Below are 72,089 nucleotides of genomic sequence, written 5' to 3' on the forward strand. Positions count from 1 at the left end.
GATACAGGGCAAAACCTGGGTACCAGTTAACACTCCTGATAACCTTGGGCAATTGATAGGTCTCTGACATTCAGTTTTCTCTTCTGTAAAAATGAGAACAGTCCATGCCTTGCCAAGCGTTGTCGTGAGGATAACATAGATTCATTGATTGGTTTAAGTGATAGTCTTTGTAAACTGTAGAGCAAGATACAAAAACAAACAAACAAACAAAAAAACAAAACCCTTTATTATGATGGCCATTTTGTCACTGGTTTTCAAGCAGGCCATCATTGTTGAGGATACAAAATGTATTGGGACTTTTAAAACATGCTTTAGTTTGAGAGCTTCAGTAGTACCCACAATAGACAGTAAACACCCAAAAAATTGTTCCTAAGAAGTCCAACATTTTTGCTAGTCTTTACTCATTAAGAATAGCTCTCTATATTGGGAGGAAAGCATTTTTTCCCCAACTCTACTCATTTATAGCTGCTATTGGATTGTCTGAAGGGACCCCTCTCTGACTTTGTGGAATGCTTCTTAATTTCAACAGTTGAATTAAAGTCCTATGATTTTTAGTTTTGATATCTCAAGCTACTTTGCTTTTGGGACTGGAATACTTCAGTAAGTTATTTTGTATGGATTGTGCCCCTCTACTCAAGGTGGCCTCCTAACTGTAAATTGGATTAACTACCCCAAGATATTCTACATTACAGTTCTAAACTTGAGCAAATTTGTGAGATATTTACCTCAGTTTGCTGAACTTCTCTTTGGTCCATGGGCAGATTTTCTGCCAAACTCTTCCCCACATCAGGCCCTTTGTTCATGCTGATCCCTCTGCCTGTAAAGCTCTCCCCTGATTCTTTGCAAAGCTGACTACTTATCCTTCAGCTTGAATGCTACCTTCTAAGAAAAGTCTTCTCTGTACACTTGTTTCAAGTCATTTCCCCAATCTATTTCCTTATTTCCTTCATAGCACTGATGACAATCTACAGTTTCCATGTTTACTTCTTTGTCTGTATCCCTCATTATAATATCAGCTCCTTGGGGGCTGGGATGTTGCCTATGGATGTTGTTAACTACCCCCAGCATCCAGCACAGTGCCTAGCACACAATAACCAGCTGTTGAACAGATGAACATGTCTGACAAGATTCACACTGATGTCATGGGGCTGAGGCCATTCTGTAGTTCTCTGGAGGCAAGAACCTACCCTAAAGATAATTCAGGGATTGACCTGTATGCTCATGGTGGCCCAAGTTTCTCTCAAGGCCCAGGAGGAGCCACAGTGGCAGCAGGAGACTGCTGGCTTCTGTCTTCTCCCCCCAATGGGGCTGCCTCAGTGATGTCACAAGGACAAGATTCTCTAGTCCTTTTCATTCCGGGATGGTCCTTTAAACAGCTGTTTTTCACAACCTGATATGGTGGGGGGGGGATGGAGGAAGGAGGGCCACGTGGGGGTACACTCCCCACAACACAATTAGTGTAGGGGCACTATCAGCTCATATGTATTGCTTTAGGAGAAAGTGGGTAGAAGAAGCTGAAATTTGGACTACACTAAGGAAAAGGGAGAAGAGAAAAATGGGGAAAAGACGGGAAAAGGAGATAAAAACAGGACATAAGAAAGGGAGAAGAATAATAAGAAGGAGAAAAGAGAGAAGAGGAAGACAAAAGAAGAGGATATTTGCAAGAAAAAAACATAAAGCAGGTAGTGAAGGAGGAGGAGGAAGAGTTGAATGTGTGATCTGCTTGGCTTTGTGGTTCTTGGTAGTGACTGACTTGGGTGTGGTATGTGGATGGATGACTCAGTTGAGGGGGTTCTCAGGTACTCCCCTGTGGGTCACTTAAATCACTGAGTTCAGGGAGTTCCCGTCATGGCACAGCAGAAATGAATCCAACTAGGAACCATGAGGTTGTGGGTTCGATCCCTGGCCTTGCTCAGTGGGTTAAGGATCCGGATTGCCATGAGCTGTGGTATAGGTCGAAGACGTGGCTCAGATCTGGTGTTACTGTGGCTCTGGCGTAGGCCAGCGGCTACAGCTCTGATTAGACCCCTGGCCTGGGAACCTCCATATGCAGTGGGTGCGGCCCTAAAAAGACAAAAGACCAAAAAAAAAAAAAAACTACAGTAATTTTTGAGAGGCCCAAGTAAGGCTGTCTCAAGTGTGACTCTCCTGGACAGATTCACAATGGTAATTTGGTTTCACAAAAAAATGTAAATGTTAAAAAAAAAATTATGATTGTGGAGGAAAAGAGGAGAGAGTACTACTTATTGGACTAAGCTTCAGACTCCTCACCATCTGTCCTCATCCCAGGTCTTCCCATTACTAGGCTAATGGCAAACAGTTATATTTAGGACTTGAAAGCCAATCTTTCAGAAACTCTTCTTCCTATTTTGTAACTGAAATAATAAACAGATTTCCAAAGCAGAGTAAAAGAGTTCTATAATAGGGAGTTCCCGTTATGGCTCAATGGAAACAAACCAGACTAGTATCCATGAGGACATGGGTTCAGGTTCGATCCCTGGGCCTGATCAGTGGGTTAAGGATCCAGTGTTGCCATGACCTGTGGTGTAGGTTGCAGACATGGCTCAGATCTGGCATTGCTATACCTGTGGTGTAGGCTGGCAGCTGCAGCTCCAGTTAGATCCCTGGCATGGGAACTTCCATGTGCTGTGGGTGCAGTCCTAAAAAGAAAAAAAAAAAAAGTTTTATAATATACCTATAAAATTATTTAAGTACAATTACGGCAATATAGTCTCTGTGATGTTTCGCAAAAACTCACTATGAACTTACCAAATATGTGTAGGAGGCCCAAACAAAGCCTTGTAGGTTCAAAAGAAAAGAAAACTTTTAACCCTTTTTTCAGTGTCATGTCTCTCTCACTCTCTCTTTTTTGGCATTATATAAGTTCCCAGGCTAGGGGTCGAGTCAGAGCCACATCTTAACCCACTGAGCAAGGCCAGGGATTAAACCCGAATCCTCATGGACACTATATTGGATTCTTAATCCACTGAACCACAACAGGGAACTCCTATATCTCTCTTCTAAATAATTAAGTATTTTTCCCTTAACATAATATTTGGGGAATAGTTAGCATAATATTTAGAGAATATAATATGCAGTATAATAATAAGGAAGGGCATATTATATCAAGCATTTTTACTTGGACAATATTAAGAATCTTGGTTCCAAATTTTAAAATGTTAATCTTATCCCCATGAATTTCTTAGTTCATACCAAAATGTCCCTGTAACTTGTGTTCAAAAATAAGAAATAGCAGAAAGGCATAACTTAATCAGCAGTCTATGGTACACTGTGCAGACTCCTTAAAAATCTCTTTATACTATAGTTCCTATTTTTCTACCTTTTCTTCTATAATTGACCCAGATTCTCCTGCAAGTGTAAAGCAGAGAGCAGAAAGATATGGAAACCTAAAAGAAGGAAGCAGTTAAGACAGGCAAGACCTTTAAGCTCACTATGGTCCTATAGTGCCACTGGCGACTCAGGTTCTGCCTTATGAATAAGAAAATTTGTTTTCTAAGGGCATTTCAAATTGGGGTTTTCACATGGGTTTTTCTATTTCAGAATGGTAATGAGTCCACTAGCATGCTAATCATGCTGCTACTTGTCCAAAGTATTAAGAATTCCAATAAGGCAGAGTTTCAAAGATCTTTGATCTAATTTCATTTCTTTTTCTTCTTCGTCTTTTTTTTTTTTTTTGGCAAGCATGGGGAGAATTAGGAAATATGTCATCAGATGATACTGAGACCAAATGCATAAGTGAACTTTATTTTTACTTTATATACCTGGAAATGATCCGTCTTCATCTTACTCTAAGAAATTCTAACCTCCAAGATATTGGGTGATTTGGGGGTTCCTTGAAGAAGCAGCCTGCCAGTGATCTTTTGGTGATATTGTTTGATCCTGTTGTTAGATCCCATGTCTAAAAGTGAAAGGAACAGAACCTTCACAAAAAAGTCATGTTGGAAAAATGAGATAGCATTTACAGTTTTAAAAGCAGTTAAAGGCTTGCTGAATGACAGAGACAGAATAAATAGGTTGCTTTAGATCTAAGGGTTGGAGCAACAAAGTGGTTTTAGGAGATACAAAGTAGCAGGGTACAAGCTCTTAGGATAAAATGGAGAGGTCTTATCACAAATTTACTTTTTTATCAGCTGGAACACATTATGACTAACATCTTCAGGTGTTCTTTTTTCTTTTTTGGCTGCTCTGCAGCATATGGAGTTCCCTGGAAAGGGAATCAGATCCCAGCGGCAGTTGTGACCTACACGGCATCTGTGGCAACACCTGATCCCTAACCCACTAGGCCTGGCCAGGGATGGAACCTGCATCCCAGCACTCCAGAGATGCCCCAGTCTCATTGTGCCACAGTGGGAACTCCTGGTTGTTCTTTTTAAAGTACCTGCCTCCTATAATGAAGTATTTTGTTTTTCTTTATGTATATGTAGCACAGCATCTTTCTTCTTCTTCTTCTTCTTCTTTTTTTTTTTTTGGCAGTGCCCACAGGCATGTAGGAGTTCCTGGGCCAAGGATTAAAACCATGCCACAGCAGTGACAACACCCGATCCTTAACCCCTAGGCCACCAGGGAACTCCCAAGAGCATCTTTTTTAAACACGGATTTTTCTTTTAAAGTTCTGTGCCTGGAAATGTGGTATAAGTCAAGTCCCTGAGCAGGTTAAACCTCTGACAAGAGAGGGAAAGCATCCCAGCCAATGGGAAACCCTGCTGGTGATGTACTGCTCTCCAGTTCTGATTCATTGGCCGCCTAGGGTTTGTCATTGTATCCCTGGCGTCTGCAAACGGCGTGGGTCGGGTTGTCTGCAGTCTAGCTAGCTAAACTGGATTCTGGCCACCTGCACGTGCAACTGGGTTTAACAGATCTCTAAATTTTCATAGCAGCAGCTGCCACATTTTTGATAATCCTCCAGATTTTGAAAAATCCTTCGTTCCTTTAACCTCACTGGAGGTGGTTGGATGTCCCCTGTGACAGAATCACGTGACTGTCTAATAAGTGCAAATAAATACAATGTGGAACCCCACGAGCTACAGACGAAAAACCGCCAGAAACTCAGAGCATGTGCCTTGTGCGTGTATCAGGGGCACTCGCGTGTGGGTGGGTGGTAGTAGGGTGAGAGTGTTGCTGCCCTTTGGGACCCGAGATGTGTGGCTAGAGCACCTGCGTAGGTCTCCCGAGGTCACTGGGGCAAGGATGGCTCCGGAAGTGTGGAGGCTTGAGGGAGAGGGATCTGGCGGCGGCCTGACAACAAGCATGCCTTACAGCCGCAGCAGCCAGGCCGCGATCAGGCCGCAACTGTACGGGAGAGAAGTCGACAGCACAAGGTCGGTCCTCGGCCTCTGTGGACTGCGTCTTCCCCGGGAGTGGGGTATATATCTGCAGACAGGCGGTAGCCCAGCGAAAGGAGGCGCGGACGCCCTAGGGGGGATGCCGAGTCCGGGCTCGGAGAGTATCCCCATTCCTGAGGCTCATAACAGTCACACCTCTGTCCAGTCCCCAGGGCCAGGGCAGGAAGCCCCATGTCCCGGTTCCGTTCCGGGATTCGGACGCAAGTTTGTGGCTCTGCCTAGGGGCCGGGCGGCGAGGCCACTGCTACGAGAGAAACTGGGTAGGGCAGTGACATCACCTGCACCCCTCCCCCGTTCGCCAGCGCGCACTGCAGTTCCTGCCCAACGACATCCGGGTCTCTCCAGCTGCTCCGCCGCGCCGCAGCTGTAGGGGCCTCTGAGCCCACGGGGCGGAGCATGGCAGGCGGAGGCGTGGGGGAGGGGTAGTACGGCGCCGTCGTGAGCGCGCCTGCGCGGGGACGCGCTGGAGGCGGCGGCGGCGGCGGCGCTAGGGGCGGGAGCGCGCGCGGGAGCGAGGGAGCTGTGGTCTCCGCACTGGCCCGGCCCTTAGCTTCGGGTGCTCCGGCAGCGGCAGCTCGGCAGCCGGTGGTTGGGGAGGGGGGGGTGGGGGGGCGCTAAGGCAGGTGGGGCGCGTAAGCGATGAATTTTCGGCTCTTCCTCCTCCTCCTCCGGGACCCGCTCTCCGCCTCCCGCTCCAACGCCCGGATGATCTGAGCCGCGAGGGCGCCGAGAGCCGGGGGCCCGGACGCAGCCCGGCTCCTCCCCTCCTCCGCCCCCTCCCCGGCCTGACCTGGCCGGCCGCCGCCGCGGTGACCCCCTTCCCGCCCCCTCCCCGGCCGCCGCAGCCTCGGCCGACCAGGGACCTGCCTGCCCGCGGCTGCTCCGGGTAAGCGCGACGCTGGGGCCGAGGGCGGGCGGGCGGCGCGGGCCTGCGCGGCAGCGGCCAGGCCTAAAGCCTGGGGCCTGTAAACAAGCCGGGCGTCTGCCCGGGCGCTCCCGGGAGGAGACGCGACAACTCCACCCCCTGGCCCGGCCTCCTCCCCCGAGCCGGGCGGCGGACTACGAGGGGTTAATGTTCCGCGAGGGCGGTGGCGGGCCGGCGGGGGCGGGGTGTATGTGGCGGCTGCGCGGGGAGGGGGCGCGACCCTCCGGGCGCCGATGCCGGGCGGGGTGTTTGCGGCCGCTCGGCCGGGTAGGGCCGCCGGCGGGCCAGGCCTGCCCCAACCGGAGATGAACCGGCGGAACTTTCCCTGAGCGGGGAGGGGGCGTACGGCGCCCCCAACCGCCCGGCCACCCTGGGCTCCAGCCCCTGGAGGGAGGCCGCGAGAAAGAAGAGGAGAAGCTTCCTTTGGACCGGACTTGGCCTCGAAACACCAAATTCTGGAGAGTTTGCTTCAGGTTTTATAGAGGGTAGAGCTTAGAGTGAGGCTTTTTTAGAACTCAAGTCAGTGATACCTCCAGTTCATTCATTCCTAAAGCATTGAACAAATCCATTGAAGTAAATGGTACTGATTTCTTTTCGTCTTTTAAACCGTGTTAATTGTGTGAATAAAAGTTCTTGATGCTAGAGTTTGGTCGAGGTATGATACTTTTCTGCTTGTAGATTTTTAATATTTTCTTGAAAGACTGCTGGCTCTGGAGGGCCTCTACCAACAGCGGTTTTAGATATGTTTTGAAAATTTCATCGCTTGAGGTATTTCTTTTTTTTCCTCAAGCACCGCATGGTACTTAAAAATTTACAAAGGTCGTACTTAAGTTGTCCAAGCCAAGAAAGCTATTCGCCGTGTCCACCCCCAACCCTAAATTTCCTGCTGATTGGTATAATGAGCCGAATGCATTTTAAGTGAAGTAATTGGAAGAGTATGGGCAATGTAAAAAATCTATGTTGTTATTTTCTCAAAGTAAATGATTTTGACATTATTGAAGAAAATTAGAAATTTAAAAATATTTTGAGGGAAAAGGCTTAATCATTTCAAACTTGCACGTTGTGATTTTAAACACAACTGCTTTTTAGGTGCAAAGAGCTCTGAAGAGTCAGAGGGTTGATTTAACAGTGCTCTGCTGAACCTTTAGGGGTCCCAGAGCTCTCCGGAATCCAGCAGGACTTGCTCTCCAACTGCTCTTTAACTCGAACAACTTCACTTTTATATATTTATCTTTTTACATATTGGGCCTTTTCCAAAGTGTAGTTCTGTAACTCTTTACAGTTTAGGAAACTGACAAGAGCCATAGTGACCCACCCCATTGACTGTTTTATAAGCATAGATGTTACTTCATTGATTTAATGTTTCTTTTGCCAATAATTTGAAGCACAAAGTAACAGTCCTTGTTTAATGTTTTAGTTCTGTTCTAATGTGTAACTCACATGTATCTGTTTAATCATTTAATGATATAGGGACAACTACTTTTAACCTGCAAGTTACAGCAATACCACATTATGGAAATTATAATGAACTGCACATGGGAGTTGCTTAAGACTTTTTTTTTTCTTTTTAATGCCTCACCTGCAGCATATGGAAGTTCCCAGGTTGGGGTTGAAGAGGAGCTGCAGATGCCAGACACAACCAAGGTAACACCATATCAGAGCCCCATCTGTGACCTACACTGCAGCTTGCAGCAACACCCAATCCTTAACCCACTGAGGGCAGGGACTGAACCCACATCCTCACCGATCCTAGTCAGGTTCTTAATCCACTGAGCCACAACGGGAACTCTATCTTAAGACTTTTTGATTAGATATCATTAAACATTTTTCATATTGGTGAAGTAGTTATATCATGGGAGAGGTATATTAAAACTGGTAAAGTTCGGCTAGCTACCTCAGATATATTTGAGAAAAAAATGGTTGAATGCTGGTATCATCAGGATTTTTTTTTCATGGGACGTGTGTGTGTTAACATGTAATATAAAAGTGGTTTATATTTTAGTTTGAAGAGCTAAAACGATGTCCATAATTACAGTATAAGCTGTTGGAGGGAATAGTGCACTAGGGGATAAGAATTATTTAGTCATGGCTATGCTCCAAAATATCAGCAAAGCCAAAGGGGTAGATTATATTGTCAAATGTACTATATACAGTTGTTACATTTTTTTATGCTCTTAACATTATTTAATATGCTTTGACTAAATGCCTGTTACGTGCCAGGCACTTAGGTCTTTCAGCATTCTGAAGCTGATTTTCTTCCTGGATTGTATCTTACTTAAAAGAAATTTTAAGTTGGTCAGTTTTGTTTAGAAAAGGTATTTCTGTAGGTAGCCTTTATTGATTTTTTTTTTCTGTTGGGAGTGGGAAGTCTAGAAAAACTCTTGGGAGGAAGGCAGATAGAGATTCCACAAGAGACAAAGGGTGGTTGAGACTACAGGTTTGAACAAGCACAGACCCTTGGTAGTTTGACGTGAAGGGCATTTTAAGATCACATTGTGAAGGTTTTTGTGTCAGTTCAAGCTGGGTCTTGCTTATCTTGACTTGTTAATAAACCTTCACTTGAAAATTTGTTCTCTGACACAGGGTTGTTCCCCCCCCCCCCAAAGAAATTTGTAGTAACATCATATTGTCACAAGATAAATATTGTCAAGCAGTAACTGAAAACCTACAGTCTTTAAATTTGTTGAGATAACACATAGACTGTTATGTGTTTTTATTATAGTGGCTAACAGCATGTGTAGCTAATTCTGGTTCAACTATGAGTGCTTATTTATTTAATAATTTAAAACTAAAGACTGGCATGTGTCCATAGAGAGCTTGTTATCCCTGAAATGCTCATGCATGAGAGCTGGATTAATTTCTTATGATGTGAATTTGTGATCATGTAGAAATAATTATAAGGTGATATTTGATCCCTTGAATGGCTGACTTTTGCCTGGGCACCTGACTCTGGGTGATACTCTTGACTACTCTCCATCCTTAGTCAAATCAGAGGAAAGAAGTAGCTTTGTAAGAAAATTGGCTCAAGTAGAGTCCTAGAGTTAAAAGATGATATAACAGGGTGTGGCCCAGAGAAGTATGTGGACCTTGGGGGAAGGGAAAGGTGTTATGAGGCAACTGGGTAAAAGTTTGCGCCTTCCTTTACCTAAGGTAGTAACTTTATGCCAGAATGTGTTCTGTCTTCCATCTCATATGTGTTGGTGATGAAATTTTAAAAATTGAGTTACTTTATTTTTTCACTATTAGCCTGAAAGTTTTATGAATTTGTACCAGAGATTATTAACCACTCTTACATGAAAGTAGCTTGGGTTAAATTACATCAGAATCAAAAGGTTGATTGCCTATATTCTTTGTTCTTTTGTTCTTTCCAATGTCTGATGTGCCCCATGGATGTTTTTATTTTATGAGTCTCCAGAATATATTCCTTGATGATTTTAACCTTTGTATGTCCTAGCTGTCTAGGTAATAAATAGATTTTTATGATTATTTAGGTAATAAATAGAGTTTTATAGTTCTTAATGTGGTTATTTGGACTCCATTGATTTTGTTTATGTAGCATTCATATTTAGGATTTGGATTGAAAGTCATTGGATTTTTCTGGCCAATATCATTTGAATTAAGATCTTAAGATACCAAACTACTTCTAAATATGGAAGAAATTGAATAATAAAAGCTGTAATTTATTGACCATTTGCTTGCGGCAGGCTTTAATTTTCACCACAATGTTCTAAAGCATATGATGTTATCTCTTTGTTACAGATGTAGAGATGTAGGCTAAGCAACATGCCAGAATCAGATCTGTAGATTAAAAATTATTTCCAAGATATTCCTAGAGTAGACTTTTCACAATTAGATTAGCCTTGTTCCTAGGAAGCAAAATATGAAAAGCTGAATGTTAACACTTCTGATTTAGATTCCTAGAATTACAAAGGACTTTACAAATTTATATAGTTAATGTCTTCCAATGCAAGAATCCCTTCTAAAACATTCATTAAAATTTGAGAGGTTAAGATCTTTTTCTCATTCCTGAAGTTTCAGAAGTCAACAGAAATAAACAATTTTATGTCTTTAGTTATCATTGTTCAGACTGAGAACCATTTAATTCTCAAATGGTTTTTGTCTGTATTGGACGACTCAGAACTTTTTCTGAGTAAACACAGTCAATGGAGCCACATTGAAGGCTCCAGACAATGTGGTAAAACTTCACAGTGGGGTGATCTTGAGCAAGCTACTTGATTTTTCTAAGCCTTAGATTTCTTTATCTGACAGATGGAAAAGCCTTTCTTGTTAAGTAGTCTTGAAGATTAAATGAGATAATCACATAAGGCACTTGACATATTTTCTACTGTCAAGAAATAACAAATGGTTGCTGAGTATATCAGATCTTGAGACACACTGAATAGAAACTAGTGAGTATGAAAGGGTTGTCTTTCAGTATAGTTTTAGCAGTGAGCCTTGAAGACAAACTCTTAAGAGTTTGAGTATGTTGGAAGAGGTACAGGTTGTGGGTATATAGAATTTGTATGTAAGTAGACTGAAAGTTTAGAGGTAATGGGAAGAGAGTTGAGTATGAGTAGATTTATTTGACTAAGCAACTGGAGAGGTCATTAGGTTAATGTGAGAGTTGATGGTTAAGTAAAGGATGAAGAGTACGTAATAAAACAAAGGTGAATGAATGTTCAGACTAGAATGATAAATGAGGAAGAACATGGGTTGGTGTTTTGAAGAGGAGTTACAGTTCATTATTGGAAATGGACAAGAAGATACTACTACAGAAAAAATGCAAAATAAATTATTTTAATTAACTCAGTTTTTGTAAAACAAAAAATAGGGAGTCTTCATAAAAAGTGTTAAGGCTTTGTATGTGGGTCCTGGGTTATTTAAGGTTGAAAACTTGTATTGGGATAGTTCAGGTCTCATTACCTCACACCCAAACCATGTTTTAACACTCCAACTGATCTTCCCTACTAGCATCTTGTGCTGCATCTCCCTCCTCCATTCTATAAATCATCACAAAATTCTTCCTAAAATACTATTTTCATCATTACTTCTCTGCTTGGTATACATAGTGACTCCCTTTTACCTATAGAATAAATTTTTTAATTCTTGGTTTGGCTCTGCCACTTTCCATGATTAGACTCAGGACTGATGTTTCAACCAAACTAGTACACTTGCCATCTTAAAGCACACTCTGTACTTTTCTCTCAGTGGATCTTTGCTCGTGCTAGTTGATAGCTCAGAATTATGTCTTTCCTTCTCCACCTTTTTTCTTCTTCTTTATCAAAGCTCATTTCTATTGTTTTCTCCTCTGCAAAACTTTTCCTGACCACCAGTGTTTCATTTCTCCTCTCTCTGTGCTTCTACAATAGTTATCTATTATTTGTATAGCTTTGATCATATACTTTACTCCTAAGTATCTGTGTTTTAATTATAATTATGTTGTCAATTTTATTCTAAAATTTGGAAGGGGAAAATGTCGTAACCTTTTTATTATGCCCAAACCCTAGCGGAGTGCCTATGGAGAGTGGCCATTCAGATACTTTGTAAGTATTAGGCAAAATCTACCTGAGAAGGGGAGTGATTGATGTAGCAGGTGGTGGAAGAAGTTAATAGCTTTCTGGTGGCAGATATGTCTGATATACTTCTGATTCTCTTTTTATGTGTTATTTTGGCTGAACATGGATTTTAAAGGTGAAGATGATACAAATCTGAAAGGTGGCAGAGTTGTTATATTGGTATAGAAAATTATGTTGACTGATTCTTGACCTAAGGATTGTAACTTACTGTGTTTGGCTTTGAGGGTTAACAGGACATTCATAACCATCAAGAAAATATTATTTGAAAATATTATTGTGAACTAGGCATCCTTTTAAACAGGAATTGTGGAATCACAGTAACTTGACAGTGTATTAGTTTAAAAAGGGAGGTAACTATCAACTTTTGAGTCAAACAGATGTCTAATATATGAATAGTCTGTTCATATAAATCTCTGAGCTAAACTTTAAATCTTATCAAATTGTTAAACCATTTCCAGTATCTAGAAAATGCATAGTGAAAATCTCCTTTATTGAATTTTTTAAATAGATGATTTTATTTAGACAGTCTGTGGCTGCTTAGGTCCATTTGTTGGCATATCATAGTAATGAGAGCAGAATCATGAATTTGATTCCATGTATGCCTCTTAAGTTTTTTTAGCCTTGACATTAGCAAGTAACAGTGATAGCTACCATTACTGACCACTTACATTATCATAGAAATTTTCAGGGAGTTCCTGTCGTGGCTCAGTGGTCAATGAATCCAACTAAGAACCATGAGGTTGTGAGAGTTTGATCCCTGGCCTTGCTCAGTGGGTTAAGGATCCTGCGTTGCCGTGAGCTGTGGTATAGGTTGCAGATGCAGCTCGGATCCCGAGTTGCTGTGGCTCTGGCGTAGGCCGGCGGCTACAGCTTCGATTAGACCCCTAGCCTGGGAATCTCCATATGCCACAGGTGTGGCCCTAGAAATGGCAAAAAGACAAAAAAAAAAAAAAAGGGGGGGAAAAAGAAATTTTCAAGTGCTATCTCATTAAATCTTTCTATCTATATGAGATAGATACTATTATTGCCTGTATCTTAACAGATGAGGAAATTAAGACAGAGGTTAAGTTTCACATCTAGTAACAGAAGCAAACATTTGTCCTTGGACTTTTCAAAGTAATTATATATGTAGGTCACAGCAATTTCATTGCTCCTGCTGAAAGTAAATCTGTTAGCGATTGAGATACGTTAGAAAAATCTTTGTATGTGAAGGGTATGACTATAGTTCCATTGTACTCAGAGAGTGAATCTTGTGATTGAGTTGGGATCTGAGGTGGAAGTGTAACACTAAACTTTGAAAAGTACAGTACACATGTCCTATCAGCTCCCTTTGGAACTTTTCACCAAGAACTATTAAAATTTTTAATATAAAAAGCATATAAGTTACAGCCATAAGGCAACTAGTACTACAAGCCATACACAGCTTTGTCTTAACTACACTTATTTGATTCATGTTCACTTCTTTTCCTCCCACGAACATAAGTGATTTCATCAGTCTTTTCAAATGAAATTCTTGATGAGGTTAAGAAGATAGTCTTAAATACAAGCTAATGAGGCTTACAATAGAGATTATACTATAAATGGAACATATCAATGTTAAGATTTATTAAATTCCTTGAAAGCAAGGACCAGTTTTCATTCATTTTAAATTGGTGTTTAGTATATGATTGTGTAATCTTTGTAGTCTCCTTGATCATTTTCTGATGAACACATGGCAAAGAATTGAATGTGAGCCAGAAATATAGCAGACTATGAAAGAGCATAGGTCACAGATAATCCAGTTTAAATTTAGGCCGGTGCTTTGTATTCTTCTGTGATATGATTGTCTCAGGCAGGGATATAGATAAAAATGTTTTTTATTTGTTTTGTTTTGAGTCATGCTTTGTGTGGCTTAATTATTTTATTTAAAAATATGTTATTCAAGACATGTTGTACTGCTTTAAAGAATAAGAATGTAATTCATTACCAACTCTGAATGTCTTGGCTTCTTAGCACTGCTCCTTTTCTTTAGTATGAGTGGTAGAAAATTGTGACATATTTGATATTCTGTCTATAGGAGATTCAGCTTGGCTACTTTGTTACTCACATTTAGAAATGAAAGTATTAACAATAAGGATAAGCAAGGACTGATTGTGTATTGATATTTGGGTTTTGTTTTACAAACAGAATTGCAAAACTTATCAGACTTTAAAAAAATATTTTTGTAGTATTCCACTATGCTTCAGAATATAAATAGGTAGTAAACAAAATTTGTACTTTTTATAAAGCAGTAGAACATCATCCTTGCCAAGGGTCTTTTAGGCTGTTTTGGACATCAAGGGACTGATCTTAGAAATGGCAGCTTTTGTTTTATGATCAACCCACAGTTTAACCCTGTATTATTCCATATCTCTTATCTTCATTGTCTCTGTATAAATGCTCTCTGATACTATAAGCAAGTACTTTAACAACTAGTCACCCATCTAGAGTGATCTTGTATTGGTTTGCTACAGTTAGTAGAATTAAGGAGCTCCTTTAAGTGCAAGTGGGATTGTTCATTTTATGCAATAAAACTCCCAGACTAAATTCAAGATATTTTTTGTCTAAAATACATTGAAAGTGGATTTCCTAGCTCCCAGAAATTATTCTTTTGGATCTAAATTACCTTAAACTTTGCTTTTCACATAGAAAAGACTGAAAAAATTACCCATTCAGAATGTTGAATAAATGAGAAGATAAGTAAATAGCCCAGAGAAGGAGAATGCAGAGGCTCTAACCTCTAGTCAAAACTACATCTTTTCTTTTTTTGTCCCCTTCAGCATATCTCACGTGTCATTTTCCAGTAATGAGTTTCTCATTAAGAGAAACTTATAAAAGTTGAGAAACCTTTAGAAGGCATTAATAAACAATGTTCTGGTACACTATTTTGGCTGCTGAACTGCATTTTTGCAGGGTCCAGTATTTATTTCTGTAGAAATTTTTAAAAATTAGAACTATGTATTCTTTAGAATAACGGAATGGAAATGGTAGGATACCAGTTTGTTTGCAGGTCAGCTTTTTTCCTGGGTAGAGAACAATTTCAAACTGTTGACAGAGAAGTCATGATGATGTTCTATATACTAATCAAGTGTCACTAGGTACTAAGTACTTATGAACAAAAGAGGCATGATTACCTTCCTCATGAATCTTAAAATCTAAAATGAGAGACAATTCACAGGGGTTTATGTGCTATGATAAGGAAAACACAGGATTCTTTGAGCTCATGACTAACAGTAGATCTATTTCCTGAAACAGGGAACTGAGTAGGAGGAGTGGTAGGAGAAACACAATTTGAGCCATATTATTTGAGATGTGCCTAATAGAGTATAGAGGTTTTATATACATATACATATAGATGTATATATAGAGAGTTTTCACCTTTGAAAAAAAACCTTTTTTTTACTTTTCCATACACATAAAACATCTCACATCACAATTTATGGACTCAGTGAATGATTCTGTTTTAAAAAATGTTAGAGGCTTTTTGGTCCTTTTTTCCAGCATATTTAATGTTTTATTTTTCCCTTCTTTCAACTTTAATATATAGGGTTATTCGCAAACACTTACAAATGAGGGGTTTTGTTTGTTTTAAGCAAAAGAGAAATGATGGATTGGCTGAGGAAGTTGGTTAATTGTTTTCTGGGTCAGAGTGAATCCTCAAATATGCAAGGATTAAAAAACAAAACTTGGAATTGAATCTACGTCTCAATATGTAGACAGTTATCCAAAACTGAGAATTTAAAATAGTTTATAGATGATGCAAATTGAGATTGTGAATACCAGAACATTTTTAGAAAACTTTAAAAATAAAATAGCTTTATGTCATCTAAATCTTTTAATGTTTTTCAAATACTGTAACTTTTAGTACAGGTAAGTAGGTCAGTATGTAATTTTTAGAGTCACTAGAACTCACCAACTACATTAAGCTTAGCTATTTTTCAGGCAACTGTGTACTTATAAAGTTTATTCTTAAAAATTTTGCAGAACATACCTTTATAGAAATTTAAGACAACTACCTTATGGAGTATGTGATTGAGATCACAGCACATGTCTAGAAGATGGCGATACATTTAAAAATGATGGAACATGATGGAAACATCAAAAGGGGCAAGCTCGGTCTCACACACACTTAGTGAAATTGAAACTGCTGCTGCTATATGTATAAACTGACTGTGGTTTGGGTTCTGATAAATTTTTACCTAATTCATCAGACTAAATATTTTTGGATAATTTTTGGTAGAAAAAAATGACTTGTGTCATGGAGTTTATGGAAATACTAGTTAGCCTAAAAGAACTTTATCTGACATTTTCATTAGTTTGGTTGATTTTGGTTTATTTTTTGAAATTTCATTTTTAAGGTTTTTATTTAGGGCATTTAAATTAGGGTATTTAACTCAATAGCAGTCTTGCATTAGAATTTATTTGGATGAAATTTGGTTTGTTGAAGGAGGTTAAGTAAATATTTAATTGGATAGGTGAAGTAAATATTTAGTTAAAGCTGAAAGATGAAGAAATATTGGGCAGCTGATAAATTTTAAGGTAACATTTTTAATCTTTGAAACAAATTTAATATATAGTATTTTCCATGTTACTACAAATAATGTACAGTCATCTTTTTAAACCTTTTTTTTAATGCAGAATCATATAGCTATGGAAAGTCATATAAAATTTTTAAAAGTTTTATTAAGGTGTAACATAGCATAAAACTCACCCATATGAAGTTCACCACTCAGTAGTTTTCACTGTATTAACAGGATTGTGCAGTCATTTTAATTTTAGAACATTTTCATCACACCCAGAAACAACCTCGTTCTCATTAGTGATCACTCCCCATTCTCTTCCACTCCAGCTCTTGTTAATCACTCATCTCTTCTGTCTCTAGATTTGCCTTTTGGCTATTTCATATAAATAGGTTCTAGATAACTTTTTGTTCAGTGATTTCTATCTAGCCTTTATAAACATCTTGTATATCTCATGAGATAGCCAGCAATGAATAATTCCACCTTTTTTTTTTTTTTTTTTTTTTTACATAGCTTAAGTAATAGCTATTTCCTTCTTCTGTGACTGGAAAAATTTATTCAGTAATTAGAAACACTACCCAAATTTAAACCAAAATCAGGCTCTTTACTAGTGTTATCACCTCAAAGGAATATGTACCATTAGTCTTTACCACCAGTGGTGCTTTTCACTATGGAGTGCTCAGTAGCCCCTCAGCTTCCCTAATATATTGCTCTAGTAGTCATTTCTCTCTACCTCTCAAACTCAGATTTGCATGAATTCACTGTAATATTTTCCTCTGTAACGGCTTGCCTGAACTCTTCCTTCTTACTCCCCTAAACCTAAGAATTAGGAAGAAATAAAGGCAAGAGACGGAAAACAGAGGAGATTGTTCAGGCTTGGGAAGGACAAGGTGGTAAAGAGCCAGAATAGAAATGGTATAAAATTTTAAAGATTTGGTTTTGTGGGCAGAAGTATAAGACTTGGAGGCTGCTTAGAAAGAGTAAGTCCTGGGAGTTCCCATTATGGCTCAGAGGTAGTGAACCTGAGGATGCGAGTTCAATCCCTAGCCTTACTCAGTGGGTTAAAAGTCCATCATTGCCGGGAGCTGTGGTGTAGGTCAAAACGAGGCTCGGATCCTGAGTTGCTATGGCTGGGGTGTAGGCTGGCAGCTGCAGCTCTGATTCCACCCCTAGCCTTGGGAACTTACATATGCCATGGGTATGGTCCTAAAAACAAACAAAAACCAAAAACAAACAAACAAACAAACAAACAAAAAACAAACCCATAAGTCCTAGAGGGAACAAACAAAAGGCAAAAATGTACAATGTATTATAACAAATTTTACAAATTTCCAGTTCTTAATTTTGAATTTTAGTCATATGTCTATGAAGCACAAATGATGATTCCATTTTCTGATGAGGTTTAATGCTCTTCTTTTCTTTGCACAACTTTGTAGGAATTTTGAAGCTGAACCATAGTCTTATATTGCTTTTAGTTTTTGCAAAGATCCTCAGGCTTGAACCAGTGTAGAGTGGGAAACTCCTTTCACCTTGGGCTTATTCTTTGGAGGAATCCCATAGGGACTAAAAATGTCACTGTGCCCCTGGGGTTTCCTAATTGGAGAGGCAGAATCCTATTCTGGGTGCTGCATACTGGGCTGCTTCAGAGTTCTGGAATTAGCCAGAGAAATTGCTGCTGCCAAAGAAAATCTTAACTGGTTTGATAGATCAGGCACTTCTGATTGGATTAGAATTGTTAGTGAGATTTTAGAGATACTCAGTAAAAAGTGCCCCCAGAGAGCTACAATCCCACATACAGCTTTAAAGTCAGTAAAGTCCTGTAATAAGCAAACTGGAAATTTGGGAGGAAGGGAATGCAAACCAATGGGAACCACTTTAATGATATGTTTAAAATCCTATATTCAGCTCCTTACCAGAAATGTGCCTACAATATTTTATATATAAATATTTTAAGGAACAGCTGAAGATAGGTGATATTTTCTTGAGAACAATTGAGATTCATTATTTAACAGATACAATATGCTGTCTGATTTAAATGGGTGTTTTTAGTATTAGAAACCAAGTTTACAAAACATCTGTGTATAATTTGCTTTAATAACAAGCATTTTTAAATTTAACTCCTCTATATAAATCTCTATTTTATAGGTTATTTTATTGTAGAACTGAAACTTGAGTATTTGTTGATTTAACTGACTAGTCTATATGATTCAGCTTTTATTAAAAGAATATTTAACATGAGAAACTTGTGAAAATATTTTCAGTACTAAAGAAGATTGGAGGAATGTTGTAGAGTACTTGACCCTGTGAACTGCAAACTAACGGACCCTATAAGAAACTTCTTCCTGTAACTAATGTAAGGTGTGAAAATTTAAAGAGTTCTATGATTTATGTATATTTAGAAGATATGAGATGCCAGAGGAACATTTGTTAAATGAGATTAAACTCTACTGCATGGAGGAGTTCCCGTCATGGCTCAGCAAGTTAAGGAGCCCGACTACCATCCATGAGGATGTGGATTCCACCTCTGCACTTGATCAGTGGTTTAAGGATAAGGTGTTGCTATGAGCTGTGGTGTAGGTTGCAGACTCGGCTTGGATCCCATGTTGCTGTGGCTCAGGTGTAGGCCGAGGCTACAGTTCCAGTTGGACCCTAGTCTGGGAACTCCATATGCTGCAGGTGTGGCCCTAAAAAGACCAAAAAAAAAAAAAAAAAGAAGAAGAAGAAGAAAGAAAGAAAGAAAAAAAGAAAAAACTCTGCTATATAGAGGAAGTTCCCATTATTTTGCAAGTGTCTTCTGATTCTCTTGGTGGAATAAATGTTAATAATAGAGTCTAGAGAACTCTATGACTCCTGTGTTCCAGGGAGTTAACGTGAACAGAAAAATCATTAGTTAATAGTTTTGGGCCTCCAGAAGCACTGCTATGTCCAGGTTTTTAAATTTCTTAGAGCCTACATCTATGCACTGTTTTTATGCTATTTACTATTTTTGGAGAATTTAGTTTTTTCACCTTTCTCTTTCATCCTTTGCTTGTAGGTTTTTTGAAGTCAACTTTTATTTCTTTAACTCAATGAGCTAATTACTACATTTATTTCCAATCTTTTGACTCATCCATCGAGTGTTTAATATCAACAATTATTTTCTAATTTCCAAAAGTGACATTTAATTCTTTACCATTTGCTTAGTAATTTAAAAATAATTTATTTCTCATTTTTTGTGTATTTTTTGAAAAATCTTGTTTAAACATTTCATACATAGTTATGTTATATCTTATATTTATTGATTTCCATATCTGAAGTCTTAAGGGAGTTATATTTGTTATATGTTGACTCCTATTCATGGCAACTTGTTTCCTTGTATATTTGGTGATTTTTTTTTTTTTTTGAGCTTATAATTGATTAAACACCAAACATTCCTCCATCATGTATAATTGCCCACAATTTTATTTCCTCTTTTTGTAGCATAAAAATTTTCATTTCTTATAATTAATACCTAATTAAATCAGCCAGTATATTTTACCATTTTCTGTGCTTGTTCCATGTATCTCACTCCTGGGTTTACCTTTCGTCTTGCTAAAGTATATTCTTTAGTAATTTTTATCTTTTCTTTGGTCTTTTTAGGGCTGCACCCGAGGCACATGGAAGTTCCCAGGCTAGGAGGCTAATAGAGCTGTAGCTGCTGGCCAACGCCAGAGCCATAGAAACACCAGATCTGAGCCAAGTCTGTGACCTACACCACAGCTCACCGCAATGCCGGATCCTTAACCTACTGAGCGAGGCCAGGGATCAAACCTGCAACCTGATGGTTCCTAGTCAGATTCCCTAACCACTGAGCACGCCGACAGGAACTCTGTATTCTTTAGTAATTTTTTTTTAGCAACAGACTAGCTTATAATAAGTGTCCTTAGTTTTCGTCTGAAAGTATATTTTACAATTTTTTTTTGGCAAATAAAAAATTCTTGAGTCATAGTTTTTCCCCCTTCCTATCAGTGCCCTCAAGATATTTCATTGAAATAGGAAACTTGGCAAACTTTGGAACTCTGAGAAGTATGGTCTCTACCTAAGTATTATGCTTTTTTATGTATTTTTTTCTTCTTGTAGTTTTTAAAAAGATCCTTTTTTTGAATCCTCTCACCACTATATACTGTGACAGTTCTCAATGAGAGGTAATAAAATAGTATTTGTACCATAGGGGTTGTAGTGGTGATAACATTAGTATACATAAAGCATTTAGAGCCCTGCATATTTCAAGTGTGGTATAAATGTTAGTATTTGTTGTTTGTTGTACCAAACTTGATGTTCTGAACACATTACCATGATGTGCCTAGGGTATGTGTATGTTGTGTTATCTGTACGTACTCTTTGAAATGAATAGTCGATCTGAATACACATCTTCCTTCAGTTCTGGAAAATTCCTTAGCCTTTATATCTTTGAATACTGCTTTTCCAGTCACTCTTCTCAATCCCTGTGTTATGTTCTAGGCAGTTCCTAGGAACATCTTCCAATTTGCTAATTAACACCTTGACTTTGTTCAGCTAGTTTATGCGGCCTCGGTTTGTTTTTATTTCTTAGTGATTACTTTTTCTCATGTTCAGATTCTGTCACTCATTGCCACCTATTCTGGTTTGCTTTCTGGCTATTTTTAATTCTTTTTTCCCTTTCATGTCTATTACTCTCTTTTTAGTTTCGGAACAACCCTAAACATATACATTTTAAGTTATTTTCTGATTGTTACTTGTAGATTGAAATCTTACAGTTGTTGATTTTTGTTGGCCCTGCATCTTAGTTTGTTTTTCTTGTATGTTTTGTTTAGGAGTTTGGTTTTCCCTTCTCTTGTTTAATGGGAGCTTTTTTGTTTTCTTTCTTTTCACTTTTTTTTTTTTTCCTGGCCACTGCATCTTAATGTGAGATCTCAGTTCCCAGAACAAGGGTTGAATGAACCCAAGCACTGAATCCTAAATTTTTAGACCACCAGGATCTCCCATCTTTTTACCCTTCTCATTCAGTGCTGTTTTGCATGTCTTGGCCCTGGTATGTCCAGTCTGAAACCATCAGGATCGGGGTTATCTCTTCAAGAAACACAGACCAAAAGGAGGGTCTATGCTTATGCTGTAGAGGCAGGTAACTTCATTTAAACTAAATTCCCCAGCAGTGGTTAATAAGTACCTTTCCCTACTGATTTTACAGGCAAAGAGAACCTCTGTGCCACAGGAATTGATTTCAGTGAGTCTAGTTTCTACCCCAGCCTTGATGGAGGTGTTTTAGTTCCTCTTAGTTACTATCCCTGCAGGTTGTGGACTGTGCATCTCTATTACTTATACTGAGACAGTTTCAGCTTCTCAAAGTGCTTTATATTTCAAGAGTTTATCTTTAGCAGGTGGCTTGGTCATCTTAATTTTTTGTTTTATGGTAACATTTAAAAAATATATTGGAATAGAAGAGCACTTCAAAGTGTGACTATATAAAACCATTTAAATGGAAGTTATCACTTAAAATTCATGTATATATTGTACATGTCCTTCAGAAAGGTGCCAGTTTGCTCCTCTACCTATGAGAAGTATATTTTTTTTACTCCTTTGTCAGTAGTGGATGTTATTCATTTTGATCTGTGATAAAGTAATGAGTGAAAAATAAATTTATTTTTAATGGCTAGTGAGATTGGTCTTTGCTCCATATATATTTATTGGCCACTTGCATTCTTTTATGAATTTCATTGTCTGTTCATGTTCTTTGTCCATTTCTTTGAAGTGTTCATTTTGTTATGAGACTTTTGTTACTTTACGAATATTAATTTTATCATGTATATCATGAATACTTAAAGATATTTGCCTTTCAAGCTTATGAGCTTTCTTTTATAATGCAAAGGTTTTATTACTCTGGAGTCACTTTTTATTCCTTTGGAGTCAGTCTTTTCCTTTTTGCTATTGTATCATACTAAGAAAGTCCTTTCCAACCATAAGATTATAGAACTGTTTACCTAGATGTACTTGTATGGTTTTGTTATTAGTATTTCAAACTTAAATCTTTAATCACCTGGTATTTACTTTAAGATGTGCAATAGGGATTCAGCTTCCCTCCATGGGAAATCAGGGGTAGAATAGGCCAGTTCTTCTAATATCAATTATTGAATTTTTGTTCCTGCAGCTCTCTTTCTGGAGTTTCCTCTGTTCCACTGATCAGTTTATTCCTGCAATAGTATTCACTCCTAATTACCATAATTTGAAATTGTTTTAATGTTAGGCATGACAAATTCTCATGTTTTTTAGAATTTTTTTGGCTATTCTCAAACATTTAATCATTCATATGAATTTTGGAATTGTTCCATCAAAGTCTTGGAACAAAAATGACCCAGTTGTAAGGATATTGAATTTCTTATTAGTAAAAGGGATGAAAAATGTCCTGACAATATTGAATCTTCCTAGCTCAAGAAAAAGAGTGTCTTGTATTCTGAGACTCTTTTCCTAAAAGTTCTGAATATTTCTTGTTAATTTCTTAGATATAACTTTATTGGCATTTTTCTTTATTTTTAAATGATTATTGTTAATAGTTTTCTTAAATGATTTTCTTTAGTCAGTAAACTTCTCGAACTTTCTTTTCTCCTAGTAATATATTAGATTTGAGTTTGCCATCATATAGTCATTATCTGTAAGTAATAATTTGATCTCATAATTTTATGCATCTTTTATCACTTTGATCACTTTCTAGACATTGCTGAGTAATAGAGATATGAGCAGGTATCCTTTTTCTTCTTTCTTGGGAATTGTTTTAATCAATATGCTTCCTTTTTGACTTGTATTATCATGTCATGGAGTGAATTTTATCAGACCCCTTTTAGCCTCTACAGAGATGACCATATAGTTTTTCTCCTTTGGACTTTAGAGAAGTTACTTGTATTTTAATAGGCTGCTGAATCTTGGCTTGTATGTCAATTCCTAAAATGAACCCCATTCAGTAAATTTGTAAGTAACTAGCAATACATGTTTTTATTCCATAATATATGCTTATATTTTACTTAGGATTTTTTGTGTCTGGACTATAGTTTTAGTTTTTAGTGCTTTGTCAAATTTTATATCAAGATTATGTGTGTTTGTAAAAAGCAGCAAGTTTTCTTCTCTGTTCTTTAGGTAGTTTAGGTAATTCTTTTAAGGCTTAAAAAGATCTTGGTTGTGAAATTGTCTTGCCTCATACAGTTTTATTTTTAATAACTTTATTTTGAAAACAATTTAAACTTACAGAAAATACGAAAAAAAGAATATAACTTCCATATTTACCAAATGACCAGCTGTTAGCATTTTGCCACACTTGTTTTATAAACTTTTTTCCCTTTCTGCACAACACTTGCAGGTCCTCTTCGCACACACAAATACATATAAGCCACACACAATCACACATTAAATTTTGTTGCATATCTTTTTTTGGGGGGGAGGGGTGCCATATCTGTGGCATATGAATTCCCAGGCTGGGGTTGGTTGAATTGCAGGATATGAGCCACATCTGCAGCCTACACCACAGCACATGGCAATGCTGGATCCTTAGCCCACTGAGCAGAGCCAGGTATCAAACCTGCATCCTCATGGATACTAGTCATGTTCATTACTGCTGAGCCACAGTGGGAACTCCTCTTGTCATATCTTTTTGTCTTTAACCTGGAATGGTTCTTCAGCCTATTTGCTTTTGTTTTTCATGAGCCCTAGAGCTTTTTTGAGGGACAGTTTTTTGATAATGTTTTCATTTTGCTCCAGAGTTACTGATCTTTATTCTGTTCCTTCTTTGAAAAAAAAAAAAAAATTGATCATTTGTTTTCCTAGAACATTGTCAATTTCCTCCATGTTTTCAAATTTATTGACAGAGATTTTTACAGTGTTTCATAAAAAAACAAAAAAAAATATCTATCTGTGAGGTGAGTATAGCATTTGGTTTCTAAGTTTGAATAATAGTTTTTCTTAATTAGGCTAACTAGCAGTTTATTATTTTACTCACTTTTCTCTACCTATTTACCTTATCTTTCATAAAGTATTCCATTAGCTTTCCTTAGGTTTTTTTTGTGTATATGCGTGTGTATTTACTTCTTGAATTGAATATTTACTATATACTAACCTTTACTTTTTTACTAAGAAAGTATGAGTTTCCCTGAAGAAGATTTGATCACATCTCATGGACTTTGATGTGATATTTTTCTCATTACTGTTGTTTCAAAGTATTCTGAAATTGTAAAAATATACAAACTAAATGCAAAGTTGATAAAAAGCATGCCTTTTAAAGCAATTTTGAGATGTTTGAAGTTTTCTTTTATTGTTGCTAGTATCTACTTTTATATTAAAGTCAGTTAATGTGGTATCATTTATTTCCTTTTTTTCCTTTTACTTGGTCCCTGGGGTGAGGTGGGTGGGGGTGTGTTAGGAAACTCTAAAGCTTTTGTTTTTCAATATAGAATCCAATAAATGCTTTCATTTTAATTAATGTTTTCAGTGTGTTTGAACAGAATATATCATTTTGATTTTAGCATATGGTATTTTTGATAAATTTGCTGTGAATTATCTGGCATAAAAATATATAGCACAGGAGTTCCCATCATGGCTCAGTGGTTAACGAATCCAACTAGGAACCATGAGGATGTGGGTTTCATCCCTGGCCTCGCTCAGGGGGTTAAGGATCTGGCGTTGCCATGAGCTATGGTATAGGTCGCAGACACGGCTTGGATCCTGTGTTGCTGTGGCTATGGCTTAGGCCATTAGCTACAGCTCCGATTCGACCCCCTAGACCGAAAACCTCCATATGGCCCTAAAGAAAAAGACAAAAGACAAAAAATAGTAATACAGCACATAAAACTTGTAAGTTAAATTGTAATTTTAGACAACACCCTCATCAGTTAAAGAAGGATACCCATCCTCTTTTTTGCTTTATTCTTTATGCTTTCCTTTGTCTGAAATTAAAATTGTAACACTTGATTTCTTTTTGGTTATATTTGCTTAGTATGTTTTGCCCACCTCAAAGCCCTATATAATACTAGGACATCTCCATTATTGAGTTTCTTGTTTTGATTAACCACTTGATAGCATAACTCTGTCTTTAAACAGATTTTTCAGGAATTGTACATGGATGATACACTTTTTTAGTGCTGGTATATAATACCTTTCTGTTGTCTTTATAATAAATGCCAACTTTGCTAGGCCTAGAGTTCTTGAAATATCCTTTACCCTCACATTTGTAGGCATTACTTCATTGTTGCCTATCATTTGACATTGCAAAGAAGTTCGAGGCCACCCTGGTTTGTTTTTGTTATTATTTGGCATGTTATATTTGTCTAAATTCTCATATTCCTAAAATTCATTATCCTCACCAAATTATGCTTTGGTATTGGTCAGTCTCTACTAAAATTATCTAGACTTGATGAATGCTTTCAGTTCTCAAGTTCAAATTTTCCTCCAGTTTAAGAATAATTTTTCCTTTTTTTGAAATTTCATTTCTCTTCCATTATTTGATTTTCCTTTTATTGTGTACTAATAAACTGTTGGATCTACAGTGTTTCTATCTTTAATCTACTCACTTTTATCTCTTCTTATTATCTGCATACTGGATGATTTTTCTCTTATTTCCATTTTTACGCCTTGGAGATGGTTTTTCTGTAGATTCTTTGCTCTCATTATTGTTTTCATGTTATTTAAAATAATACAATAATGTTTTACTTCTTAAATTTCATTCCTTAGCTCTGTTAATATTTTTTATACTCTAGTTTCTAATTTGTCATACACATTTATCCTCTTCAGTTCTGGAGGTCACAAGTCCAAATCAGTTTCACCAGACCAGGAGCAAGGTGTCTGTAGGGATGTACTCAGTCTGGCAGCTTTAGGGAAGAATGCATTCCTTGCCCTTTCCAGCTTCTTGTACTTGTCAGCATTCTTTGGATTGTAGCCACATCACTGTAATGTTCAAGGCCAGCATCTTCAGATTTCTCTCTGCTCTGTCTTCACATCACCTTCTCCTCTGTATGCATCAAATTTTCTGCCTCTTTCCTGTAAGGACACTTGTGATTGCATTTAGAGACACCAGCATAAGCCCTATTAACCCGTCACACGCATACCCTATCAGAAGTTTTTTAATCACATCTGTACACTCTTATTTCCAAATGAGGTAAACATTTACAGGATTAGGACCTGATATCTTTGGGAGCCATTATTCTGCTCACCACAGGTGTTGCAACTTTGGGATGAAGTGGCCATATTAGCAAAAGATCAGATTAGAGTAAATCCTCATGGATTGTATGCCGTTACAATCACAGGTACCATCCTCTTTACCAAATGATGCAAACTTAAGATGCCATGGTAGAAAAGTGGATGAAATGGTCTAGATATGGTCAATAAGGAGTAGTGAGGACTCTGGAGAATGCATGTTTGGGGAGAGGAGCTAGAATATATGTAAAGGTCAAATTCAGGCTATCATTTTGCAGTCTTAGTTGGTAGCTGCTTTTTCTTTTTTTTTATTCCTTAAATGTTGATTTTTCTGTAGTAAAATAATCTTGTTTATCTCTTATAATCTTCGTTTTAGTATTGAGAATAGGCTTTTAAGGGGGGATCCATTAGCATAATTTTAGACTAAAGTATTGCTGTAGTAATGCCATTTACCTAGGTATTCCTAGAACTTTAATTCTCACTTAATTTTTTATATGTTTCTCAGAATAATTACCTTGTTAATTAATCAAGGTTGATTATTTATCAATGAGGAAAGTTTGACATTAAGCTAAAGGACGTCTCCAGAATCACATATTGGATCATTTAATGTCACGAAAAGGATTTTTTTTTTGATGTTTCATAAGTGTTTTGCTATTGATGAGAATTCTGAAGTCATGAAAGCAGTGTCTCCCTAGTATTAAATTGGTTAATTGGGCCACTTCCTAAATTCTTTTATGTTATATATATGGGATTTTGTTTTTTCTAGATCACTGCTTTTAAGAAGCAAGTTACTTCTTTTCGTGTAATGTTACTAAAGAGTTAAACTAATGACAAATCATGGAGATGAACTTAGTTTTAAAACATAATAGAAGTTTGCTTGTTTGGAATTTTTTTCTTTAATTTTCCTCTTTTTTTTTTTTTTGTCTTTTTAGGGCCACACCCATTTCATATGGAAGTTCCCAGGCTAGGGGTCCAGTCAGAGCTACAGCTGTTAGCCACAGCAATGTCAGATCCCAGCCTCATCTGTGATCTACACCACAGCTCACGGCAACACCAAATCCAGGGATCAAACCTGCAACCTCATTGTTCCTAGTCGGATACGCTTCCACTATACCACGACGGGAACTCCTTTTCTTGAATTTTCCATAAACTATGAATGTATGCCTCCAATCTTTGTATATCTTAAAATATCTTTCTTTTTTTTAAATTTTTACTTATTTATTTTTTATGGAAGTATAATTGACTTACAAACCCAGTGTTAGTTCCAGGTATGCAACAGAGTGATGCAGTATTTCTATATGTTATGAAGTGATCACCACAGTAAGTCTAGTTACCATCTGTTATCATACAAAGATATTACCTTGTCATTGACTGTGTTCCCCAGGCTGTACCTTTCATCCCCGTGACTCATGTATTTTGCAACTGGAAGTCTGTATCTCTTAATCTCTTTCACCGAGTTCACTCAACATCCCTCCCCAACCTTCTCCCCTCTGGCAACCACTTGTTTGTTCTGTGAATCTGTTTCTGTTTGTTTGTTTTTTATTTTTTTGTCTTTTTGCCATTTCTTGGGCCGCTCCTGTGGCTATTGGAGGTTCCCAGGCTAGGGGTCGAATCGGAGCTGTAGCCGCTGGCCTGTTCCAGAGCCACAGCAACACCAGATCTGAGCTGCATCTGCAACCTACACCACAGCTCCCGGCAATGCCAGATCCTTAACCCACTGAGCGAGGCCGGGGATCGAACCCGCAACCTCATGGTTCCTAGTCAGATTTGTTAACCACTGAGCCATGATGGGAACTCCTGTATATCTTAAAATATCTTTCTCCCTCTAAACATGAATAATAGTTTAGATAATTATATAGTTTAAGTTCATTAACCTTTACTCTTAGAACTTTGTTTATTCTCTATTGTCTTTTAGGATTCAGTTTTATACTTGGTGGTGACTAGGACTACAAATTTGATACTCTTTCCATTGAAGATTATCCAAGATTTTCCTAGAAGCCTATATTACAGTATTTTTAAAAGTTTTCCTTGAAAACAGTTGTGGGTAAATAGGGTAGGTTTTAGTAATTAATCCTGCTAGATATTCAGTGAGCTTTATAAGTTTGGAGACTTCAACTGAGGGAAAAATTTATTTATTTGATTATGGCTTCTGTTTTCTCCATCAGAAAATCTTATTTTTTATGTTCTCTGAGTGTACTCTTTTTGCAAAAATTTTTATTATTTGCACCTGCTTTTTCTTTTATTTCTTCATTCAGCAAGTGTTTATTGAAGGTCTACTGTATGCTCTGTCCTGAGAGAATTGACCCAGGGAATATTTGAAGGAGGCTCTCCTGAAGAACTGATAATTGAGTTACTTGAGTTAAGATCTGAAGAACTGAGTATGAATTAACAAGAGTAAGAGATGAATGAATAGCTTTTTAAATAGAGGATGTAGCATTTGTTTATATTATTTGGAGGAAGAGAACATGACAAACAAGTACTGGGTGCTATATCACTAGATACTGTAAGGAAAGCCCTGATGTGTTAGAAAATGTTGGGAAGGGGAAAACATTATGAAGCAAGGAAAGTCCGGAGAAAGTTGATGGGTGCCTGACCTCTCAGGGCTTTCAGGTGAGCCATATTGAGCAGTTCATTATTCCACAAAACAATGGAAAGCCACTGAATAACTTTTAGTGCAGATGTGAAAAGGTAAAATTTGTATTATATTTTTTCTTCCAATTTTTTAAATTAATTAATTAATTAATTAATTTATATTATTGTCTTTTTAGGGCCTACCCATGGCATTTGGAAATTCCCAGGCTAGGGGTGGAATCAGAGCTGTAGCTGCTGGCCTACACGACAGCCACAGCAATGTTGGATCTGAGCTGCATCTGTGACCTATATACCACAGCTCATGGCAATGCCGGATCCTTAAGCCACTGAGCAAGGCCAGGGATTGAACCTGCATCCTCGTGGATACTAGTCAGATTCATTTCCCCTGAGCCATGACGGGAACTCCCTTTTCTTCCAGTTTTATTCAAATATAGTTGATGTAAGCACAGTATCAGTTTAAGGCATACAGTGTAATGATTTGACCTACATGGATCATGAAATGATTGCCAAAGTAAATTTTGTTGAATATTCATCATCTCATGTAGATATAAAAAAAGAGGAGAAAATTCTTGTGACAAGAACTCTTAGGATTTACTATGTTAATAACTTTCATATATAACATTATAGCAGTGTTGATTATATTAATCATGTCTGTTTGAATCATAATTAACCCTCAACACTATTAGTTGCTTGTGCACAACATAGTGATTTGATATTTCTGTATATTGCAAAGTGATCACCGCTGAACTTTGTATTATGAAAGGTTTACTTAGGCTGCAGTTTGTAGAGTGAATTGGAGGGAGGGCAGCATGCATGTGAAGAGACAAAATGGGAGGCTGATATTGAGAACACCAGCATTGAGAGATGATGGTAGCTCGGACTGTGGTGTTAGAGAAAAAACTGGCCAAATTGAGAATATTTATGAAGTATAATCCATAGAATTTAATGATGGACTGATGGGAGATGAAGTAGAGAGAGGTGTCCAAAATATGTCTTTGATTTCTATTCACTTTGATGAATGATGGTGCCACTGGCAAAAACTGGAAGGAAAGAAAAAAAGATACGTGAAAGAGTACCTTGGGAGCTAGCATAGAGTGAGAAGAAGGCCTAAGTCTAAGCCTTGAATGCTTAAAAGATGAGGATGGGCCTGCTGAGACAAGGATGGAAAAGCTAGGAGTAGGAGAAAAGCTAGGAGTGTGTAGCATCTTGAAAAGCAAATGGGAAGGGTGTTCCAAAAGGAAGTGTTGTGTTGAATGTTGCTGTAAGCAGTCAGTCAGATGAAGACTAAAATGTCTGTTGGATTAAGCATCTTGGAGGAGCTTGTTTTGGTTTCAGACAACAGTTTGGAGCATCAATCTTTTTTTTTTTTTTTTTAACGACCTTGAACTATAAAGGGAAGGAAGAGGCAGGAGGTAGCTAAAGGGGAATGAGTCACCCAAAGACTTATTTTTAATGGTTATCATTTGAGTGTCTTTAGAAGTTTTACTCCAATAGAACGGGAGAAGTTGAATATAAAGGAGTAAAAGAGGATAAATAGTGTTGGGGTCCTGGGAAGACAAGTAGGTCATTTAAGATTCCTTTGAAGCATGGGCTCCAAAGCAGTAAGAGGGGTTTATCTTAAGTGAGAGGACAGAGAGTACTCTGTTATAACAAAGGTATGAGGATAGGATGGGTACAGACATGGGTGTGTTTGTATGTTTGGAATCAACAGGATGGGGAAAGACCCGTGTTCTAAAAGGATTCCTTGACATGATCTCATTATTGGTTGATTTTTGTTTTAACTGTGGTGTCTGTTTGGCTATCATTGTCTCTATTGAAAATTTTACTTTAGTAATTGTTTTTCATTTCCATGAGTCTACTTTCAGAGTGTTTTTTTTTTTTTTTAATTCAGTGTCACTTCATGAATTGAGTATTTTCTAGTTTAGAGCAATGAATACTGAGTTCACTCCCTGCCCCCACTTTAACTCCTGAACCTTTAAAAATACATCTTCCTGTGGTATATATACACAATGGAATACTACTCAGCCATAAAAAAGAATGACATCATGCCATTTGCAGCAACATGGATGGAACTAGAGACTCTCATACTGAGTGAAATGAGCCAGAAAGACAAAGACAAATACCATATGATATCACTTATAACTGGAATCTAATATCCAGCACAAATGAACATCTCCTCAGAAAAGAAAAGCATGGACTTGGAGAAGAGACTTGTGGCTGCCTGATGGGAGGGGGAGGGAGTGGGAGGGATCGGGAGCTTGGGCTTATCAGACACAACTTAGAATAGATTTACAAGGAGATCCTGCTGAGTAGCATTGAGAACTTTGTCTAGATACTCATGTTGCAACAGAAGAAAGGGTGGGGGAAAAATGTAATGTATACATGTAAGGATAACCTGACCCCTTGCTGTACAGTGGGAAAATAAAAAAAAATTATATATTAAAAAAAAAATCTTCCTCCTATTCTTTGCTCATTATTATATTTCATTTAGTTTAAAATTTGCATTGCCAGAAATTGCAGTTAGTTCACTGCATTTTCTGTTAGCCAAGCAAAAAATAAAAGTTTAGACTTTTTGCTTTTCTTCCTTTCTTTTCTCTTCTTTTTTTGGTCATTTACCTTTAGTAGGTTAGAAGTTTAGAAAACATATAGAGTAGACGGAGAAAGAAATGATGCTATTCTTTTTTGCTTGCTTCTGTGACCTTTTTCCCTGCCTATCTGCCTTATGTGTTGTCTTTTTAAAAACTTGCATTTTTAGATTCCCACGATTTCATTTGCAGGCATTCAGGATGGCTTGTGTAGGAGAATTAAGAGTGTTAGTCCAGAAACCCAGGTCCTATTCTTGCTTGGCCTTACCTCTAAACTAGCTTTATGACCTTGGGCAATTGTTCTATTTCTCTGTACCTTCTCATTTGTAAAATAGGCTTAGACAGATTAGTTCTATGATTGACTTGGCTCTGATTAATTATACAGGTTATCAAAATCAAATTTGCAAATATAAATGTGTGACTATTTTTTTGTAATGATTAATGGGAAATTTCAGGCTTCAAATGGGAGAAAAATTACCCAAGATTGACCATTTTTCCTCTTCATATTGCTCTAAAGTTTTATAATGTGCTCATCTATCATTACCATAGGTAACTTTGAGATAGCTGCCTTAAGTTACAAGATACAGTTTATAAATTACCATGTCTCATACCTTGGGAGATTAAAAGTATTTCGTATAGCTTAGATTATCCTTTGCAGAGAGATATGGCCACAAGGACTTTGTGTTTCTTCACTGTAGTCCAGCTATACAATATAGTACTTAGTGTTCTATCATCTAGTAAGTATGCATTCCAGAGGTCAGCTAACCATTCGTCCTCATATTTGACAAAATCTATTTGTATATAAGCATTAATGGGCCATGTAGCTTATATCAAAGGTTTCATAGCAGCAGAGAGTTTCCATCCCATCCCACACTGCAAATAACTTAGGTATTACCATATTATACACTACTACCAATGCTGTTAGCTGGCATTCCATTTTTTCTCTCTTGCCCTCCTGAGATGCTTTGAGTCTGTTGCTATATAGGTTTTTTTCCTGTGGACTTCCCCCAACCTTTAGATTTCTTATTTTATGCAGATCTAATCCAGATTTTCCTCACCTGTTTTTATAATTAAACTTATCTCAGTGCTCATCAAACAAAGGTCCTTCAGTTAACAGTATCTACTTTCCTTCAAATGCCTGTTTAGCAGTGACCTTTTGTAATATGAATATATCTTTTGATCCTTACCTCCCTTAACATATTTGATCAAAGTGGTGTTTCTCAGAAAAAATAGGGCTTGCCCTAAGAAGAATTCTGATATCAATTACTAAGAGAATATAATTTTCTCCACATTGTTTATATGTGTCTGTTTTGTCTTCTGCTAGTGGAGCATGGAGGGGTTCTATATTAGACTGTGTATCGATAGGTAAACAGAAGAAAACTCTGTAGGGTTTTAGTCTTCAATTTTTTACTAAAGGACTCTGCCAAAATTGTTGTTTTAATAACTTCTGTTTCAGGGCTAAAGTGTTGCTTAGGAGTCCTAACAGTGGAATTATATATGGAGCTTTTTTTTTAACTTGAGATATTACTGAGTGGATTAAACCAAATGACCAGACTCTTTGTTATGATTGTGAGAGCAGTTTTGCCTTATAAAAGGCAGTGGCTGAGCTTTAATGAATACTTCCCAACTCAGTCTTAGGGTTTTTCAATTTGGGAGTTTGTTTGGTTTTAAAATACAAAAATGGTCACCAAATTTTATGATTATATCAAAGATTAATTCAGTCTTGTTATTGTCATAGTACTTTGTATTGAAATGTTCAGATCAGCTGATAATGCTACTCTGGGAGGCACCATGAGCTCAGAGGAGATTTAAGACTAGGCCAAAACTAGAATTTCTCTTAGAAATAAACTTAACCCTTCACAGACAAGATGAATCCCCTTGGGATTTATTAATATTTGTAGATATATGCCAATTTAATAATTTGACTAAGTAAAATGCTCATTAGTAGTCTATTTATGGAAAATGATTATGTAAATATAGTATTTATAAGCAAATAATTTCTGCTAAGTATTATATTTATATAACTATAACTATCTGCTGTATTTATGTAGCAATAGTTGGCTGTTTGACCAAGATTCTACAAATTACTCAGAATCCCAGGAGGTAAGATTTCTGAATCACTTATTTTCAGTATGTAAAAGTCCAGCCACAAATTAATTTGCCTTTAACTGTATTTTTGCATTTGCAGTGGATCTGGACCTAAAATTTATCAGATGATTGACTTGGTTTGTTATTTTTACATGTCTAATATATATTTTTCCAAAGTTTAGGTTTTGTTTTTAGAAAGCATGCCCTGTTTATTTTCAAAGAATTGTTTGGTAGTTTTATATGTATATGTGGAAAATAACTACTGGACTTTTCTATAAAAAGAGACCCCTGTTAGGTAGTATTAGAATCTAGACATGGCTGTGTATGTGGGAATGTAGTAATAATTAAATAGTTTCCATTTGCTGAGTTCCTCACTTTGTCATCTTTTATGTGGCTGCTTTACATCCATTCTCTCATGTAAGTCTTGCAGCAACATTCAGAGGTAAGCATTAATATGCCCATTGTACAGATGAAGAATGCTGGATTAGTAGTATCAGATGTTTTAAGCATACGGTCATCTCTCAGTATCTGCAGGGATTGGTTCCAGGAGCCCCTATGGATACCACAATGCACCGATGCTCAAGTCCCTTCTATAAGATAGCATAGTACAGATGTGAAACCTGAAGATATGGAGGGCTAACTGTAATACCTCCAACCACTGCTTTAGCCTAGCTAAAGGAGTTGAGGTACAGAGATGAGGCAACTTGCCATTGACCTTCAGCAGATGACTTAACCTCACCATGGCTTAATCATCTTCTGTCCACTATCTATCTAGGCATTCCATTTAATCTTTACCACAGATACACAGATGCCTAGGTTCCACACCTACTGTGGAAATTTGATTTTTTTTAATCTTCATTTTTTAAAAGGTCCACAGATAATTCTTTTGTATAGCCATAATTGAGACCATTGCCTTAATATAAATGGTATGTTACAGTCAGGCAGCCTTAAATTAGAGTCCTTATTCTCCTAAACTTACCTTTTGAGTGATGTTGGCCATGTTCTTTTGTCTTATTAAAGTTCATCTATAAATTGCAGATAGTATTATTACCCACTTTAGAGTGTTGTTGAGAGTGAATTGAGGTAATGCTTGTATAAAAACACTTATCAGAATGATTTAGAATTCATCCTAGGAGTTCCCGTCGTGGCGCAGTGGTTAATGAATCCGACTAGGAACCATGAGGTTGCGGGTTCGGTCCCTGCCCTTGCTCGGTGGGTTAAGGATCCGGTGTTGCTGTGAGCTGTGGTGTAGGTTGCAGACGCGGCTCGGATCCCGCGTTGCTGTGGCTCTGGCGTAGGCCAGTGGCTACATCTCCGATTGGACCCCTAGACTGGGAACCTCCATAGGCTTCGGGAGCGGCCCAAGAAATAGCAAAAAGACAAAATAAATAAATAAATAAATAAAATAAATAAATAGAATTCATCCTAAACATTGTCTGCTATTGAGGTATCATTAGTTTTTTTGTTTGTTTTTTTAAATGACTGCACCTAAGGCATATGGAAGTTCCCAGGAGGGTTGAATCTTAGCTGCAGCTGAGGCCTATGCCAGAGCAACAGCAACACTGGATCTGAGTCATATCTGTGACCTACACTGCAGCTTGTGGCAACAATGGATCCTTAACCCACTGAGTGAGGTCAGTGATTGAACCCACATCTTCATGAACACCATATTGGGTTCTTAACCTCCTATGCCACAGGAAGTCAAAACACAGACCCTTGCCATATTGTGAATCAACTTGATGTCAAAAAAGTGATCTGATGAATACCACTACAAGGAATGAATCATGGCCAGTTTTCATTATTCACCCTCTAGTAGTGGAATTATCATAGGAGGCAGACAAGTAGGCGAGAGATCCGTTTTATCACACCACAGCCAGCCAGACTTCTCTGCTGGATAATAGTTTGGTCCTGGTAGGATAAAGAAGGGGTGAGAGGTTGCTAGGAAACTGTTCCCTTTCTGAGTTTTTTCTTCTTCCTCTTTCTCTCCCAACTTCTTCTCAGAGCTTAGCATCACTAGTGTCATCAGTCTCCTAGTGTCTTAAGTGCATCCTGATTTACTTAGGTACTTTTCTCCACTCCTATTTATCTCCCCTTTACCTCCATTAAATCTCATTCTATCCTTCTTTCAGATTGTGTTGTGACTCATGTGATGACTTGGCCCTCAAGTCTACATTACTAGGCTTACTCAAGTAAAGACCAACCTAAATCCTGACCATCTTCCTGCCTTGTGTAAGCTCATTCCAGACCAGAGGTTTTTGCTTTTTTTTTTTGTCTTTTTAGGGATGTACCCACAGCATATGAGGTTTCCAGGCTAGGGGTCTAATCAGAGCAGTAGCTGCCAGCCTACACCACAGCTACAGCAAAGCAGGATCCGAGCCATCACCACAGCTCATTGCAACACCGGATTCTTAACCCACTGAGTGAGGACAGGGATTGAATCCACGTTCTCATGGATGCTAGTTGGGTTCGTTAACTGCTGAGCCATGACGGAAACTCTGGGTTTTTGCTTTTGATTATTGGTAAAGGATTAGATTAGCTGAGCTTTCAGGCTTGTCCATAGTGTTGTGCTAGACCTTTTGATCTTATCAAAACTTTTTATATCTAATGGTTATGGAGTAGCATAATAATGATACATGTTATTATAACTAGATTAGGTTACAGTAGATTAATTTTTTAACATTTCCATATAACAGTCTTCATTACATGTATATATAATTGCTTTGCAACGTGAAAGTTGAGGTTGGACCACTTAAGCAATATAATAACTTAATGGCTTTCTCAAAGGCTGAAAAACCTATGGAAAAGGTAGAATTTAAGATAGACTTTAAAGGATAGGTGCACTTATTTTTCTAAGTAGGGAAGGAAGGCAAGGGATTCCAGTTAAGGGAACTGACATGAGCAAAGCCTTGAAGGATCATGCAAATTTTGATTGTTGTGAGTATATTGTTTTTTACTTTTTCAGAGGGTTCATATAAGGAGGAATAAAACTAGACATTTGGAATCAAACTTTGAGAAATCTTGAATGTTAAACTAAGATGTTTGAATTAGTAGGCTTTTGATATGTCCTGTGAATTCATTTGGCTTTTCTTGGCTAATATACACATACAAATTAGTTTTGAGATTCTCTTAAGAGAGTCACATTTTCATTGCATCCTTAACCACTTGACTTGGTTCATAAGTTGACGGCCATTGCCAAGTCTTTTCTATCTCAAATGGTTGTTCTCTGGGGAAAGTGTAAGATAAACTACTTTTATCAAGATACTTTACCTGTTAAGACATTTTGAGCTATGCCTGTTCAGCCTCTCCCCCATTTCTTTCTTGTTAATGATCAGGTTTCAGTTCTACAGTATAATGAGTGTCTGCTTATTCCAAGAGTTGTGAATTCTTATTTAAAACTTTCTTTTTTTATTTCCTTCATTCTTAAAAGGGTTGTGTATGTATTTTGTTTATAAGATAGTTATTAACTTTCCTGTTTCTCTTCCTTTGCAGACCTAGAGGATCAAGACATAATGGGAGCATTTTTAGACAAACCAAAGATGGAAAAACATAACGCCCAAGGCCAGGGTAATGGGTTGCGTTATGGGCTAAGCAGCATGCAAGGCTGGCGAGTTGAAATGGAGGATGCACATACAGCTGTGATTGGTTTGCCAAGTGGACTTGAAACATGGTCATTCTTTGCTGTATATGATGGGCATGCTGGTTCTCAGGTTGCCAAATACTGCTGTGAGCATTTGTTAGATCACATCACCAATAACCAGGATTTTAAAGGGTCTGCAGGAGCACCTTCTGTGGAAAATGTGAAGAATGGAATCAGAACAGGTTTTCTGGAAATTGATGAACACATGAGAGTCATGTCAGAGAAGAAACATGGTGCTGATAGAAGTGGGTCAACAGCTGTAGGTGTCTTAATATCTCCTCAGCATACTTATTTCATTAACTGTGGAGACTCGAGAGGTTTACTTTGTAGGAACAGGAAAGTTCACTTCTTCACACAAGATCACAAACCAAGTAATCCGCTGGAAAAAGAACGAATTCAGAATGCAGGTGGTTCTGTGATGATTCAGCGTGTGAATGGCTCTTTGGCTGTGTCAAGGGCCCTTGGGGACTTTGATTACAAATGTGTCCATGGAAAAGGTCCTACCGAGCAGCTTGTTTCACCAGAGCCTGAAGTCCATGATATTGAAAGATCTGAAGAAGATGATCAGTTCATTATTCTTGCATGTGATGGTATTTGGGATGTTATGGGAAATGAAGAGCTCTGTGATTTTGTAAGATCCAGACTTGAAGTCACTGATGACCTTGAGAAAGTTTGCAATGAAGTAGTCGACACCTGTTTGTATAAGGTAGCTAGACTTTTTTTTTTTTTTTTTTAAGGCAAAATGATTTTATGTCATCTTAATTACTATCCTAGTATATTAACATCTTAGAACCAATACTTCTCAGGAATAAGTTTTTGGTACTATTCATCCGTTATGAAAATAATATAGTAATACTTCTTAGAAATAAATTACCCAATTACCAAAAATATAATCGTTGTAATCTGAATGCTTAGTCTTGTAATAATCTTGACTACTTGAGCTTTTTAATACTGTGGAATATTACATCAAAGTACATGTTTAAAAAAGGGAATGGGGAGAGTTAGGCCTCAGTGTCTATAAATGAAAAGCATTTTAGAATTTTAATATTTATTTTTGCCATGTGATATCTCAGTACACTTATGGAAGTACTTTGAGACTATGGTGTAATGAATCTGTAGTATCAACAGAGAGAATTTAGTGATCATTTGGTGTGATGTACTAGAAATAGCCTTGGACATGGAGTCAGAAGAACTTGGTATGAGACTGTATGACTTCAGGTAAGCTCTTTAAACTATCTGGAAAATCAGCTTTTTTTTAAAATAAAAGACTATTATCTTGTCTCAGAGTGATGGGATGATCAAATTGGATTGTTTATACAGATAAGCAAGAGAAGGCTCTACAGGCTTAAGAGTCACTCTTGGAATCAAATCTTACCTCTGTTAGTTTGATACTATATGGTCTTGAACAAATTGTTCAACTTCTCTCAGCTGCTTTTGTTTTTGCCATGCCTGCAGCATGCAGAAGTTCCTGGGCCAGGGATCAAACCCACGCCACAGCAGTAACCCGAGCCACTGCAGAGACAATGCCGGATTCTTAACCTGCAGCACTACAAGGGAATTCCTCTCTTAGCTGTTAAATGGAGAAAATAGTATCTAACTTATAAGACTATCGCGGAATTAAATTAATGAGCTAATGTATACACATGAAGTGCCTAGTTTAGCAAACAATGCGCTGCTCCCTTTTCTAGAGAAGTTAAAAAATATTATACAATTTACTTTATTTAGTTGAAGCACTAAAACTAGTATCTAAGCCCTTGACTTAGGGTAACTGTTCTTTCTACCACACTGTTCTGTTTTGTCAGTAATGCTCATTAACTGCTTCTTTGTTTGTTTAACAAATGCTGATTTTATAAAACTCTTTTGAGGCTATGTACTTGACTTTCTTTTAGCATGCAGAAATAGAAAGTCAACATAACATTCTTTTTAATTTTACATTCACACTGACAGCTCTACTTAAAATCTTAATTAAAAAGCAGGTTTATGTAACATACAGCACAAATCAAGTTTATATAACATCCAATGTATATGTTAAAAAAAAAATCAATAGAGGAGTTGCCTGGTGGTGTTTTGGGTTAAGGATCTGGCATTGTCGCTTCTGTGGCTCCAGCTGCAGCTGTGGCTCAGATTTGATCCCTGGCTTGGGAAGTTTTGTGTGCCACAGGTACAGCCCTGCAAAAATCAATAGAGCAACAACTTAATAGTGCACACTGTTAATTTCTGAATTTGGGGGAAACCAAACAATATGCATATGTTCTTTGTCCCATTTAGTCTTAAAAAAAGGATAAAATAGCATTCATTTGTTAAGTTTATTCTTTATATACTTGAGAATTAAATGCTTGTTAACTAAATTAAAAGCTGGTTTCTTGAGAGACTTGTCAGATTCAGATATTAGTAAATTATGATTCAGATTCCACCTTTTCTCTTCTGCATTGTCCATTTTAAAAATTATGCCATACCTTATCATTTGCCACATTTTATATAGATTTCTCCCAAAATTCTTTTTAATATTAAATTCTTTGTACTGTTTGCTTAATCTAATGGTATACATCAACTTTCCCGTGTAGGGGAATTAACTACTTAAAATTTAAAAGTTAACTCCAGGAGTTCCTGTTGTGGCTCAGTGGTTAACGAATCCGACTAGGAACCATGAGGTTGCGGGTTCGATCCCTGGCCTTGCTCAGTGGGTTAAGGATCCGGCGTTGCCATGAGCTGTGGTGTAGGTCGTAGACGTGGCTCGGATCCTGCATTGCTGTGGCTCTGGTGTAGGCTGGCGGCTACATCTCCGATTTGACCCCTAGCCTGGGAACCTCCATAGGCTTCGGGAGCGGCCCAAGAAATGGCAAAAAGACAAAAAAAAAAAAAGTTAACTCCAATTTCTAATAGGAAGAGGAAGTCTGATATGTGGGAAGCTAAAATTGATCCAAGTATTGTAATTACAGCATTTTGAATGCTTATGTGTCTTTAAAAAATGAATGTATTGCCTAAAAGTTAAGCCTTTTTTTAAAATTATAAAAGTTAAAAAGCTGGTTTGTAAACTTTAAATATGTAGTTTTACTTTTTACTATGACGCAAACTAATTAGTCCCACAATTTATTTCATTTTAAGTGTAAATTTGTCAAATATACAGGTCAAACAGTGTTGTAAGGAATACCACAAGAATTTTCTATCTTATTGAACTGGATGAATGTATGTGTGTATGTGTATTTGTGTTAAGTATCTCTCCACATTAAGAAGGCCACCAGTAAATGTTCAGAAATACTTGTTTTATAGAATTTTTGTAAATGATTGTGGAAGTAGAATTTAACCTGTAGTGTTTCTCTCCTGTCATTTGGAGTGTTGGTTATTCTGTATACCGTGTATACTCTATATGTATGTGGGGTGCCCATCCACATATGCATAAATATATTCTTCTCCTTTAAAACAATATATATTCTCACTAGAACAATTGTTGTTATAGTTGGCATGGCCGTAAAGGTTCTCAAGGCTTTGAAGAGCAAAAGAAAAATACTCTCTCAAACTTTTTTCTTCCCAGGGAAGTCGAGACAACATGAGTGTGATATTGATCTGTTTTCCAAATGCACCCAAAGTATCACCAGAAGCAGTGAAGAAGGAGGCAGAGTTGGACAAGTACCTGGAAAGCAGAGTAGAAGGTGGATCATTTAACAAAAAATAAGTAGCTTTATTAAAGAAAAACCTCAACATAATCAAACTTTAACATTTTAGCTTTTAGATCTTTACATATACGCCTTTGATTGACCTTTAGTGTTCAGTGGATCAAGGTGGGAATGGGCATTTCTGTAGTAGCTGCTTGGATATGTTATTCTCCTATCACAGTTTTATTTGCAATAATAACTAGTATGGCCCAGTACATTCTGTTCAGGATACTTTTGTTTAAAAAGGCTAAAGTACTTATATGCTTTCAAATTCTTGATGAATTAATTAATCGGCACAAATAATTTCATGCCAGGAAAGTCTCATTTGTGGTTTATTTAATTATAAACAGATTATTTATGACGGTGATAATTTGAAAATTATCTGTGAAAAGCTGTGTGTGTGAGCTTAAGATCTTTGGACTTTTAAAAAAATAAAGATCATAGCCTGGTTATTAACAACTTTCATGTGCCACAGCTTTTAAAAATTTATTTTAAACTGTTTGAAAGCTTCTTACCTAAGCCATTAAACTGCCTCATCTAGACAACATAAACCTGAATAGAAGACATACTAGGTCTCTACCTGGCAGAAATGTAAACGCTGAAGAAAAGAATTGAGTTGGGAATTCAAGAAGTTTAGTTGTCATAATTCTGCAAATTACTTTGAGACAATTAGAAAGGTGTTTGTAACTCTCAAGTATAATGCCTTTTCACATTTGAAAAACTTTTAAGTGATCGTTGATGCAGCTACTATCTGATATGAATATTAAGTCTCCCCAGGGGATTCCAATTTACTGCATATATACAATAAGCATATAGATTATGCAGTTTCTTTAAGCAGAACACTTGACATGCCTATAATAGTGTTAAAAAACATTTTGGCTCCTAATGTCATTACTTTGCACTTTAAAGACCTCTGATAGCATGTAAACATTGACCTACACACTATTATATCCTGCAGTGCCTGCATTATTTAAATTAATATGCACTTTAATTTTGTTTTCTCCCTTTTTTACTATTTTATGTCAATTATAATTAGTCTGGTTTAGAATCAAGATTGGTTTTGATTTTCAGTACTGTCTAGGGCTGATATTTTGTCTTTCATTTCTCTCCCCTACTTGATAGTGATATATTTAGTATGTGTATGTACTATTTAGTATTTCATTCATTGGACATACTATTCAGTGAGTTCGTTTCCTCACTATTACCAAGGTCTTGGAAATTTTTTTGTTTTAAATGATTCATTTCAATATAAATTATTTATATATAATACAGTAAGATAAAATAGAATGCTACCAAGTCATATCATATTGGTTCAAACTGTTAGTGGAAAAAATAAATCCTTAAGAAGACTCTGTATTGGGAGATGTTGATAGTTCATTTATTGGCACTTTAATTTGGGTGTACCTGTTTTTTATTGATTTAAAGAAATAAGTATTTTAGTTATATTTATTATGAAATGAGGTCAAACTTTAGAAGTGAATTGCTAATTTTTCTCTTTAGTGTACACTCTAAGTTTTTGATATAATTCTAAATAATTGCTTTAGATACATACTTGTTATATTAAGTTTTATATTGCTTATTATCAAGCAGAATTGACATCTGAACAGAGTTTACATTAATATTCAATGTTTTTGGTATGTAGAAGTGTTATATTTGTACCATTCAATTGGAGATGATTATGTCATAAATTAAGTACAATATTCTTTACTGAGATAGCTTTGATGAGACTGCAACTTGAGAATAAATATTACATTAATTAAATCCATTACTATATTTCAAAACATAGAAAGAATGTAACTATTTGCATTGTAAAAGTTGTTATATATCTTAAAAAGTGATAAATACTGCATTCAGCTTCCAAAACGAGCACTTCGTAGCTTTTTTTTTCTTTTTTTTAATACATGCCTTCACTATATTGCTGTGACCTACTAAACCTCATTTTATTTGCTTTGAATACTTTTGGCTTCTCTCTCCACACCACAGAAAAGAACAAAGGCTTTTCAGCTCTCCTCCTGTAGTCTTTTAAATACTTGACTCTAGCGTTATGAAAAAATTCAGCTCATAATTTAAACCATACCACTTAATGTTGTGGTCCCTTTAAGCCAATGTAAGAGGATATTTGTGTGTATGTGTTTTCATTTGCTTCTGACTGCCCAAGCTTTAAAGTTGCTAATTTGGAGATAACTGATAGAATCCCTCGGACTTTGTGGAGGAGAATGTGTTTATATACATGAAATATAGATTTTCTATACATATATATTCGTTAATAAAAGCATTCAGTCTTTTTACAATTCTAATTAAAATGTATAGTCCAAGAACAATTAAAGGAATATTTCTTAAAACTTCTTTTTCTTTTTTTTTTTAAGCAGAAAGGAGCAAGAGTAGTATTAATGATCAGGTAGTTTAAATGTATTGTCCCGTGTGGAAAAGGTGATTTAACTGTTTTGAAAGCCTTATTTTTTAAAGAATTTGTCTTCCTGTAATTTATTTTACAGTTAAAATATCCTAATTTTTATATTTTAACAAAGGAGATGTAAGATACGTCAAATATAGATGATTCAAAGTAATGTTTTTAGGCCTGAAACCATCATTGATTGAATTTATCATCAGTGTTCATTTATATTGTACCTAGTTACCTACCCAGTAATTGTATTGGCTTAGCAAAGACTGTATGTTAAGTGTGTTACAGCTTTAAATTGTGAAATTGTGCAGTTTAGGTAAACATCAAATTTCTTTATTTTTGTACAGCAGATTTCCAGCATTAGAATCATGTAGAATAAATAAACTAGATGTTAAAGATGATGCAATAAAGGAACTTGGCAAACCAAATCTGAGATCCTTGCTTTTTGTTCAGATTTAAGACTGGTTTAAAAAAAAAAAGGCAAAAAATAAAAGACGGTAAAATTTGGCCTTAATCCTAAAAGGACAATTTGAGCCATTTAAAGAAATATGGGTAGCAATGTTCTGTCTTTTAATATGTGGCTTTAATGATGAGTTAATATTTTAAAACTTGATCAAAGTTTGAAAGATCTTTATATACATTATTTTCAAAGGTATTTACAAATTGAGAACTAGAATGATCCCCAGCGATGACAAAGAAAATTTCTTAGTGTAAACATTGAAAAACAAAAAACTGAACTTGAACATATAATTTACAAATACCTTTGGCATGATCTTGCATTTAGAATAAATATGCTAAAACTCCAGGTAAAGACTTCTTGTACTTAAAATGAACAGTTTGAGAGCACTTTAACTTGTCTGCACATAATTGTTGGTATTCTGTAGTATAAATAACAATATGCATCTATGTGGCAACACTGCAGATATCACTCTACCCATTTAATAACTGTTTTGATTAATTTTAAATATAGCTTAATGGTTTATCAACCTTTTTCTTTTTAAAAATTTGTCATGTAATTTAGACTTTTTCCAATCTCTAGGCTCTGGTCAAATTAATCAGCTAAGGAAATGGTATATATTTATTGTTTAAAGATATTTTAGACAAAAGTTAGGCTGAGAATGGTGTTCAAGTATATGACTTATGCTGCACATGCTACTTCTTAAGTATCATTTTGTAAATATAAACATACATGTAAATATGATTTGGGTTATTATATAATCAGTAAATCCATCATACTTAAGTTTTTTTTTTCAAATCTTGAAATTAATATTTTTTTTAAAATCTGTGCACGGTATTTTCAGGGCAAAGTTCAGGAAACATGTTTCCAGTGAGAGGAGTTATCTCCTCAGATGTAATTAGTTGGCATCTTAAGAGGAATATTCTCATTAGTACACACATATCCCTGATTATATATATAATACATTGATTTTAATATGAAAATTCACATTTTTATCTTGTTTATTTTCATTCTTTGAAGTTAATCTGGAAAGTATCTCCTCTTTTGTGTCATTTTGTACATCCCTTTGTCATAAATTTTCAAAGGTCAACTTGATTTTTTTTTTTCTTACAATAGTTTAGAAAATCTCAGATGTGGTAAATGCCATCTTTAAAAACCTAAGTTATCTTTGTTTCAGTTTTTGCTATTATTAAATTTGGATAACACTTACAAAAAAAGTACTTCTGATTCCCAGAAATCATAAAGAAGCAGGGGGAAGGCGTCCCTGACTTAGTCCATGTGATGCGCACATTAGCGAGTGAGAACATCCCCAGCCTCCCACCAGGGGGTGAATTGGCAAGCAAGTAAGTTACAGTCTGTGTACTCTAACCATTTATCTCAGTATGTGAAAATGTTAGGTGTCTGTTGGTCAAATGTGTATTTACCTAATTTCTAAAGTGATATGGTTATCTCTGTCTTCAAAATGTTTAACCTGTGGTTCAGTGTTTTTTACTATTAATGATATATGGTGCTTATTTAGAATAGATATCAGAATGTCACTGTAACTAATTACATGGAAGGCTCTCTTTAGTGGAGGCTTGGATTATACTGATTTCTTCATATAATGTACATGAGATAATACAGTGAAAGAATTTTTAAACTAAATTAGTACTATAAAATTCTAAGTATTAATCCTACTAATTATTATAATTTGATTTTGTTAATACTTGGATAACTGAACATCCCATGAATAAGCATATTTCTCTTCCTCCACGTGGGCCATTTCTCTCCATCTCTGATTTTTCCAAGTATTTTTGGTTGTTGATTCTGGTTGGTTGGGTTTTGGTGTGAGAGAAGATAGGATGCATTTCTTGCTTCTTTCCCCTTTGCACTTTAGTTCATAGAACTGGACTAATCCATGTTAAATATTAAGCTTACATCGTTATAAACTAAAACGGAGACGTCAAGCAATTTTATAATTCAAGGCTTAAAACATTTTTACCTCAGATATTCCTATAATTGACCTACAAAGATATATTGACTAATTTCCTTGATTCTCCACTGTATTCTGTAAGTGTAGCCTCATGTTTTTTGTCATCACTTTACTAACTAGTAATTGTAAACCTCCTGTTTGAAGCTTTTATTTTTTGGAAATTGTTGCTTCCAAAATGACCTTCTGTGAAATGACTGCCAGTAAAATTGCTTCAGATCAATTTTTGAAGTACGGAGGCTGTAACTTATAAATAACATTACTGAGTCTTTATTTTTAATGAAATAGTATTCAGAAACAAATTCCTAGACTTGCCAGGGAAATTTCATATTTGACATTTGTTTTAATAGAGCTTTTTAAAAGGGGTGTTGTGAAAAGCAGAAATTTAAATTTAAAATATCTAAATTATTTTACTACAGCAGATGTTGAAGTTATTTCTACTACAAAACTAACATTCAGCTCTTAACCAGAATATATTAGTATTATATCTTAAGAACTGCATTGTCATTTCTGACTCATAGCCACTCAATTCCAACTCAAGTAGAAATAGATCATATAGACTGATTTTCTTTTTCAAGCTATGACTTTTAGTCTTCTATTAATTCCGTTAGTAGAATGTTACATTTTAGAATAAATTCACCTCTACTTAAAACTGTGGGGCCCAAACATTTTAAAATAAGGCTCACTTATTGACAGTAAGAAACAGAACTAAAATAATTTAAGTGTATGATTATCTTTGACATTTCAGTGAACACCTGGCCTGTGAATTATCAAGCAGTTTGGTACTCTGAAGAATTAACTTTCTGCTCTTTTCTAAATTTAGGCGGAATGTAATTGAAGCCGTTTACAATAGACTGAATCCTTACAAAATGATGACACTGTAAGTAACATTTTAGCTCCCTCTGCTTTCCCTTCCCCTCCACTCTAAATGCATATCCTTCCTACCTGTTTTTGCAGAGCTGTTCATTGCACCCATTCTCTTACACACACCCCTGACTGATTGCTCTGAAATCTTCCTGCACCACAGTTCTAGTGATTGAGGACATAATCATGGTGAGTGGCCATTTATCTCAAAAAAGAGGAGACCCTTTTAATTATTCTGGTTTTTTAATGCCTCTGCAAGCAATCAACTTTACAGTTTTCCTCCACTAACTGTTTTTTTGAGGTTGGGAATATCTCTGCTCAGAATCTTAAACTATTCTGAATTTTACAGGCAGTTACAATAGAAGTTCAGAATGCTCATCTCCATTAGTTTTTTTTGGTTGGAAATAGCTTTGTGAAGAACCCTGCATACTTCATTTAAATATTAAAGTGGAGAATTCTGTTTATATAAAGACACTTAGATCATTTGGGCTTGGCTCTGAAATATTTTATACATTGCATTATGAAGCTTCCTCAAAACTCTTTATTACTTGGTCTTAATCTCTTTTATGCAATTAAAATTTATAAAGGTAGTGTAGTGTTTTAAAAACAAATTGGATTTTATTGAAGAGAAAAAATCCTTAGTAGTTTTATTGGTTTAGAAATATATTTGGTCAGCCCCAATATGGTAAAATCATATTTCAAATATTTTATTCCAAAACAAAACAAAGTTAACAATTCTTTGAACAGATTAAATGTTGATATTTCAATTCACACATACACATACTTATTATATATACTTTAGAAAACATATTCTAAAGCTCAACTTTACAAAACCTTACCTTTCTGCATTACCCAGAAAATAATGCACCTCTAAGCTTTAATTTAGTTTCTTGTTTTGCTTTGTTTCCTTTCTATGAAGGATTCTACATCAACTGATGATATGTGGTAAAACTGCTCATCTGGCCATGAAGTTTACCTTCACCTCCAAAGCAAAGTACAGCTCAACTTCACTGAACCTTTTAAGCATCCATCTTCAACTTCTAGGGAATATATGACGTGGGTGAGAATGATTACACCAGAGAACGTCAGCAGTACAACAGCTAGCCCAGAACTGATTTTTTTTTTTTGTAAATTTGCGACTTATGTAAACGTGATTTTAAATCATAATTCATGTTGTAAATCAGACTCCAGCAATTTTTGTTGTATGATTTTGTTTTTTGTAAAGTATAATTGTCCTTGTACAAAATGCTCATATTTAATTATGAACTGCTTTAAATCACTATCAAAGTTATAAGAAATGTTTGGCTTGTTGTGTGATGCAACAGATATATAGCCCTTTCAAGTCATTTTGTGTCTGGACTTGGGGTTGGGACAGGGAGAGCAGCAGCCATATCAGCTAGAAATTCAAAAGTGCATGTGATTTGGAGAAGTATTCCAAAATTTTACAAAGCTGAACACCCATGGAGTTAATCAAAAACTATCTCGATGTTCTTAGCAGTGGGACTGGCATTGTTGATAAAGCTGGTCCCTACATTTAACTGTGTTTAGGTTGTTCTCTCCTTGTTGCCATGAGTATTGCAGGTAATACAATATATTCATAAGAATATCAATCTTGAGGCTAAAATGCCTTGATTCTTTGCACCTCTTTTACAAGTCTTACATTTAATTACTAATTGATAAGCAGCAGCTTCCTACAAATAGTGGGAGACTGCCACATTTTTGCTATCATGATTGGCTGGGCCTGCTGCTGTTCCTAGTAAGATATTCTGAATTCCATTTTATCAATAAAGCTTGATTTAACAAACAAGACATTTAATCATGTATGTGTAATTCCTCCTTTTCCCGGTCCTTATTTTAAGACACCATGCCATTGTAAATGAGAAATTTCTCATGGGGAAAGATGTTAGTCTCTTAATTGGAAAATACTGTGACTCAAAGGCATAGATGGAACTGTTTCCCTTCCATTAGAATGACTATAAAAGATTTAAGTCTCTGTTGTTCCATAATATATTTTAATGGGTTTCTTTCTAGCTGCTTATTTTTTCATTAAGGTGTGTATCAGCCTGAATTTGCCTATCATTTAATTAAAATAATTGTCAAAGCTTGACAATCTAACACTCTATCGTAGGTGTGTGTGTGTTTGTGTGTGTGCTTGTGATTTTTAATTGGCCCATGTCTTTAGAATCCCAATAATTAAGATGTATTTAGTGATCTGAAATATAGCATGCTGATATTATTTAGTTGTTGGTCTTTAAAAGTAACTTTCAAAAGTTTAAAGAATTGTAGATGTACAAATAACCTAATCTAATTTAGGCTTAAATTCCTGATTAAGCATGTGACAGTAAGTTTTAAAATCTGTCACATTGAAAAGACTACTGTTCTGTGCCCTTCGATATTTTTCTCTCTTTAGGTTAATATTGTATTTAATCACCATGTAATTTAATCATTCAGTAGGCAGATTCCCTACTAGAAAACATTTAAAATGTAAGACTTAAATAGAACATGGACTGCAAAATCAAAACTTTGTATATAAAAGGTAGTATAACTCTTATTTTTCCATAAGTTGGAAATACACATATTTGTATATATAGCCTTAAACCTAATGTAAAGTTAGGAAAGTAGTGGGAAAATGTGAAGTGTCTTAGACAAGTAGCTACATGCCAGCAGAATTTTTTCATTATCCCTCGTATTTGTGAGGTGATTAAATGTAACCTAATTGTATTTAATTTATATCTTAATCCAGCATGAAGAAAAACAAGTACTATTTATATTTAGAAATTCATAACAGTTGGAATTACAGAACCAATTCCGTACTTACAAATAAATGCTTAATGTCAGTCTGGTAGAGTGCAAAGTATGATAATGTTCTGAGTTATGACTTTGCAAACATCTAAATGTACATTTAATGAATACCATTACTTCTAGAATAGATAAACAGACTAGTACTGAACTAAATTCTTATTATAATTGTTTAATTTTTTAAGTAGACTGAAGTTTTTAATTGAAAAATGATTTGGATTTTGAGATGCAAAATCTTACATAAGTAAAATATGTGATGGCAAGTTGTATTTCAAACCATAATGGCATATTTAGAGATGTTTTTGACAGTATTTAAAAAAGAGGTTCACATATTCCTCTGTTAAAATTATTAGTGTGGAAATTAGGCTTGGAAGTGAGAGGAAACTATTAATTACAATCTAAGAAGACTAAATCTTTTCTACATGGGTCAGTATTGCCATAGTAGATAGAGTTTTTCATTATAAAAATACAGGAAGGAAGCATACATTATAACTGCAGACTGTGCGTGTTCTTGATTCCTGGGGCTAATGGTGGTGGGGAACCAGCCACACTTTTAAAAGGCACTTTTGCACCACTGTTGTGCACTACATTTTTGTACCACTTAAATTCTTAACTTCCCACCCCCTCTTGTGTGCTAATTAGCATCTCAGGGCAATGACTTTTTAATGTGTTGTATGTTCTTTTCTTTGGGGGGGAAACGTTCTTGTGTGATCATGTACTGTTCAAATGTACTTTCATTTAAATGTTTTAACAGGATGAACCCATTTTGCTGCTTTTAATAGGAAATTCATTTTGTATAGCAGATTCTTGTTACCCTAACATTAAAAAATTTCACTGATCTCTTATTGTTTTAGAAAGGTGAACTCTCTTAACCTCCACTTTCTTAGGGAATATACTTTTACAGATAAGAGAAGCAGTTCTTAATATTAGCATTAACGCTAAACAATCCAAGTGGTATTTTTCTTAGCTTTAGAACTGTTTCAAACTTATTTTAATTATGATGCATTAACTTGCTTCTAGAGTGATATGTAATTAGTGTACTGCTCCAACCACTTTTTTACTAACTTCATAACATTAAGAAATTTGTATTAAAGAATAAATCAGCTATATAATTCACATAATCTGGTAGCAGTACTTTTAGTGATCATCCAGTTGACCATGTATTAATACAGCTAGTAACTCACCTTTTTTACAAATGCATATGTCCTTGCTCGCAAGGAGTTTACATGTGAATAGAATTTATAACCTAATGTATGTTAATATTATAACTGGGTCACTCATCCAAAAAATAGTTATTGCCCACCTACTGTCTGCCAGATACTGTTCCTGAACAAGGCGGGTCTCTGCCCTAAGGAGCTCATTTGCAGTTCCTTTATTCACTTGAAAACCCTTTTCTTCTCAAAGTTAAAAAATCTCATTCACAAGAAACTTTTGCTTAATACATAGGAATAAAATTGGACTAATGAGCCTCTTTTCAGAATGCTTGGTTGCCTTTTGCAAATGGCCTTTACTCTTCCTGCTGACAATAAATAATCAGAGAAATAGGTAATGAATTTCTTAGAAGTCTCTAGCGTTAGAAATACTGGTGGAGTTTTACAGCATTTTTTTAAAAATTATATAGAGAGAGTTAAATTTAAGCAAAACTTTTCCTGAAAACACACTGCCAGTGTTAACATCCAATTTTAACCAAATGAGTACTGTGTTTTAATTTTTAAAGATAAGGAATTCCCTTGTGGCATGGCAGGTTAAAGATCTGGCGTTGTCATTGCAGAGCTTGGGTCGTGATGTGGCACGAGTTCGATCCCTGGCCCAGGAACTTTCGCAGGCCATGGGCACAACCAACAAAAAATTGCCCATCTTTATGGACAAATTCATATGGAAATTCAGTTGGTTTTTGAAAGAACTGATGAAATTGCTTGTGATTTTTTAATTTCTGAACTTCATGGTGTACAATTTTAATTCATAAGTTTGAGAGATTTAAACTAATGTTTTGATTGCCATTTGTACAGTATTGTTAGGATTTGGTATTTGAAAATATGTAAATATTTCAGTATATAAATCTCATTTGAGGTTTTTCTTCAAAGGGAACTTTTAGAGCTTCATATCCTTTTGTTTAAAATACTGCTGAACATTTTTTAAGTTTTCTTTTTGGCATCAGAAAGATTCTTTTTACTTTAAATTTTAGAAGGCTAATTTTAATTTCCTTCAATAATGTGCCATGAAATGGGGGTTTTATTGTTTTAAATGTTATATACAATACTTCAGAATATGCTTGAACTATTTAAGAATGCATTTTCTAAATGTTATCAGTATAATACTGTATTGTTGGTGAGAGTAGTCAGTCTCAGGTAAGTGTTAGTTAATACTGATCGAACACTACAGAGATGATGAGAGGCACCGGGTTCCACTTTTGTGCCCTTTGCCACAGATTCTTTCCCTTTTACCTGCCTAATATATTTAGTGGCCTCTGCTCTCATGTTTTCCTAGTTATAGTACCAACAGGTAGGAGTGTGCCAATTAGAAAACACTCAGATGGATTAAAACAAACTGTAGTTGACGACTTATACTTTTATTAGATGGGGAGGGAAAGGTTGTTTTAAATTTATATAACAACGGCGTGACTTTTTTCCTCCCTTATCCTGCAGGAAATGTTGCTTAATTTCCTCTACTACCCTCTTGGTGGCGTCTCTTTTTTTAGACCGAAAACGGCCAATTCTATTTTATTGAGCAAGAAAGCTTAGTGCATTACCTCACCAAGGCCAATTAATACTATATTAAATTGGGTCAAAAATAAGAAAACGTGGGAACCGGAAAGGTGGGAAGATGCCCATGAGGAGGACAGAGGAAGACTACTATTATTTAAAAAGCCATAGGAAGGTCTTCCTTGGATCTAGCTGTCATATAAACCAGCAAGAATCAACCTTTACTTATGCAGATAATGATAAAAATTATTGCTTCTCTAACATAGAAACAACTGAGAAAAATAAACGTACCACAAAACCGAATCCTTCAGTTTTTTTCATTGTTCCAAACCCCAGTTTTCTATTATAGCTTTCTCATTGAATTATTTAGAAAAAACTGCTTATAATTTTTCCTTTTTATGAAGTCCTCTTGATACAGTAAAGGACTTTTAGTAAAATTTTATTTGTATGGTACTATCTGAAGTTAGATTTGTTTAGGAGATTGGATAGCTACAGAACAGAATCAGTCCTGTCTTAATTAGGTACAAATTCATTGCAGCAATACTTCTTAAACTTTTAGGGTCACAGGCCCTTTGAGACTGAATAATCCTAGGAAAATGCATATATAATGTACTTAGCTCCCCAAAATTTACAGTATTGGCAGTGACTTGTGGGCCCCCAGTTATTGGGGCAGAATGTTTAAAATAGGATCTAACATACAGCCACCAATGTATAGGATTAATGACATTTCTGTTAAATAAAACTACCATGGAAAAAACTGATTAGCTTGCTGCTTTGTTGCCAAAATGAGATGTTTGGTTACAGCTTATTTCACATTTATGGACATTTTGAAATGGAGACTGTTGTCTTACATGGTTAGCCCTTAATTAAGTCAATGGCATATCTATAGGAAAAATATCTTGTTTATAGGATTATGCCCAAATACTTGTTGATTTGTTTTACTCTTGAAGTAATTCATTTCATTTGTACAAATGTTATGAGTGGAGAGACCACATACATATTAAAAGCATGTTGAATTATTATATAGGTTCACTTTTTAAATTCCATACATGTAAATCTAATACAATTGCATAAATATCTCCTAAACATAGTGTATAACAAAATTCTCCACAGTAATTCACCCACTGTTTGCAGTTTATGTGATCCAGACTTTTAAAGAAATTCCAGAATGTAAATGTTGTATTATGTACCATTTCCTGGTCCAGAGAAAACATGTGAATTCAGTTCTAACTTTAAGAATGTACTTTTTCTTTTCAAATCCATTGAAGAAATTGCATTCAGCCTGTGAATGGTTGCAGATTGTATGAGATAAAAAGTAGAAATAATTCTAGTTTGCAAAACTGGTACCACTAAATAAACAGGCAATTGCACAATGTGTGTGTATCTATGATTGTCTAATACTGCAAGCAGCATTTTGTGCTGCCTAGAAACTTGGAAAATTTGTATTAGGAGGCCCTTAAGAAAATTTTCTTGGTTAAATTGCTTAAAAATTATATCTAATAGTCACAATTTGAACTAGAGTTGGTCCTTTCCTGATTTTAGGAAAATGACTGGAAGCCAGTAAATTCAGATTGATGGTTATTTTCATGAAAACATTCCACAAATAAAAGCCCTAAGTTGTTCCTCTTGCCAAGAACATTTCCAGTTGTCATCTTATGGATGCGGTTTTTTGTTTGTTTGTTTGTTTTGCCCCACCCCCTTGAAGAGTTGAGGTTGCATGAGCAGGGGGCTGCAAAGGACTTCCCCACCTAGCCAGTATCCCCAGTGTACTGCTCACTTTCTGTAGGAGACCTATGTGTACTTAGGATGGTTATCACTCTTCTGCTCATTCTGAAAATTGATTGTACTACCTCTGTCTTGTGTTCGTGTCTGAAAAGAGGGATTTTAGAGTACACTGAATTGGGGATATAGCGAAGTTCTATGAACTACAAGAGCTATTTCGTTTGTTGTAAAATGTATAATGAAAATAGGAATGAGGCTTCATAACCAAAGGTAGCAAGTCTTAGAACTAAGTTTGAGGCAAATAACAATTTAGCTAATGCATAACTAGTATCTGTTTAGTTGTCAAAATGTGTCCTATAGTTTTGTTTTTGTTATTGTGAACACTGAAGCTTGGTTCTCTGTTTTTAGTAAAAATTATTTCAGGTTTTTTTCCCTTAATTGATCACATACTGTGAACTGATATTGGGGTAGTATTTTCTTGTCATTGTTGCCACTTAATAGCTCAGACCTGAAATTCCCATCAAATCACAGAAACTTTGATTCTAGTTACAAAGTCTATTAGATGAGGGAGTTCCTGTCGTGGCTCAGTGGGTTAACAAACTCGACTAGCATCCATGAGGATGTGGGTTCGATCTCTGGCCTTGCTCAGTGGGTTGGGGATCTGGCAATGCCATGAGCTGTGGTGTAAGTTGCAGACGTGGCTCAGATCCCACATTGCTGTGGCTGTGGCGTAGGCCAGCGGCTACAGCTCCGAACGGAGCCCTAGCTTGGGAACCTCCACATGCCACGGGTGTGGCCCTAAAATACAAAAAGACAAAAAAAAAAAAGTCTACCAGATGAACTACCCCAGAAAAATGTCTTGCCTTCTATAGGACCTGGTTTACGTGACAAATTCAGCCACCTAACCAGAGAGTGGTAAAAGATTTGTGCCCTGCTGCTGCCTGTTTTCTACATAAGATTCATATTTATTTATTCTCACACCTATTACAAGGTGATTTAGAGTATCTAAAAAACTTTTTGTAAGATTGTTTCATGTTAATATAGTATTGTTACCTAATAGTAAATTAGCTAAACACACTATATGTGTGTCTTTCTCTACTATGCTTTGGGTGCCAGCTTCCAGATAAGTCATTTTCTCTATGGCTTTCCTTATAACTACACATACGTTTTTTTCAGACATTTGAACCAGGGAAATTTTCAAAATTGGCCTTTTTTTTATGGCTGTGCTGCTCATGGCACGCAGAATTCCCAGGCTAGGAATAGAACCCATGCCACAGCAGTGACGATGCTCGATCCTTAACCACTAGGCCACCAGGGAATCCCTATTTGATCATTTTGCTACTAAAATGGCAGTTTTATCTGGTTCGATTCAGTAGTTTCTGAAATTAGTTCCTGAATGATCTGATTGCAAGTCAGTACAGTTGACCCTTGATCATTGTGGCAGTTAGTGGTGCCAACCCTCCGTGAAGTTGAAAATCCAAGTACAACTTTACAGTCTGCCTTCTGAATCCTCATTTATGCATCAGCAGATTCAACCAGCCACAGATTGGGTAGTACTCTAATACATATTTAGTGGAAAAAATCCACCTGTAAGTGGACTGTACAGTTCAAACTCATGGTGTTCAGGGGTCACCTGTACTTCTCATTGTATGTCAGCTTAATCATGTCTCCTTAGAATTGATCCCTGGATCTGGATGACGATATGAAGTGTGATAAATAGTACCAACTTTTTAATTCCTACCTGGAAATTAAATGAAAGCTCTTCAGATAACTTTTATTTAAATTACTAACTTATTGTCTTTTTTTTTTTTTTCTTTTTAGGGTGGCATATGGAAGTTCCCAGGCTAGGGGTTGAATCGGAGCTGCAGCTGCCAGCCTGCACCACAGCCACAGCAATGCCAGATCTGAGCTGCATCTGTAACCTACACCACAACTCACAGCAATGCCAGATCCTTAATCCACTGAGCAAGGCCAGGGATCAAACCCACCTGGTCATGGATGCTAGTGGGGTTTGTAACCCACTGAGCCACAAGGGGCACTCCCTTATTTGTCATTTCAACTTTTCATAGAGCCCCTATAGTTGCTCTAAGATAGAGCAACTTGCTGCATAGACATTGTTTTGAGAAATGTTATTCCAGCAGTGACCCTAAAAGAGAATACTGAATTTAAATGTTCAGGCAGAATTATAATAAAGCATAAAGATATGAAGGGAAAAATGATGTTTATGGGTTTTTAATTATATAATTGAGGCAACTGAAGAGTTCCTTTCAAACATTGTATTAAGGATGCTGAGATGTATTAATCCAATTCAGGCTATGACTGAGGCATCACAAAGTCTCAGGATAATACTCTTAAGTGCAGTCCTTGTTCAAGGTGGATGAAGACTGTAACTTTGTTCCAGGTGACAATAATACTCTGACTTTGGTTGTAGCCATTGCTATGCCCTTCCTAAAGATCTTTAAAAAATAAAAATAAAAATGCTCTATGTGTTTGTTTTGGTACCAAGTGACTAAAATTGCCCAGTATTTAAAAATCAAAGGGTTTGCTAGGAGAGCTTTTGACGGTTTTAGGTCAAAGGGGGTTGTAGGTGTAATTTATGTCATTATAAGAGCAGAGTTATTCTCAATTATTTTAGCCATTGATCTTTTAATTGCATATTAAAAAAACTTAGAGCTCTTTTTTAAACAAAGTCTCCAGAACATTCCTAACAAAAATTAAAATTTTCTAGTGGTTGGACAAAGTAGAAGCACATGGGAAGTGATTTAATCTTACCATTAGGCAAATAAAAGTCTTCATGCATCTGTTATAAAATCAATATTTATAACTGTCTTCCTTTCTTGATACGTTTTGACAGACTCTTGGCTGCAATGATCCTTAATAGAGAGAGGTATTATTAAGAGCAATGAAACTGTTTCTGTCCCTAGATCACAGAAGAGAAGCCTGCTTGGTGTCCTTCCTTACTAGTTCCTTTTCTGTCTGAAATCAAAATGATTGCCTTGGGTTTTTTGTTTGTTTTTTCCCCTTTGGTTTTGTTTTAAGTAAGTTCCTAGCCTACATTCCACTTTAGAATTCCTGTAATTATTTTTCAGAAAACTCTGAAGGCACTGAATTCTTCATCCTTGGATATCATAAAGGTTTGTCATGTGCTATCCTGATTTTTAAAACATACATATCCTTTACTGTTTAATGACAGTATGGTTATAGGTGTATTATATATGCATGTATCAGTATCCTTGTTCAAGGTCAACTCCACAGTGCCTGTCACTACTGCTACTGATTCCACCTGACCTTCAGAGATGTCTGCCTGCTTCGCCACAGGATGGATTTGGCATCTGACGGGACCACTGTGTCAGTAAAAGCTTCATCTCAGGAGTATCAGGGCTCCCAAGAAAACTTCCTGGAGGGCAAGTGTCCATAATTTGAGATAAGGAAGAATGTGGTGGCAATTTTTGAAGATCACATAGTTGGTGCTCTAAAGCTGTTGGGACTGCTTTGATATTTTAGTTTCTTGGACTGAAAGTCAAATACTTTTGTTCAAAAATCATTTGTTCAGGTGTAAAATTTTGAGTATTTTGTCTGAAAAGGATTATGCTTTTTAATCTCAGAATCTGACTTTTCTTAGACATTAACTTGAAGTAATTTAATGTGGTTGGCTTTTTTTTTTTTTTTTTTGACATGAGAGGAAGAAGGAATGTGGAGGAGGGGGAAGAAAAGGAGATAAATGCTAAGAGCAAGAAGAGGTTGTTTTAAAGTAAAAAGGAAGTATTTTTTTTACGTTAAGAAAATTCTATTTTTAGAAAATTCAAAATGGAGTCAATTTAGTCCACATAAATCATCTTTTACAGCAGTCAATAATGTATTACTAGTTGGTAGATTAGTCAAGTATCTTTTTCTCCATTATGTGCCTCCAAGGGCCCTATATTAGAGGAAGAAGAGGATGATTCAACTTCACTTGTCAACTGTCACTTGCATGTTCCACTAAGAAAGCAATTAAAATGAGGTTTAAGATAAGAATTGCAGATTTTCCATTTATTATCGATTATCTAGCTTTTCCTAAGCAGTGGTTCTCAACCTGACAGCAAGATAGAATGACTTGGGAAGCTTTAAAAAATCCTTAAGCAGTGAAGGTTAGGTTGAAAATTTATCCCACCACCATCCCTAGTGAATGCCCTCCTGGCCTCCTGAGATCCTCTGTTCAGATCCCTGAAATGGCCATTTTACTCAGCAAAAGAAAAAGTCCTTATATGACCTCCCTACAAAGTCCCGGAAATGACCTGGTCCCTGTGACATCTCAGACACCTCCCTCCCTCTGCTTGAGCCACTCTGGTCTCCTGGCTGGTAAAGAACATACCTGTCTGGTTCAAACCATGAGGTCGTAAAGACACTTGCTTTTACCTGTTCTCTCTAGCTGGACTGATTCATTGACTAAAGAGCAATTTGCATCTAATGTCAAGGGGACCTAAAAGGAACAAGCCAGAATATTTGTGAACAACCCTAATTACTACTGTGGGGGTGCAATATGCATTTGATGGATAAGCCTGTGTGTGTGTGTGCACCTGTAGAAAATGAGATTGGTGTTAGGTGCTTGCCAGGAGATGTGGTCTTATCTGAACTGCACTCAGAGATGAGTGCTGGTAGCAGAGAGGCTGGGACCACCTGGCAGTGTCCCAAGTGCTTATAATCATTAAGAGGTCAATGTTACTGCATCTTTGGAGATGAAGTTGGAACACCTGGTGTTGAGGATGAGGTAAGATTTCCATAGAGCTAAGAAGGAAGAGTTTTATAAGCAGAGGAAAAAGATGAGCAAAGGAAAAGAAATGCTGGGTAGCTAAAGTGTCTGAGGCCCCTGACAAGGTTGGTCTTAGGAACTTGCCACACTCAGACTCCCTAAGAAGGACAGGAGAGAAGTTTTGATAAAGGTCGATCCCTAAGAAAGCCAGCTTTTTATGTCCTTTTCTTCTTGAGAAGAGCTTTCACTAAATTTGTTATGAATATGTCATTGCTTATCTCAAATTATCTTTGACACTTAGTGGCATTGCAGTAACACATGGAGTTGTCCTTCCCTCACATACCACCCAGTGCAGTGCTGCCTCAAACCTCCGTCTTTAACTAATTTCGGCTGATTGTTCAGTCAGAAACATCTGTTATGTCCTCTACCCAAGCAGACTGTTCTGGAGTCTCTGGGAAAAAGAGGGACTATAGTGAGCCTTGGCAGTAGTTCTGGCAGACCTATGAATCCACGGAGAAGGCATTCTTCAACACTTGCTGGCCTTGCTATGACCTGCCCAGCAATGAGCCAGGAGCCATGGTGTCATTTGAACTGTGCATTCTGAGGCGAGCATGTGGGAGCAGGTAGGCGGGGACCACATGAAAAGCTCTTTGAGGTTTCCTGTTTGCTCTAGCTCTGCTGCTGCTACCCTTTGTCGCCACCACCCTCCAAGCCAAAACAAAATAACATTAACATTTAGAATGTGGACTTAGAGCTAGAAGCAGTCAAGTATCTGATAATTTATAAGTCTCTAAGTTTTTACAATGAACAACATTTTATAATTTTAAAAACATAAGTTAATATCTGATGTTACTATCTTCAGATGCATAATTAATTATATGCATATTTGGAGCCGCTTCTAATGCTATTACCCAACTTGATTCATGATGAATATGATGATTTTTAAACATTGCAAGACACTGTTTTCTCAGAATGCTTCCATTCTAAAGCAGTCACCTCTACCAGCTGTGGCTAGGACATGAGGGAAACAGTGATCTATTTTTCTTCTTAGTAAATGTGATTCTTGGGAGTAGAAATTCTCTGAATATAAGCAGTGAACAACAACAACAACAAAAAAAACCCAAAAGTAAAAAGCAAGACCTAACAGCATGGGCCCTGCTTCCTCATTGGATACTTCATCTGCTGCTGCTCTAGCTGTCCTGCCCAATGTTGCTGGGGAGAATTATTCACCAATATTAAATAACCCTGGCCTACACTAACCCTGAAATGTCCTAACTCCTCTTGCCGAAGACCTCTCCACTGCCACCTGCACTTGTGACCTGGTAGTCAATTCAGGTGGAAACCATTTGCTGTCTCTGCTGTGTGTCCCTGAGCGTCTGCTACTCAGGGAACATTAGCTAGAGATGAGGCCCATCTCTCAGGTGTTTCCGGGAGCAGCAGAGTGTATTTTGTGTTTGCCATAAACTGTATTTTGAGTTAAACTACCCTAAGCCTCCAAATATGGTGGCAGTCTTTCCAGTAATTTTCCTGTGGTATAGGGAAAAGATAAATAGAAATTCTCATCTATATGGACTATTGCATAAGTTAAAGAATATTAGTAATTATATTTACCTCCCCATGATTTAAAATAACCCATAAAAAAAATCCTCAAGCTGGGAAAAAAATTACTTTTTCAACCAGCTTTGGTCAATTTAGCTACATGAATTAACCTATCAGAGAAGACTGTACCACTTTATTATCTTTTGAGAATTTTTTCTTGTAAAATACACCTAACAATAGTTAGCATTTTAACCATATTCAATGGCATTAAGTACATCACCACTATTTCTAGAGCATTTTCATCATTCTAAACAAACTCTGTACCCATTAAGTCATAACTCCTCCTTCTCCCCTCCCCTTGGCAACCTCTCCTACTTTCTATCTCTAGGAATTTGCCTCTTCTAGTTAGTTCACATTAGTGAAATCACAATCTGCCCTTGCTCCATTTTTTGAGTTAATTTTTGTATATTGTGTAAGGTAAGGGTCCAATTTCATTCTTTTGCATGTGGATATAGTTTCCCCAACACCATTTATTGAAAAGATTACCAGTTCTATGTACAATGATAGATCGAGCTGCTGCTTTTCTCTTCCTGTCTCAGCTGACAATGGGTACAGAAAATTTGCAAACTGTTTCTTCCCCCTTCTATTACCTGGCTGGTGAGAATCAACCCTGATTCCTAGGGTAATAACGGCACTTACACTCTTCATTTTAAATTCCCCATTAGTCTAGACAAATGGGTTCTGCAGTTCTTGCTATTATGTTTTCCCCATGAGGCTGGTGGGTGGCTGTGAGAATTACTGAGATAATGTATACAAAACGCCTAGCACAGTGCCTGTCATACAGTGGCTGTTCCTTTCTTTTTTCTTTTTTAACATTTTATGGCCACACCCTGGCATACGGAAATTCCCAGGCCAGGGACTGAATCCAAGCCATAGCTGCAACCTATGTCATAGCTGTGGCAATGCTGGCTCCTTTTAACCCACTGCACTGGGCTGGGCAATCAAAACTGCACCCCCACAGCGACCCAAACCTCTGCAGTCAGAGGCTTAACCCACTGCACCATGGCAGGAACTCCAGGGCTGTTCCTTTCTAAGCAACAGATCCTGACTCTAGATAACTTATGCAAAATGTGAAATTTATAGAAAGGCCATTAGAAACTCACAAACTTATAGGAAGGCTAAAAAACCAGGCTTGGGAATAGTTAGGAACCAAGGTAATTAGAGGATGGATCTATCCTCTTAGCTTCACAATGGGGTAGACACCAAAATTTTGTGATGCACCAAGATAATACATAATGCTAAGAGATCTCCCCCACCCCACCCCAAATCCAAGCACAGTTAGGAAGAGGAAGTAGATGCTAGGCAACAATTTATGGCAACTGTCTGCTATAAATCATTTCGGTTTCCCAGTGTCCACATCCACATGCTTTTCATTCATATTATTCCCCAAAATGTTCCTGATTCCCATAATGCAATTACCAAAAATGCATTACACCTCCCTAAAGGGAGACAGTACAAAGTGTTGTCAATGTCCCAAGTCCAGTATATCTCTGTAATGTCTACTTTTTAGTTCTGTTACAGCCGCATCTTGCTATTCAGTAACTTACATATAAAATGGTGAACCAACAACTATCAGTACTCAGTAGGCAAGGTGGGATATGAATAATACAAGTTACCTGAAACATTTAGGTATGTACACACCACTATATGTTGTATCAGCAACACTATTTCCTCTTAATGGTCTGGGTGAATCACCTGGCTGTTGTATTTTGTTCAAAATACTCTGTGGCCCTCTCTCAAGGGTGCTTCCTATGAGACCCTCCATTGGGAAGATGATACTTCCCATCCCACTACTATTAGGATGGCCATGTAGTTTCCTGTGGCCAAATAAATATGAGCTTAAGAGGCTTCCATGAAGGGCCTTCTATTATGTGATTCTGCCCTTTTCCCTCTGCCATGAGCTTGGCACTCCCCCATATAGGGGCTATCCCATCATCCTTGGCCCCCGAGAGGAGAAGACATGGGCAGAGCCAAAATTATTGATGCATAATTACATATAATGCAAATGAAAAATAAACCTATATTGTTATAAGCCAAGAGTTGGGAGTTGCTTATCAAAGCATAATTTATCAACAAATAACTTAACACCCCCCCTCCCCAGCCTTTAAAAAATCTATTTGCCCTGTAAAATGAGGAGCTCCAAATATATGACAGTGTTAGTTTCCAGCTGAATGGAATTATAGTTTGGTACCTTGGTGTAAGAAATTCCTCCTTTGAAAACCAAAGTTCCTTAACTAGCAGTCATGAGAACTGAGAGCAAATTTTTTGCAAGTGGTCTACTTCTCTCACTTTGGTTCTAGACCAATGCTGTCCAACAGCACTTTCTATACTGCTATGCAATATGGTAACCATTAACCACATGTGGGACTACTGAGACTGAGGAACTGAAATTTTTATTTTGCTTAATTTTAATTGAAGAGCCATATGTGCTAGTGGCTACCTTATTGGACAGCACAGTTCTAAACCTTCATATTTGGCTTTGGAAGAAAGAACAATTATTGTCACTGGTTCAGAATGTAAAAAGAATCTTATAAGGTAGCACCCCATGTTAAGGTGCTACCTCCCAGCTGGTCTTGGGCCTGATCTTCAATAAGCCAGTCTACTGTTCTATAAGTCTAGCTGATTCTGGGTGATGGCTTTGTGATAAGCTAGTCAGCCCTAGGGCATTAGCCCACTTTCTTGTGCTTTAAAGTGAGAGCAGATATTTGTCAGAGGTCAAATTCTTGCTGCAAAACCCTCCGGATCTCAGATACCACAAATCTACTAGCCCTGCTGAGCCCTGGGGGGCAGGGGACAAGGTTCACCCACGGCAGTCTGGGCCAACTGTGATGCTTCCCTCTTATCCAGGGTCACGCTCCAAGTTATAAGTTTTGAGGGGTTTATAGTAAATGGCTTGTGGAGGGGGACCTAAATGAGGCAGGCAAGTTTGTCTCTTATCTTAGCTCTTCAGCTTTATAGGGTGTTGAAGTTTTAAAGCCATGCCTTCTGGTGCTTTACCATACACACCTCTTTACCTATTTTTCTCTCAGAGTCATTAGCAACACAACAGAACACAGAAATGATTCATTATTTTAGGTGAAGACTTTTAGATGCATGCAGTCTTCCTCAGGCAAGGTGGAAAGTGGCCTTGGTCCCTGGAGAGGGGTCTGGTGATTCCTAAAAAGAACATGATCTTTGGTATGGCCACCTTGACAGCCACCTAATCAACACTTATTTGGTGACCCTAAAAATATCATTCACTTTCAACTTTGGTAATAGTGTATAAAAATTTTTTTTTAAGGTGCAGGGATAGTACAATACCAGTGTACTATCCAGGGATAGTTAATGTCCAATACCATTTACCTAGATTTACCAATTATTTACATTTTGCTCCATTTTTTTTCCTCTCCCTTTTCCTCCCTTCCCCAATTTCTCTCTAGATATATTTTTTAAACCATGTGAAAATAAGTTTGAAACATTATGCTTATTTACTTCTGAATACTTTAATGTTTGTTTTCTGAGAACAAGGATGTTTTCTCCCATAATCACAGTACATTTATTACAACTAGGAAATATAACATTGATAAAACACAGTTACCTAATCTACAGTCCACATTCAAATTTTATTACTAACCCCCAAATATCTATTATAGCTGTTTTTTTTTCAAAGGTGCAACCCAGGATCATGCATTGCATTCATTTGCCATGTCTCTTTAAAGTTTTCTCATTCTCAATATATTGAAAGGGTCATACACTGTGATCAAATGAGATTCATCCCAGCATGCAAGGATTTCTCAATATCCACAAAATCAATGTGATACACCACATTAAAAAGTTGAAGAATAAAAACCATGTGATCATTTCAATAGATGCAGAAAAAGCTTTTTGATATAATTCAACATCAATTTACAAAAAAAAAAAAAAACAACTCCAGGAAGCAGGCATAGAGGGAATGTACCTCAACATAATAAAGACCGTATATGACAAGCCCCCAGCTAACAACATACTCAATGGTGAAAACGTGAAAGCATTTCCTCTAAGATCAGGAACAAGACAACAATGCCCACTCTTGCCACTTTTATTCAATGTAGTATTGGAAGTCCTAGTCACAGTGATCAGACAAGGACAAGAAATAAGAGGAAGCAGTAAAATTCTCACCATTTACAGATGACATGATACTATATACAGAAAATCCTAAAGATGCCACCAAAAATGTACCAGAGCTCATCAATTAATACAGTAAAACTACAGGATACAAAATTAATACACAGAAATTTGTTGTATTTCTATAACTAAAAACAAACTATTGGAAATTAAGGGAAAAAATCTCATTTGCTATCACATCAAGGAGAATAAAATATCTAGGAATAAACCTACCTATGGAGGTAAGAGACCTGTACTCAGAAATCTGTAAGACACTGATGAAAGAAACTGGAGATGGCACAAACAGATGAAAAGATATACCATGTTTTGGGGATTGGAAGAGTATTATTTAAATGACCATATTACCCAAGGCAATCTACAGATTCAATTCAATCCCTATCAAATTACCAAAGTTAAGAGAGGGATCAAGATGGCAGAGTAGGAGGACCTAGAGCTCACCAACCCACATAAACATGCTGAAAACACATCTACATGTGGAACAATTCTCATGGAAAATTAAATGAAACTGGCAGAAGTACTCCTATATAACTAAAGCTGCAAGTGAGATTTCCATTTAACTAGGTAGGACAGAAAAAAAAGGCATCATCAGGTTGGGACCTATGCTCCTGAGAGGGATCTATAAGAAAGAGAGGGTGCACAAGGGTGGGCATTCAACCCTGGGGAGGGAAAGATTGAGCCACAATCTGGGCATCTCTGTTCTGGGGTCCTGCAGAGAGAAGACAAACCCCTTGCCTCCCCACTGAGATAGAAGGGCTGGAGAAACCTAGATTCCTGAGAGAAGCACACATATGCTGGCTTTCTAATAATCAGGCAGTGAGAGTCTTGCACTGGTGGCTGCCCCTTTACTGCACTTTCCAATCTGAAGGGGCAAACACTCTGGCCCTACTCATGCCATACCACAGCCTGGCATGTGATCTAGGCAAAGATATGGTCTAGCTTCGCAAAGACAAACCAAGGCACCAGGAGTATAAACCTGGCAGACCTCAGAAACCACTGACAGCCCACACATGGGGTGGCACTAACATGCATAGGTTGGAGTTCTTGCTGTGGTGCAGTGGGTTAAGAATCCAACTGCAGCAGCCTGGGTTGCTCCAGAGGCATGGGCTCAATCCCTGGCCTGGTGCATTGGGTTAAAGGATTCAGTGTTGCCATAGCTGCAGCTCAGATTCAATTCCTGGCCTGGGAACTTTCATATGCCATGGGTGTAGCCATTAAAGAAAAGAAAAGAAAAAAAAAAAGAATGTGCAGAGGCGAAGGGCTGAATCTGCGGCAGACAAGCCCTGGGAGAAGAAACAATCTAGCTAGGCAAAGACAGCCTGGAAGCCTAGGATGTGATCTAGGTGGGGCCACAGAGCCCACTGTCAGCGGGTGCAAGAGGCAGTGGATAAGGAAATGGTATCCACTGTTAGCTTGTGCACAGGGTTGTGAGTTGTGCTGCAGTGGACATTTATCAGCACACATGCACCACAAGAATGCACAGTGGCTAAGTGCTGAATCTCAGGCAGAAAGGCTCTGGGCATGAGTATGGAACAGCTTGTCTCCTAGCAAGAGCGCCTGGCTCTGCTCACTCCACACTGCAGCTTAGCACTGGATCTGGGACCTACAGGTCCTAGGAGAAATCTCCCACAGAGGCACCCCAGATCTCAGGTGGCAACTCAGCTACCTCAATTCCTGCCACCACAATGCCCTGACCTACAGCCCCAGCCTAATCTATATCACAGCCGTGCACGAGATCTGGGATAAACACAATAGAAAAAGGAACAAGACCTTGGGCTGCTTCTGAGTAGAATCTCAGATGCTTACACAAGCAGCATATAAGTCCACTGTAACCACTAAGGTCTCACTTGCTTCACCTCCTTTGGGGCATGGCACATACTCAAGGGCAACAGAGCCTGATCAAACCTGGCCCTCAGGGCTTCCACTCCAAAAGTTGGGCAGCCAACCCCACCCCAACAGGGTGGTAACAGCCAGGGAGCAGAAAGGAAGCCCCACCTCACATCCAGCACTGGCTCTAGATACAACACCTACAATACCCTGTATCGAGTATCAAAGGGATAACAGCCAACATGCTGTGAGGAAAGACATGACTGGCATCTATACTGAAACCAGCCCTTGCACCAAAAAAAAAAAAAAAAAAAAGGATACATTCAGGTGACAAGAGTCTCTCCCATATAAAAACACTCCTTCAAGGTCACAGTAGGTAACTTTTTCCTAATTCATAGATAAAGTAAAACAGAGGCAGAGGAAATATTCCCAACTAAACAAGAACAAGAGACATCTGAAAGAATAATGAAACAGACCTCACCAGTGTACCAGACCCCAAGTTCAAAAAGGAGGTAACAAAAATGCTAACTGAACTGAGAAAGATTATTGATAGAAAGGCACAACAAGAAACTAGAAACTATAAGGATGAACCAATCAAAAATAGACAATTCAACTACTGAGATAAAAACCAATCTAGAAGCAATAAATAGCAGACTAAATGACACAGAAGAATGAATGAGTAACCTGGAAGACAGAATAATGGAAAAGTATCCAAACAGAAAAGTAGGCAGAAAGACAGATGGAAAAAAAATGAAAGCAATATACGAGATCTACAAGACAATATAAAGTGTGGCAGTCTAAACATAACAGGGGTTTTGGAAGAAGAAGATTAAAAGAGGAGATTGAAAGTGTATTTGAAGAAATTACGGCTGAAAAGTTCCCAAACCTAAAGAAGGAAACAGATATCCAGGTACAGGAAACAGAGAGGACCCCAAACAATATGAACCCAAACAGACCCACACTAAGACATATCATAATTAAAATGGCAAAAGTTAAAGAGAGGATTCTACAAGGGAGTGAGAGAAATGCAGAGTCAGTTAAAAAGGAAACCCACATAAAGCTATCAGCTTATTTCTCTGCAGAAACACTACAGGCTTAGAAGAGAACAGCATGAAAAATTCAAAGTCCTGAAAGGAAAAACCTGCAACATAGGATATTCTACCCAGAAAGATTATCATTTAGAATAGAATGAGAGAGAAATAATTTCTCAGACAAGCAAAAACTAAAATAATTTGGCAATACTAAACTTATCCTAAAGGAAATATTGAAGAATCTCTAGGAAAGGGAAAATCACAATAAAAAAACCAAATATATAGAAGGATTAAAGATCACTTCAATAAGCCAGTACATAGATTAAAAAGCAATCAAAAATTGTAACAGTGATTATAACTACAATTAACAGTAAAAGGATAAGCATGAAGATGAAAAAAGGACATTAAAATCACATGTTGGGGAGGGAGGTATAAAAATGTTGATCTTTTAGAATGTGTTTGAACTTGAATGACCATCAATTTAAATCAAGAAGCTATAGTTATGGGTCAACACACTAGAACTCCATGGTAACCACAAATAAAACATACACAATAAATTCACAAAAACCAAAAAGAAAGGAACTCAGCCATACCACAAAAGAAGATCAAACCACAAAAGAAGAAAAATATTATAAATGAACAAAGAACTACGAACAATGGGGATTAAAATGGCAATAAATACATACCTATCAATAATCAAATGTCAATGGACTAAATGCTCCATTCAAAAGACATAGGTGGCAGACTGGATTTTTAAAAACATGAACCTACATCATGCTGCCTATAAGACTCATTTCAGGGCAAAAGACACACCATCTGAAAGTGAGGGGCTGGAAAAAGATACTTTGTGAAAATGGAAACTACAAGAAAGCAGGGGTAGCAATAATCATAATCAGATAAAACAGACTTAAAACAAAGGCCATAAAGAAAGACAAAGAGCAATATATAATGATAAAGGGATCAATACAGGAAAAAGATATTCAACTCATAAACATGTGCACCCAATATGGGAGCATCTAAATATATAAAACAAATACTAACATACATAAAGGGAGAAATTGAAAATAAAATAATGGTAGGGGACTTTAGTAACTCACTGACATCAATGGAGAGGTCATCCAGATAGAAAATCAATAAGACAACAGAGGTCCTAAATGACACAAAAGAGCAATTGGACTTAATTGATATCTACAGGAAACTACATCCCTTAAAGCCAATATTCATTCTTTGCTTTTCTTTTTATGGCTCCACCTGTGGCATTTGGAAGTTCCCCAGGCTAGAGGTCAAATTTGAGCTGCAGCTGCAGGCATGTGCCACAACCGAGGCAACACAGATCTGAGCAGCATCTGCAACCTATGCCACAGCTCATGGCAAAACCAGATCCTTAACCCAAGTGAGCAAGTCCAGGGATTGAACCCACATCCTCACACACATTATGTCAGGTTCTTAACCTGCTGAGTCACAATGGCAACTCTTTTCCTTTAATGGCTACACCCACAGCATATGGAAATTCCTGGGCCATGGATTGAATCTGAGCTGCAGCACTGACCTACACAATAGCTGTGGCAATGCTGAACCCTTTTAACCCACCATGCCAAGCCAGGGATTGAACCTACACCTCCACAGCAACCCAAGCCATTGCAGTCAGATTCTTAACCCACTGTCCCACAGTGGAAACTCCCTACTCATTCTTTTCAATTGCACATGGAACATTCTCTAGGATAGACTACATACTAGGTCACAAAACAAGCCTCAACAAATTTAAGGAGACAAAAATTATTTCAAGCATCTTTTTGGACCACAATGGTATGAAACTAGAAATCAACCACAGAAAGAAAAATGTGAAAAGAACACAAGGGGACTAAAAAACATGCTACTAAAACCCCAATGGGTCAATGATGAAATCAAAGAGATATGAAAAGACCTCAAGAAAAAAGATCTTTTGTCTTGACTTTACAAAATCTACAAGATGAGGCAAAAGCAGTTCTAAGAGTGAAGTTGATAATAATACAGGCCTTCCTCAAGAAACACAAAAACTCAAAAAAACCTAACCTACCACCTCCTCAAGGAATTAGAAAATATGAACAAACAAAACCCAAAGTCAGCAGAAGGAAGGAAATAATAAAGAGAGGAAATAAAATAGAAATAAAAAAATAAAAGAAAGACCAGTAGGAGTTCCCATTGTGGCTCAGTGGGTTAAGAAAGAAACATAGTGTCCGTGAGGATGCAGATTCGATCCCTTGCCTCACTCAGTGAGTTAAGGATCTGGTGTTGCTGCAAGCTTGAAGCATAGGTCAAAGATGCAGATTGTATCCAGAGTTGCCATGGCTTTGGTGTAGGCCTGCAGCTGTAGCTTCTCTATGCCACAGGTATAAGCGTAAAAAATGAAAAAAGAAAAAACCCAATAAAACCAAGAACTCTTTTTTAAATGTAAACAAAAATTGGCAAACCTCTAGCCAGTTTTAACATGAAGACCCAAATAAATAAAATATGAAATCAAGGAGGAGAAACAACCAAAACCAGAAAAATATTTAAAAATCATAAAAGAATATTATGAACAGTTAAAAGCAAACAAATTGGACAACCTAGAAGAAATGGGCAACTTTCTAGAAACACTGAGCCTGCCCAAACAGTCAAGAAGAGATTAATTTGAACAGACTGATCAATAGAAGTAAAATATAATTTGTAATAATAACAGTAACAACAACAAACTCCCTAGAAACAAAATTCCAGGACCAAATGGCTTCACTGGGGATTTCTATCAAATGTACAAAGAAGAACTTATCCTTCTCAAACTATTACAAAAACCTAAAGAGGAAGGAAATGTCCAAATCCATTTTATGAAACCACCATCACTCTGATACTAATACCAGACAAAGACACTACAAAACAAGAAAATTACAGTCTAATATCTTTGATGAATATATATGTAAAAATCCTGAACAAAATATTAGCAAACTGAATCCAACAGTACATAAAAAGTACTATACATCATGATCAAGTTGGATTCATCCCAGGGTCACAAGGACTGTTCAACATTCACAAATCAATGTAATATACCACATTAACTAAAGAAAAGACAAAAGCCCATATGATCATCTAAATAGGTGCAGAAAAAAAACATTTGAAGGGCCAAGACAGTATAGTAGAAACATACTCGGCCTACCTCCTCTCATAGACACACTAAAAATCACAACAATTTGAAGAACAACCAGCAAGGAAAAAGACAGAAACCTGCCTGAAAAGATCTTCTAGTAATAAAGACATAAAGAAGCTACCACAATAGGCCAGGTAGGAGAGATGGACTTACAATATAATCAAATTCCATAGCCCAAGATGGGTGACCTACAAACCGCATTAATTATTATATTGCAGAGGTTCTCCTACAGGAGTAAAAGTTCTGAGTCCCATGTTGAGCTCCCCAGCCTGGGAGTCCTGTACCAGAATGAAAAGTCCCCAGAATATTTGACTTTGAAGGCCAGCAGATCTTAATCTGGGAAATTTCAGGGGAATAAGGGAAATGGAAATTTCACTCTTAAAGGACATATACAAAACATCACACGAACCAGGAACCAGAGCCAAAGTAATAATTTGATAGGAGCCTGGGCTATGCCTACCTGCTGTTCTTGGAGAGTCTTCTGGAGTCGTAGGGGATGGCTGCAGTTCACCCTGGGAAAATAGACACTGGCAGCAGCCATACCTGGGAGCTCCTACTACTGCATAGACACTGGTATGGGTGGGTGCCATTATGGATCCTCCATCTAGCTCATTAGGGCCAAGAACTAGCCCACCCAACAGCTTATAGGCACCAGTACTGGGATTCCTCAGACCAAAAAACTAACTTGATGGGGGCACAGCCCCGCCCATCAGCAGACAGATGCCTAAAGACTTCTTGAGAGCTGTGCTGTCTCTAGACATGCCTCTAATCACTGCCCTGCCCACCAAAGGGCCACAAACTAGCTCCACCCACCAGTGGGCAAGCATAAGCCCTGCCCTCCAGGAAGACTGCACTAGCCTCTAGACCAAACTTACCCAAAAGGGAACAGGCAACAGATACAAGAAAACCACAATCCTGCAATGTGTGGATCCCACCTCCCTACAGCAGGCCAGACCCTGTCCTAGGACCACCTAAGGCCATGGCTGGGCCCACCAGTAAGCCAAAGAAGATTTGGCACACCCATACCCAACTGTGTCAGGAACTGTCCTTACCCACCAATGATCTGACACCAACTCTGGTATCCCTGGACCCCACTACCATACCCTAGGATCCAGCTCTGACTGCTCATAGTCCAGTACTAACTACAGGACCTGGCCTCACCCACTTGTGGACAGGCAACAACTCTGGAGTCTTTCAGACCTTAAGTCCAAAACCAATGATCCAGTACTAGTCCGAAGGCCCCCTGGGGTACTTTAGTCAATCACCTCATCACCAGCACCCAGTAGCTGCCACACAAGGCAGGGCTTGGCAACCAACTGGGACTCAGGCAATCAAGCCTACAAGACCACCCACACTGTCAGCCCACCATAAGAGAAGGATCCACATAGCTGCCAAGGGAACCCCTAAAGCATGTAGCTTGGGTGAGGAGAGGGGAATATGCTGCTGGGATGCAGAGGACGTCTCCTACAGAGGCCACTTCTCCAAGGTCAGGAAATGTAACAAACATAACAGATACATAAAAATACAAACAGCAACTTAGACAATTCAAGGCAGCAGAGGATCATTTC

At 37.2% G+C, this 72,089-nt stretch overlaps 2 protein-coding genes across 2 annotated transcripts; both read left to right on the forward strand.

Annotated features, from left to right (window-relative positions):
* Positions 1-5,759: 5,759 nt before the first annotated feature.
* LOC125120797 (wiskott-Aldrich syndrome protein homolog) lies at positions 5,760-36,063 on the forward strand. Its single transcript, XM_047769218.1, has 4 exons — positions 5,760-5,774; positions 5,864-6,249; positions 33,798-33,849; positions 35,964-36,063. Exons 1-4 carry the CDS (start codon positions 5,760-5,762, stop codon positions 35,973-35,975), a joined length of 465 nt encoding a protein of 154 aa, XP_047625174.1. The 3' UTR covers positions 35,976-36,063.
* Positions 36,064-36,744: 681 nt separating this feature from the next.
* PPM1A (protein phosphatase, Mg2+/Mn2+ dependent 1A) lies at positions 36,745-48,624 on the forward strand. Its single transcript, XM_047767465.1, is given in 7 exon segments — positions 36,745-36,768; positions 37,324-38,177; positions 41,004-41,121; positions 45,217-45,325; positions 46,775-46,815; positions 46,818-46,831; positions 47,735-48,624. Coding segments are annotated over 6 exon segments (1,146 nt in total). The 5' UTR covers positions 36,745-36,768; positions 37,324-37,343; the 3' UTR covers positions 47,765-48,624.
* Positions 48,625-72,089: the final 23,465 nt, after the last annotated feature.

Source organism: Phacochoerus africanus, chromosome 2 (assembly GCF_016906955.1).
Source record: "Phacochoerus africanus isolate WHEZ1 chromosome 2, ROS_Pafr_v1, whole genome shotgun sequence".
Lineage (NCBI taxonomy): Eukaryota > Metazoa > Chordata > Mammalia > Artiodactyla > Suidae > Phacochoerus > Phacochoerus africanus.

Bases quoted from the DNA above. Each gene is read 5' to 3' on its own strand.
- LOC125120797 (XM_047769218.1), top strand. The intron at 6,250-33,797 runs GTAAGCGCGACG...GTATTTATGTAG, and splicing joins CCTGCCCGCGGCTGCTCCGG to CAATAGTTGGCTGTTTGACC.